The sequence below is a fragment of the Talpa europaea genome (assembly GCF_964194135.1).
Source record: "Talpa europaea genome assembly, chromosome: 9".
Taxonomy (NCBI): domain Eukaryota; kingdom Metazoa; phylum Chordata; class Mammalia; order Eulipotyphla; family Talpidae; genus Talpa; species Talpa europaea.
This window is the reverse complement of record NC_140076.1, coordinates 100,375,102-100,447,190: the sequence shown is the minus strand read 5'-3', so window position 1 is coordinate 100,447,190 and position 72,089 is coordinate 100,375,102. Positions and strand designations below refer to the sequence as shown.

Sequence of the window (72,089 nt, the reverse complement as noted above, 5' to 3'; positions counted from 1 at the left end):
CGCAGACCTCTCCTGCCGCCCGCTGCTCCCCTCAGCAGTGTACTTCGGTCCTTCTGCCTGTTCTGCTCCCTGCTCTGGCTCTGGTGAATTCTTTCACCCTCCCGCGCGCTTCTGACTGTACCCAGTGCATGTATAAACAAAACAAACAAATAAATAAATAAATAAAAACATGCCTCTATTAAAAAAAAAAGAAGATATAAGACAATTAGAAAATAATCTTATTAAGATAAGCTCAGATAATAATTCTGATAATAAAATGTCTTTGGAGCATTATCATTTATAGAGTTACTCCCTGTTTTATTAATGCCAGATCTACTTACCCTGACCAGATAGTGCTAATTAGAAATTTCAGTACAATGTTTGTGTGAGAGAGAATATATGAGTGTGTATGTATAGGCCTGTGTATATAGCATTAGACTTTTTTCCTTAATGTCTTCCCCTTTGTAGAAAGAATAATCCCCTCTTATATTTGATATTTATTTTTGCTAGGATTTCGCCAGTGGTGTCAAATCTGAACTAGACTGGATTTACACCAGACCAACTATAACACTGTTTTAATTAATATAGTTCTGAAACAATTGCCTGTTAGTATTTCAAAGTTTTCACTCTTCTGCACTTCAGTTGCTCAGGATACTTAGAATTGCCAGGCATCTACTGCCACCGTGTGGGTATTACATTTAGTGAAATCAAACTTAAGTGTTTGCCTGTTACAACTAGTCCTAAACCAATATGCAAAGAATTTTAAGTTTAATTTAGTGTCTTTCAGCCTCACATTGGCTGTGTTAAAGCCATATAAAATCATGCTGCTGATAGCACAGTAACTTTAGCAGAGCTTTAACAGTGTAACAGAAGAGAAAAGTGATAATGGAACCTCATCATGAGTCTGAGAGCAGAGAAACTAGAGGCAATTTAAGAGCTAATGTGAGGCTGAAAGACACTAGGTCCATCAGAATCATCTTGTACTAATTTAAACAATACTTATTTACCAGTTGTTAATCTTCGGTATATTAAGCTCTCAGCAACAACTGACACAACTGAAACAGTTGTAGAAATAATGTAGAAAATGTATAATCATTTTCTACATTTGGGACCACTCTCAGTTTCTTCCTACCTTACTGGTCACTTGATTCCACTCTCCTTTATAGATGCTGCCTGTTCTTTTTAACATCTAAACATTATTGTGCCCCAAGGCTCACTCTTCAGATTCCTCTTTTTCATCTGTGCTTATTCCCTAAGTGCTACTGATTCAAATTCTATCACTTTTTAAATGTGCTGTCATTTTTATTTGGGCTATTTACAAGTTGATTGTTAGTTTGAAGGAAATATTTGTGTGTTAGTGATTCCCTCGTCAAATTTCTATGTCCACATGTATCTCTACTTGGATTTTTTTTTTTTTTTAAAGATTTATTTATTTATTTATACAAGCACTGGGTACAGTCAGAAGCACGGGAGGGTGAGAGAATTCACCAGAGCCAGAGCAGGGAGCAGAACAGGCAGACTGACGAAGTACACTGCTGAGGGGAGCAGCGGGCGGCAGGAGAGGTCTGCGCACCCTGTGGGACCCTCCTCCGGTGGCCGGGGAGCAGCCGGGGAATCGAACCTGCGCTACAGTGGCTGCGGGCAGCTTCGCAACCCAGCGCTCAACCACTGCGCCACCGGGGAGGCCCCACTTGGATTTTTTTTTTAAGTTTTTTTTTTTATTTATGCATGCAAGAACGGGGGTACAGGCCAGAGGTGTTGGGGGGTGGTGGTGAGAGGATTCACCAGAGTCAGAGTGGGGAACAGAACAGGCAGATTGACTGAAATACACTGCTGAGGGGAGCAGCGGGTGAGTCAGGAGAGGTCTGCTGTGCCATGTGGGCAGCTCCCTGGCTGGGGATTGAACTCGTGCTGCAGTGGCTGTGGTCAACTTCATAGGTTGTGTCTTAACCCCTTGCGCCACTAGGGAGGCCCTCCACTTGGATATTTTAATGGCATCTAAAACTTAATATGTCCAATTTTGAGTGTGCTTTCCACCTTTTAAATTTATTTCTTCCCTATCTCCTACCTATATTCCTGCTCAAGATGCTAAAACTTCCAATTTCTTCCCATTTCTTCAAGTTTTCTATCAAAAGATTCATCAAATTTTCTTTGTTTATCAGGATTGATTCAAGAGAAATAGTTCTAGTGTGTTGCTTTTTTAGAGGTAAAGTTTTTAAGAAATCAGGTCAAGAATTTATCCACTGCTATGTTTTGAATGTCATATTATAAACACCTTTTTTAAAAAAAATTGTTTTAGACTGGAGAATAAACTTGACCCACTGGGGGCAGCAGAGAGCAGATGCTTTTGGTTCCTTAAAAGGCAGCTGAGAGTGATTGATTACTAGGCCAGTCTCCTAAGCACCCAGATAACTGCTGTGACTTGTATTCAACTGTGTTGCTGGCTGATGGGAGGCAAGAGATGGGAGGAGAGTACCAGAGTGGTGAAGAAAGAGGTGACAGGACTGAGCCAGGATTAGTGTATGAAAAAAAAACCCAGGCACTGTAGAAGCCAAATTAGATTTCTAAGACCTGGGAAAACTAAGTCGTTAGATCCTAGGTAAAACCAGAGAATGTATAACAGCTTTTTAAAACCAAAATTCTTAGGCTCCCAAGGAAGCATTCTATCACGTCTTAAACAGATCACCTATGCTGATGTGGCCGAGCACTGTGTCAGTTTTTTTGTCACTTTTGTAATTTCTGTTGAGAAAATACGATTCATGTTCTTTGCCTGCTGCCTAACCTAATTCCTGTAACATCACTCACTTCCTTTTTTTAACTTTTTTCCTCTTATCCTTCACTCAGCTATTTTTCAAAAAGCTTCCAAACTTGGGCACTGGATGGATAGTGGTGGGAAAGATGAAATTCTCAGTCTTCTGTTGCTTTTTATCATATGTGCATTGTTTTGGTAAAGAATATAATTTTGTTTCATCATTTATTCATGTGACAAACATTACGCAATACAAAGGCAAATGAAAGTGATATAAAAATGTCTTTTAAGCTTTAGGCACTAATGGGAGGAGACAGACATGTGCAATGAGTACAGGAAAGAAGCACAGGTGTGCACAGAGTGCAGTGGAGGGGAAGAGAAGGGAATGGCTGATCGACTGGGAATTTCATGTAAGACTTCGTAGAGGAAATGACCCTTGAGTAGTTCCTGACTTATGGGTTCAGTAGCACTCAATGTGGGAACTGAAAGCTGGTCCTGTCAGGAAGGGGAAGCAATGTGAACAAAGGTACCCTACATGATAGAGCTTGTACATTTGGTGAACTGCAAGCAGTTTAGTTTGATTGGTACTGAGATCACCAAAGAGAGAAAAAATGAGGTAGATGGATCAACTAAGGAATCACAGCAAGAAGACAGATGCAAAAGTTGACCTCAGAGAGTACAGGGGCACGGTTTCCTTTGAAACTAGATATAGGCATCCATAGCTTTTTGAGGTGGAGGTAGACAATTGTAGGAGTTGACCCCTGCTAATTATTGTTTTGCCTAATTTGCTAAGAAGATCTGGTGTGCCGAGAAGCTCCAAGAATTCGTAAGAACTTCTCCACGCCTTCCTCCACTAGGGCATGTTTTCCCATCTTTTATTAGTAAATTTGGTTACACCCTAAACTAAGAATCTTTTTAACCTGTTGGAGGGTGATATAGGAGAAGGAAAGGAAAAGGGGGAAAAAAAGGAGTTCAGCACTAGATTCAAAATGTACAGGAGATGGAATAAATGAGTAATAAATAGTTGAAGAGAAATAGCAAAGGTGTACCAGAAAGCTTGGCTAACTAGTCCTTTTATGTGAAAGGGAGCAGAGCAGAATGATCTAGCATCTCAAAGCTAGGAGCTAGGAGGAAAATGGGCAGCAGACCATGCACATCTTAATTGTATAAGAGAGCATTACCTGTAAATTTGCAAGAGAAGGAAACATGAATATAGTTGGGTTTGACGCTAAAGCAGCAACTGGGCACTTATATGAGATATGTAACACTGTAAATGCCCCACAATGTCCAGAAGGATTTCAGGTATTGTTAAAAAGAAAACACCTTGAATACTAGTCACTATTGAGATGTATTCAGTGTAGCCCAGAGGATGGTGGAAACATTTTTTTCTTATTTCAGATTTATTTATTTATTTATGCATATGAGAACTGTGGTGTAGGTTAGAGGTGCAGAAGGTGAGAGGATCCACCAAAGACAGAGTGTGAAGAGAACAGATGGATCCGCTGAAATACACTGCCAAGGCAAGACAGGTCTGCTGTGCCACATGTGGGTCAGCTCCCTGGCTGGGATGGACCCAAGCCATAGTGGTGATAGTGTGATAGAGCTGAGACTTAACTCCTACGCCAACAGGGAAACATTTCTTACCTATCAGATTGCTTTTCTATCCTAGTAGGGCCAGCCTCAAAATGGGCATCTTAGAGTGCTCACTCTCTCAGGTCTCCTTTCCTCAGAATTCTCTCTCTCTCTCCTTACTCCACCCATCCCCATGACACCCCCACCCCCCTCCGGTGTTGCCACCATCCTGGTGATGCTGGTAAGATCCAGCCTGAGAGCACAGTTCAAGACATTGGGTCCTAGTTCTCCTCTCCATGGGCTGAGATCTTTCAGGTTATTCCAATATTGCCAATACTTATAAGATCTTACCTTATTATGAGCAAAGATTGCCTTATTATGAGCAAAGATTGCCCTGAGGAAAAAGCAATGGAGGGAACAGAGGGATAAGAAAACCCTGTATAGTCATACTAGTTTCTGGAAAGGGTCCAGTGAAAGTGGATTGCAACAATTCATTTGGGGTTTTTGGCCTGCAGGGAAGAATGAGTAAGGATTGTTTCCCCTCTACACAAAGACGATGGTATTAGAATGAGACTGTATCTGAGAAATAGCATGAGATGTGCTATGGATTTCAAGTGGTTGAGTGTGACTAGAGTATAAAGTGTGAAAGGGGCTGAGGAGGTGATAAAGTTGGAGATGGGGGATGGGGCCAGTTTCCTGAGAGGTTTGCTTTTGAAATAAAGTTTTAATTTGTGCAGTAAACCATTTGAATTGGAATCTGTTGAAGATTTTAAGCTGAGGGGTGGTGTGATCTTATCTGAACTCTTAAGTAAATGGATATAACAGTTGGGGTAGAATTTGAATTTAAAGAAAATCTAGAGGCAACAAAATAATTAGGATACTGTTATAATAGTTTAGGCAAGATATGATGAAAACCTCACTAGGACAGAAATGATTTGAGAAATAATTAAGAGAAAAATAGTTGAGAAGATATTTTAGCTAGCAGGGTAGTGTAAAGGAAAGAGTCAAGGATACTTCAAAGTTCCACCTTTCATTCTGACCTTGAAATGTTTTGTGCATAAAAAAAACCCAGTGGCTTTTTATACAATCGGTAAGTATCCTACATCTCATTCAGATTGGGGAATATAGTTTCATTCCAGTATTAATACTACTTTACATTATATATAAAGGTTCTCACTTAATAGAATGGAACCCCGAGTCATCTTGTAAGTAAATGACATTTTTATTTTTATTTCATTTTTTAAAATATTTTATTTATTTATGCATACGAGAGCTGGGGTATAGGCCAGAGGTGTGGGGTGGTGAGAGGATTCACCAGAGACAGAGTGGGGAACAGAACAGGCAGACTGACTGAAATACACTGCTGAGGAGAACAGCGGGCGAGTCAGGAGAGGTCTGCTGCACCATGTGGGTTGTTCCGTGGCCGGCTGGGGATCGAACTTGTGCTGCAGAGGCTGCGGATTGCTTTGTAGTGTGGTGCTTAATGCCTTGCGCCACCAGGGAGGCCCCAGTAAATGACATTTTTAAAAGTAACGTAACCCAAGAGCTACTGAAGCGACGTTCCATGATAAATTATTTCATTATTAAAATTTGATAAACAAATATACTAGGTTATTACCAAACAGATCTAGGTTATTACTAAGTAGATGATATTTTGTTATTTTTCTTGGTTTTTAGTTTCTTCTCCTTATTTGTTTTAATTGATTCAATAACAGTCATGGTAGAAATTTAAATGTACTATAATCTTAATTATTAGGAATTAGTTGGAGCCACTGATTGTAATCTCTAAGACTTGGCTTTATGTCTTGTTTCTAGGTGATCAATGGAGATTTTATTAATTATTTGTTAAAGTTCAGCCTTTTAATATTTTACTTTGATTGGTGGTGCCATCTCTGTGGCATATAATTACAAAGCATTTATACTGCCTTGCACTAAATTAAAATCCTACAAAAGAAAATCACATAATTAAAGAGGATAAAGAATGTCTACTGAGCTTTCATTATAGTTAATAATCTGGCCTTAAAGTGACCTGGAATTCAAATTGAGTTTGAAGAAAAGTAAAGCATTAAAAAAAAAGGACTTCCTTGGTACCTGTCTTTCTACCACTTAAAGTAAGATCTTGTATTTAACTTAATTTTTTTTTAGCTACTGAAAAGAGGTATTGAAAGTAATGACATGGTCCTTCATCTAGGAACTTCTCATAGGAGTGGAAATATTCATCCACTGGTAATGATTACTTGACATAATGTATTGAGAAGAACCTGAGGCCATGCCTGGACTTAGAAAATTAAAAGCAATGATTATTGACTGCTTGAGTATCGGAATGAAAATTATGTGTGTATTTTCTCACTCTAATATGACATTAAAGGTAGTGTCATCACACACAAACCAATCGAGTAGAATTGAGAGCCCAGAAATAAACCTGCATATCAATGGCTATTAATCTATGACAAAGAAGCCAAGTGTGCATTGGAAAAAGGATTCTCTTTAACAAATGTTGAGAAAACTGGACAGCCATATGCAGAAAAATGAAACTAGACCACCATCTCACACTTAGAAATTAAATAACTCAAAGTGGATTAAAAAAATGGATATAAGACCTGAAACTATAAATACATTGAAGGAAAATGGTTAAGCATGCCACAACATTTGACTTCATTGGTGTCTTTTTGTGGACTGATCTCCATGGCAAGAGAAACAAAAGCAAATATAAGCAAATGGGATTGTATCAAACTAAAAAGCTTCTGCACAGTGAAACCAACTATCAGTAGAACAAAAATACATCTTACTGACTGGGAGCAAATATACATCTAACATGGACTGATATCTGAAACATAAAGAACTGATGCAACCTAACAAAAAGAAAACAATCCAATCAAATAATGGGAAGCAGAGCTAAATAGACACTTCTCCAAAGAAGACATAAAGATGGTCAACAGACAGATGAAATAATGCTCATCATCATTTATCAGAGAAATGCAAATCAAAACTATAAAGATACCACTTCACACTTGTGAGAATGGCCCAAGAGTTGGTGAGTGTATAGAGAAAAAGGAACCCTCTTACACTGTTGGTGGGAGTAGAGACTGGCCCAGCCCCTATGGGAAAATTTATGGAGGTTTCTCAAAAAAATTTACTCAAAGAATACAAAAACACAAATTCAAAGAGACATGTATACTCCTATGTTCATTGCAGCCCTATTTACGTTAGTTAAGTTATGGAAAAAACCTAAGTGCCCAAGAACAGAGGAGTGCATCAGGAAAATGTGGTACATATACACAATGTAATACTATTCAACTATAAAAAAAGGATGAACTGCCATTTGTGACAATGCTAAGCAAAATAAGTCAGACGGAGAACGACAAATACAGGATGGTCTCACTTATATATAGAACATAGGGCAACATAACAATGGGTCAATCAAAACCAAACCAATAATAGGGCCTCCCCGCAGGGACTGCATCCCGCTTCGCCATTTTAGAACAGGGACATTTCTTCAGTAAAAACTGCCTAAAACCAGCAGAAAGCTCCCCCAGAAGCCAGAGATGGCTCCTGGAGGAGCCAGAGGGGAGCGGAGAAGTTCACCCAAGATGCCAGCCAGTCCGAGCAACACAGTGTCCCAATGCATACGACAAATTAGAAAACAGACAGTAGGGAGTAGAAGAACCACACGCAACCTAACAACTCCTCAGGAAAGAAGCACACCACAAAAAGAAAACCACTCCCCAGATTGCAACGACAGCAACTTGGAAGAACTTCTGAGCCTTCCAGAAAGAGAATTTAAAATTGCCATGATTAAAAAAGTGATAGATCAGAAGAAGGAAATTGAGTCCCTAAAGAGGGAAAACAATGGTCAGAAGAATGAAATTGAGTCCCTAAAGAGGGAAGTAAAAGAATTGCAGGAGATCAAAGAATTAATGGAGGAACTAAAGAACTCTGGGAAAAGCAATGAAAGCAGAATAGATGAAATGGAAGAACGAATAAGTACTCTTGAAGACACAGAAATAAAAAGAACCAAAACAGAAAAGGAAAGAGAAGTACGAAGGAAAAAGAATGAAGAAAGACTTTGGGAACTATCTGACTCCATGAGGAAAGGAAATATAAGAGTTATAGGAATTCCACAAGGAGAGGAGAGAGATGTAGGAACAGAGAAAATATTCCAGGAGATAATTGAAGAGAACTTCCCAAATGCGAAGAAGGAGCTGAAAATTGATATACAAGAAGCAAGAAGAACACCAAACTTCCACGACGAAAGGAAAACACAGCAAGACACATAATAGTAAAGCTCCCAAGAATCCAGGACAAGGAAAAAATAATGAAGCTGACAAGAGGGAAGAAACAGATAACATTCAAAGGAAAACCAATCAGGCTGACATCAGACTTCTCTGAAGAAACACTACAGGCAAGGAGAGAGTGGAGGGACATAGTCAACAGACTCCAAGAAAACAGATGCCAACCAAGAATACTCTATCCCGCAAAGCTCTCTTTCCTCCATGAAGAAAGAATATGGACCTTCCCAGACAAAGAGAAACTCTGGAATTTCATTACGACTAAACCCCCACTCCAAAAAATACTACAAGGAATCCTAAAACCAGAACCTCAGAGGGACGAATAACAACGAAAGAAGACCAAAAAAAAAAAAAGTTATTAAAAGAATAAATAAATAAAATCAAAGGAAAGACAAACACAATGGCAAATACAGATGCTAACATATCAATATTAACTCTAAATGTAAATGGACTAAACTCTTCAATAAAAAGACACAGAGTTGCAGCCTGGATTAAGAAACAAAACCCAACCTTTTGCTGTCTCCAGGAAACACATTTAACTACAAAAGATAAAAATAGGCTCAAAGTCAAAGGATGGAAAACAATCCTACAAGCAAATGGGCCAAAAAAGAAAGCAGGAACAGCTGTACTTATATCAGATAAAACAGACTTCAAACTCAAAAAAATAAAAAGAGACCCCAATGGTCACTACATTATGATCAAGGGGACAATACTTCAAGAAGAAATAACACTCATTAACATATACTCACCAAACGAAAGAGCACCAAAATATATCAGACAACTGTTGTCCTCTCTGAAAACAGACATCAGAGAAAACACATACGTAGTGGGAGACTTCAACACACCACTATCAACAATGGATAGATCAACAAGACAAAAAATAAGTAAAGAAACTAAAGCTCTAAATAAGGACCTAGAGCATTTGGGCTTAACAGACATCTATAGAACACTAAACCCAAAAAAAACAGAGTACACATTTTTCTCAAGCGCACACGGATCATTCTCCAGGATCGATCAAATACTGGGGCACAAGACAAACATCAACAGATACACCAAGATTGAAATCATACCAACCATCTTTTCTGACCACGAAGGCATCAAACTAGAAATAAACCATAAAAAGAAGGCAAGGAACTATCCTACCTCATGGAGATTAAAAACCACACTACTGGAAGACCACTGGACTAATGAGGAGATCAAAGAAGAAATTAAAAAATTCTTTGAATTGAACGACAAGGAGGACACCAATATCCTAAATGTATGGGATGCAGCAAAAGCAGTAATAAGAGGAAAATATATAGCAATAGAAGCTCACATCAAAAAACAAGAAAGAACTCAAAGAAACAACCTAATCTCGAAGCTCAAAGATCTAGAAAAAGAACAACAAAAAAACCCCAAAACCAGTAGAAGAAAAGAAATAATAAACACCAAAGCAGAAATAAATGAAATTGAAACTAAAAAAACAAACCAAAAGATCAATGAAACCAAGAGCTGGTTCTTTGAAAAAATCAATAAAATAGACAAACCCCTAGCCAGGCTCACAAAGGAAAAAAGGGAGAAAGCACAAATACACAGGATCATAAATGAAAGAGGAGAAATCACAACGGACACAGTAGAAATCAAAAGAATAATCAGTAACTACTATGAACAGTTATATGGAAACAAGTTCAACAATCTAGAAGAGATGGACAAATTCCTACAACTCTACAATCACCCAAAGCTAGATAAAGAAGAAGTAGAACACCTAAACAGACCAATTACAAGCAGCAAAATTGAAATGGTAATCAAAAACCTCCCCAAAAACAAAAGCCCAGGACCTGATGGATTTACAAATGAATTCTACCAAACATTCAGCGACGAATTAGTGCCTATCCTTCACAAACTCTTCCAAAAAATTGAGAAGGAAGGGACAATACCAAACATGTTCTATGAAGCCAATATTACACTAATACCAAAACCGAATAAGGACAACACAAAAAAGGAAAACTACAGGCCAATCTCCCTAATGAACACTGATGCAAAAATCCTCAATAAAATTTTAGCTATCAGAATCCAACAATGTATCCATAAGATAATTCACCACGACCAAGTTGGATTCATTCCAGGGACACAAGGATGGTTTAACATCCGAAAATCAATCAACGTTATTCAACACATCAACAAAAAGCAATATAAAAACCATATGATAATATCAATAGATGCAGAGAAAGCTTTCAACAAAGTGCAACACCCATTCATGATAAAAGCCCTTGAAATTCTTGGGATACAAGGAACTTACCTCAACATCATAAAGGCCATCTATGACAAGCCAACAGCCAGTATCAATCTCAATGGTGAAAAGCTGAAAGCAATTCCATTAAGATCTGGAACAAGACAAGGATGTCCACTCTCACCACTGCTTTTCAATATAATACTGGAAGTCCTAGCCAGAGCAATAAGACAAGAGAAAGACATCCAAGGAATCCAAATAGGAAAAGAAGAAGTCAAACTATCACTATTTGCAGATGATATGATAATATACATAGAGAACCCCAAAATCTCCACAGAAAAACTAATTCAACTCATCAATCAATTCAGTAAAGTGGCAGGATACAAAATCAACATGCAAAAGTCAGTAGCCTTCCTATACACAAACAATAAATCTGAAGAAGAAGAAATCAAAAAGACCATCCCTTTTGTTATTGAAACAAAAAAAATCAAATATTTGGGAATAAATCTAACAAAAGAGGTAAAGGACCTATACAAAGAAAACTATAAAACACTGTTAAAAGAAATAGAAGAAGACACAAAGAAATGGAAAGACATCCCCTGCTCATGGATTGGAAGAATAAACATTATTAAAATGGCCATCCTACCAAAAGCAATATACAGATTCAATGCTATTCCAATCAAAATTTCAATGTCATTCTTCAAAGAAATAGAACAATTATTGATGAAATTCATATGGAATCACCAAAAACCCCAATAGCCAAAGCTCTACTGAAAAAAAAAGAAGGAAATGGAGGCATCACACGCCCAGACTTCAAACTATACTACAAAGCCATAATCATCAAAACTGCATGGTATTGGAACAAGAACAGACATACAGACCAATGGAATCGAATAGAAAATCCAGAAATAAACCCACAGATTTATGGTCAACTAATCTTTGACAAAGGAGCAAAGACTATGCATTGGAGCAAAGAAAGTTTGTTCAATAAATGGTGCTGGGAAAACTGGGTCGCTACATGCAAAAGAATGAAGCTTGACCACTACCTCACACCATACACAAAAATCAACTCAAAATGGATTAAAGAACTAGACATAAGACCTGAAACCATAAAATACATAGAAGGAAATATAGGCGAAACACTACGGGATTTGCACATCAAAGACATCTTTACAGACACATCACCCAAAGCAGTGATAGTGAAGGCAAAGATCAACAGCTGGGACTACATCAAATTAAAGAGCTTCTGCACATCAAAAGAGACAATAACAAAAACAAAGAGAAACCCCACCAACTGGGAGAACATTTTTGCACCCAACACTAATGATAAAGGACTGATCACAAAAATCTGCAAAGAGCTGATGAGACTCAACAACAACAAAGAAAATAATCCAGTCAAAAAATGGGCAGAAGAGCTAAAAAGAAACTTCTCTGAAGAGGAAATGCAAATGGCCAACAGACATATGAAAAAATGTTCAACATCACTTGTCATCAGGGAAATGCAAATCAAAACTACCATGAGATACCATCTCACACCAATGAGAATGGCACATATTAAAAAAGCTAGCAACAACAAATGTTGGCGAGGGTGTGGAGAAAAAGGAACTCTTCTGCACTGTTGGTGGGAGTGCAAACTGGTCCAACCACTATGGAGAGCTGTGTGGAGATTTCTGGACCTACTAAACATAGAGCTTCCATATGATCCAGCAATTCCACTCCTAGGTATTTACCCAAAGGACACAGAAACATCAATTCCAAAGAACACCTGCACCCCTATGTTTATAGCAGCACTGTTTACAATAGCTAAGCTTTGGAAACAGCCCAAATGCCCAAAAATGGATGACTGGATCAAGAAGATGTGGTACATATATACCATGGAATATTACTCAGCATTCAAAAAAGATAAACACATGCAATTTGCAGCAACATGGATGGCGCTGGAAAGGATCATGCTCAGCGAAATAAGCCAAAAAGAAAAAGAAAAATACCGGATGGTCTCACTCATAGCAGGAATCTAGAAAACTTAAATAAGGGACCAGGAAAATGAATATAAGAAAGTGAAAATCAACAAAAAACTATGAACCAGAGACACTTTTTGGGGGGTGGGGGGTGGGAGGGGAAGGATTGGGGTCAGAATGGGGCGTTTGCAATTGTATGGGGGAATATAAAAATAAAATTTATTATTTAAAAAAAATAATAGGGCCTCCCCTGGTGGCACAGCGGTTGAGCACTGGGTTGTGAGGCTGCCCGCAGCCTCGGTGGCGCCGGTTCAATACCCGGCCGCCAGCGAGGGTCCCACATGGCGCGACAGAACTCTCTTGCTGTGCCCGCTGCTCCCCTCAGCAGTGTACTTCGTCAGTCTGCCTGTTCTATTCCTCGCTCTGTCTCTGGTGAATTCTCTCACCTTCCCGCGCATCTGACTGTACCCAGTGCTTGTAGAAATAAATAAATAAATCTTTAAAAAAATAACAATAATAAACTCTTAACATCTGACTGCAGAATTGAGGCAATCAGAGTGTGTGGGGTGGGAGTAAGGGAGAGTAAGGGGCCCAGTGGAACATGGTAGAGGATTGCTGGGGCGCAGGTGGTGGGCAGGGAGTGAAAGTTACGTTTGTAAAGGTTTGAACCTCTAACTCTCAGGGAAGATACAAAGATATAAATCTACTTTACCTCAATAAACATAATTTAGGAAAAAGGAAAAGGTAGTATCACCAGTATGATTTCAAGATAATTCTGGCGTGATCCCGTATGATGAGACGTTATCTCATGAAAAGGTCACAACTTCGTCTATATCATCTTTTTATACAAATGAAGAAAATGAAATTGGTGGATAAATTACTTGAAATCAACTAGCTATTAAAGAGTAGAGCTTGGATTTCAACCTACATGACTCTGACTTCAGAGGCAATGACCTTTTAACTTTGCCATGAGGTTATTTTATAATGAGGAACTAATATTAATTCTGGTTAGGAGAAAAGTTTTATGGATAAATTTGGGTAGACCTTGAAGGATGTTAGTGTTTTATAGATAGAAAGGAGATGAGCAAACGTGGAAAAAAGGCATAGTGCCAGGCCTGCAGGCTGGCAAGACAGGGTGACTGGGGCAAGACATACCCCCAGGGAATCTGTACTTTTCCCTTGGGCTTTCTCTGGAGTTGTCTCATAGTCCTATCTCTCTGTAGTCGCTTGTACTCTTGTAGCCGTTCTGTTGTAGCCATCCTCCATCGCTGAGCATTGCTGCCCTGATAGTCCCAGCCTCCAGGCTCAGGTGTGCTCATCCAGGTGCCCACAATTAGACATGCGTGCAAGACCACAGGTGCTGGTCATAAATGCTAATGGTGGGATGCTAATGGTGGGAAAAGCCTGATAACTTCCATTTACCCTTCACATGGGTATGAGTCTTCGTGTTTAATAGGTTGATTTAGTCAGCAGTATCTGCTGAGTAGCTGTGAAAATGTTATAATTATGGCCAGATTTGGAGTGCTTTAAATGCCAGAAGGAGTATGGATTTAACTCTCTATATAATGGCAGGTTATTGACAAAGGCAGTGTTTTAGAAAGATTAATGAATACCTTGACAGAGAATTAATGGGGGGTCTAAGAGATGAAGTGAGAGATTTAGTTGAAGACTACTACTGTATTCCAAAGAATTTTAGATAATTATAATGCAAACCCTTTTCTGAGCAGTTTTTATTTGCAGGCATGGAATCGAATACTTTACATATATTAATTCAGTTAATCCTCATAAAAACATTCTAAAGAATGCTGATTTATTTCATAATGAGGAAACAGGTTCAGGGAGACTCATACTACCAAATTAGTGATGAAACTGATTTTCAAACCCTGGGTGGTCTCATTCCAAAGCACCTTGTTCTCCTACTAAGAATAATTGAGTGGGAAGAAAAGCTACATGTGAATATTGAAAAAGGAGGAACTAATAATTGACTTGTGGTGAGATAATATAAGCAGTTGGTTTCAACATCTTTGCCTGCCAATCACAGTAAGACTCTTTCCCTCTTAAACTAGGACATATCTACTCACTGGTATAATCAGAATAAACTCGTAAAACAGTATTTATTTACCCCTATCATACATAATGTGCTCTGATATTTTCTATTCTGTTTTATTTCATTAAAATTGTACCAATTGTGACACACTAAACATTTTATGATCTACTAATGAATGGGTTGTGACTCTTGAGTTTAAAACATATAAAAGATATGAAAGACTAAATGCCATCTCTAGATTTAGCTTGTATGTTGAAGAGAGTGGGTAAAATAAAAATAAAGGAGACATCAGAAAGGGGAGTTGATTAGTTTCTTGTGGCTGCCATAACAAAATGTCACAAACTTGGTGGATAAAACAATAGAAAATTTTTTTTAAATAATAAATTTTATTTTTATATTTCCCATACAATTGCAACCCCGCATTCTTACCCCAATCCCTCCCCTCCCGCCCCCCACCCCCCAAAAAGTGTCTCTGGTTCATAGTTTTTTGTTGATTTTGATTTTCACTTTCTTATAGTTATTCATTTTCCTGGTCCCTTATTTAAGTTTTCTAGATTCCTGCTATGAGTGAGACCATCCGGTATTTTTCTTTTTCTTTTTGGCTTATTTCGCTGAGCATGATCCATTCCAGCGCCATCCATGTTGCTGCAAATTGCATGTGTTTATCTTTTTTGAATGCTGAGTAATATTCCATGGTATATATGTACCACATCTTCTTGATCCAGTCATCTATTTTTGGGCATTTGGGCTGTTTCCAAAGCTTAGCTATTGTAAACAGTGCTGCTATAAACATAGGGGTGCAGGTGTTCTTTGGAATTGATGTTTCTGTGTCCTTTGGGTAAATACCTAGGAGTGGAATTACTGGATCATATGGAAGCTGTATGTTTAGTAGGTCCAGAAATCTCCACACAGCTCTCCATAGTGGTTGGACCAGTTTGCACTCCCACCAACAGTGCAGAAGAGTTCCTTTTTCTCCACACCCTCGCCAACATTTGTTGTTGCTAGTTTTTTTAATATGTGCCATTCTCACTGGTGTAAGATGGTATCTCATGGTAGTTTTGATTTGCATTTCCCTGATTGCAAGTGATGTAAAACAATAGAAATTTCTTTTATCACAGTTCTGGAGGCCAGGTGTACAGAATCAGTATTACTGGACTGAGGTCACTGAGGCAGAATCATGCTCCCTCTAGAGTCTCTATGGAAGAATCTGTTTCTTGTCTGTTCCAGCTTTTGTTGGCTGTGGACAATCTTTGGTGCAGGACTGCATCACTCCAGTCACTGCCTCCATGGTCTCATTATCTTTTTTGTGTGTAATCTGCCTTTGCCTCTCTCTTTAAGGATATTTCTGATTGCTATTAGGGCACACCTAGATAATCTTGGCTAATTTCTCTATTTCAAGATCTTTAGCTGGCATCTTTGAAACACATTTTTGTTTTTTTGTTGCCATTGTGAAACAATCAGGTTATATTATAATCAAGAAACCATTAATTTGAAAATGAGGATCATGCTTTAGGTCCATAATCAAGGGGCAGTTGAACTGTATTCCACTAGAGTCAGGGAATAGGGAAAATTTAAGGGTCAGGCAGGAATGTGATCTGAGCTTATGTCTGAGCTTATGTGATCTGTTTCTTAAGTCCATTTGTATATCTATGAGTCTTCAAACAGGGCTGTAGAGGAGGTCTGTTATGACAATTAGCGAATGGCGTCCTATTTCTTTCTTAGTCACCAGTTGTTGAGCCTCAACATGACAGTTAGGAGACTAGATAGAATGTGATTGATTCAAAATAGGTAAGGTAAACGTCATAAATTCTAGGGATTTGGATGTGAATCTTTGGGTGGGGATTAGGGGGGCATTATACTGCCTATTGCAGTGTTGACAGAAAATATAGTGAATTTAGTTTTTGAATTGTGAGACATTCAGTTACCTTGGGAGCAGCTAGGTAAATAGGACATGCATTTACTAATATGTAAAAGGTGCGGATTGTAATTATATATTAGGTGTTTATTAACATCAAGGAGATGAAACTGTGAGAGTGGATGTGCTTATGCAGGCACAAATCACTTCATAAAACATAAATGTGAGTATTGTACAAAGAGCACTCTCAGGTCAGATGTCTGGGGAGCAAGGAGCACTATGTTTCTGTGGGCACATAGGCTTATCTGGTAGTTAAACAAGCTATCTGTCTGTCTGTCTATCCTCTATCTGTCATTTACATTTATTATTCTTCTAAGAGTAGTGGGGCAGTCAAGCGCAGGGCAGACAGGCAGGGGGGCTGGGAAGCTCAGGAGGCAACCCAGCTCCCTATCCCCTGTGAATCTCTACATTTTCTGTCTCTCTCGCCGACGATCTGTTGTGGTCTTGCCTCTTCTGTAGTCACTGTCCTCTTGTAGCGGTCCTCCCTTAGACCCCTGGCCTCTAGGCTCAGGTGTGCACACTTACGTATGCCTGCACCCATGCTCCAGGTGTCCACAATTAGGCACATGTGCCCCATGCCCATGCTCCAGAGCGCCTTCTGTGTTAACATGATCAAGGCTGCAGGTGATAGTCACAGAGGCTTGAGACATAAAAAACTTATGTAATTCACTTCCCCTATACTAAGATAGTACAATGTACTAGATACTACAATGTAATAATGTACTATTACAATGTACATACAGAGCCACCTTTTACATATATAAATTAGTATGTAGCAGCCAAACACAGTATCTGCCATATAGTAAGTGCTTGACAAATTGGATGATTGTGTTAATTCTTTTTTTAAAGTGACCTCTCTGAAAGTAGACTTTTTCTGATTGATTCTGTGTCCCTTCTTGGCCATCAAAAATCTGCATTCAGAATTTGGCATGTGATCTTGGAGAATCTATAGTTCTGGTAACCTCTCATTCTTACCAGGGAGAAAACAAGAACAGAGTGGATAAGTGATTTGTCCAGGGTGATCTAATGCTCTTTTCGCTAAATGCCTCTGCCTTTTCATAGTCACTTTAAATTTTTCTTGAGTTTGTCAGCTTGAAGAAACAGTAGTAGGAAGGAGTAGTCCTCTAGGTCTTCTCCTTGTATTTATATTCCTTAAAAAACAAAACATATCAATCTATTGGGACCCAGAGTTATTTATCTCAGTCTTAAACAGTGGATTGAGGCTTTATTCCGGTTTTCTATCAAAACTTTGAAAATGTGCGATGTTATTTTTGGGTTATTACTATGAATGGGGAGAAAATTTTTGGTAGTTGATTTGGAGGATCCTCAGAATATTAAAGATAGATATGTCATATGATCCAGTAATTCCATTTATTGGTATTTATCCAAAGAGTGCAAAAATGTGAATTTTTCAAAGGGTTATATGTTCATTCTAGCACTATTTACAATAGCCAAGTAATAGAAACTTACCTCAATGCCCAACAACAGATGAGTAGATAAAGAACATGTGGTATAAATCCACAATGGATACTACACTGCCATTTGTAACAACGTGGATTGCATTACAAGAGATTATGCTAAGAGAAATAACAGAAGAATAAAGACAAATCACACATGTGTGGAATATAGAGAAACAAAGCAATGGGGGAAAACTAAGCCAGAATAAACCCTAGAAATGAATGCAGGATTGAGGCCAGTGGAGGCACATGGTAGAGGATAGAGAGTAAAGGGGAGAGGGAACCCAATGGTTTATGATGAGCTATTATGGGTGCTTTGTGATGGGTGTGGTACATAGCATCATTCTGAAGAGGTGTGAACTACTTCCCTTAAATCATATACAATGTTGTAAACTGATGTAACCTAAATTAAAAAAAAAAAAGATGTTCAAAAGAGGCTTCCCAAGACATGTCACGTTGGCATGTGGCTTATAGAGCATGTGAGTCATCCTCTCCCTGTGATGTGAGTCCCCCATCTCTCAGAAGCCCCAAGCTCCTATTCCACTCCTTAGCTTAGGATATAAATACTCTTGTTTTGCCCCAATTTCTTTAGAACCTACATCCTTGTAGATTCTCCATACATGTGTAATTAGATTTGTTCTTTTATTTTGCTAATCTGTGCTTTTAATATTTTTTTTAGACTTTTAAAAAAAATATTTGTTTATTTATTTTATATAAGCACTGGGTACAGTCAGAAGCACGGGAGAGTGAGAGAATTCACCAGAGCCAGAGCAGGGAGCAGAGCAGCAGACGGACCGAAGTACACTGCTGAGGGGAGCAGCGGGCGGCAGTAGAGGTCTGCGCGCCATGTGGGACCCTCCTCCAGTGGCCGGGTTGCAGCCGGGATCGAACCGGCGCTGCAGAGGCTGTGGGCAGCTTCGCAACCCAGCGCTCAACCACTGTGCACCACCGCAGAGGCCCTGTCCTTTTAATTTGATTGCTTGATCAGTCCAAGAAAAACTCAGGGAGGTGGGGGAAAGTTCCCCTCCACCTCTACAGTACTGTGCTGTATTATCAGCACCGTAAATTTATATTGTCAGGTTATAAGAAAATCTGAGTATAAGTGGACCTGTGTAGTTAAAACTCATATTGTTCAAGGATCAACTATATTTCTTTTGATCATTTGTCCATGGAATCTGGACATTAATTTATTCAATAATAAGTTGTAAGTGCAGATTTTTTTGAGCCAGAGAATTACCTGATGTAACTTATACTTTAGAAAGGTTAACACGATAGCATATGTGATGGCTAATTAGGTTGATGAGAAATTGGAGGCACTTAGTAGCTAATGACTACAGTCCAACTGAGAATTAATGAGGACATAAGTCAGAATCATGACAATGAAGATGGGGAAAAAAGGATGAATTTGCTGTTTGGATGAGATGGATGTGGTTAAAGGCGTGGTGAGAATAAGTCCATTTTACATGATAGGTTTGTATTTGTTGAGTTAAGGCAAAGTCTAATCATTTGGAGATGTACTTGAATGTAATCTTTTTAAGAAATACTGAATATAATAAGAAAGAGAACTTTGTAAATTTGGTCTGTTAGCTCTCATTTAGACTTAGCAGAGACATTAAGTTTAGAGAGTTAGTAGCTTTGATTTGGAATCCTGGCTTGTTACATTTCTCTCCCTCATTTTGGGCAATCTGCTCAGCCACACACATCCTCACCAGTCTCAGCCATAGAATGTCTATAATATTGTTTACGTTGAGTCCTTGTGAGGCTTGGGTAGGAAAATACATTTGTGTTGGTCAAAATGGGTGCTCAACAAATGGTGATTGTTGTTCTTGCTATATTCTATTTGCCCTATTTATTTTCATTCTCTCATGAGTACAGTGGCATTTTCTAGTGACTACCTGCATTGTATCATATTGCATCAGACTGACAAAAGCATTTTTGAGATTCCAGCTGCTTTATATTAAACCAGGCACTTTATAGTAAACCAGATTTGCAAAAATTAAAACAGTGCTACTTTCTCACCAAATTCTTATATGTGAAAAACCAACATAAAAGCTATAGCAAAAAAAAAAAGAGAACATGTAATGAGTTTATTATTGTCATTTAAAAATGAATTTGTGAATACATACTTAAATATTTGTTTTAATTTTTAATATGATAAATCTTAATATTTATTACCCATGTAATAAATTTTTATTACCCATGTAATAAAGGGGTTCTGAAACCAAAAAGTTTGAGAACTGCTGATGTAGAGACTTTAGAATGGGATCCAGGAGGGCAGTGTCAACTTCTCAGAGTCCAAACTCCCTTGAACCCTTTAATAAATTTGTTTCCTTTGTGACAGTTGACACAGAAGGAGCTGATGAAGAGCAAGCCTCATAGAGGTGAACTTCTGGGAGGAAGTGATAGGGGAATTACAACTTAAAGGAAAATGATAGGCCTGGAAAGGGTGGATTTTGAGACAAATAAGGTTCACCATACGTTTCTTTACACTGTGCCATATTCCTCAGGGTGCTTCCTAAGATGAAAAATTATGCAAATATATTCTAAGAATTATTTGTTTCATAGACTTCTTATCATACTGTTGTTATGTAAAGTGTCCACTGTTAATTTTTCCTAGAAAGGGTCTAATTATAACTTGAGAAAACTGTGACACCACCTCAGGCTTTATATAGCGCTGGAGATCACCTGATTTAGTGTAACTCTATTCACATTCCAAGCAGCTTGAGGATAGAAAAATCAGTCCTGGGTAGTCCTTATGAAAAACCTCACACTAAAAGCATGTAGAAAGGAACTTTTGCTCACGGTGACTAGTTCTCCAGGAGAAAAAGAGTAAAGTGATGGTGTTCTTCCCCTCCTGTCTCCTTTTTCAAATGGTTTTAGATGCATCTTGAAGGACAAAGTAGTATATTGGTAGCCATTAACAGAGTGCTGCTAGCTCTGTCTGACTCTGTATATGAAGAGATGGGCTTACGTGCAGAGGTTATCTTATATATTAACACAAACTGGGTCTCAGATATACATTTGTATTTAATGTGTGATGTGCCCCTAGGCTTTCTCAGCCAGACCCTTTTGGACAAAACTTTGTCTTCATTTGAGGGGTTTTGTTGCAAGGTTTTTGTGTTTATTTTCTTGGTTATTTGCTTCATTTCATCCCTAAGCTCTATTGGTAGACACATGTGTTTCACAACTGTGTTCTAAGCTGTGTCTTGTAGTGGAGTAATTGGTTGCGGTAATAATTCATGCTTTTCCACTTCAGGGGAGAGGGTTGGAGTCTACGAGACAAGCTAAAGCTGAGTTTTTAGAAGTCCTGGATCAGAAATTTTAGCTTTGTATGTTGTTGTCCTATTTCCTGAAAATGGAGATACTCTTGAGGTCCATTTACTGCTTTGCTTCCTTGGATCCCTCCCATTTTTTCACTTTCAGAAAAAACAAGTATTTGTAGAGGTCTCGTTTTACAGGTGCCCTTTTGTAAGAATTCCCCCCCACACACACAAAATTAAGGAAACATAAGAAATGGTTTTAGATAATTTGTTGTTGATTGTCAACCATGGTCATGGGGCAAGGCATGGGTGACAACATCTATTTTCCAGTCTGCACCTTGTTAGTCAGAGTCCCAAGTGGACTGTTTAATATTTTCAGATACAGAGTATTTTCCTAGCCCTATTTTTTTTCTTTTGCAAAATCATCTTGTGAAAAACAAAGACGTAAAAGACTTAAAAAGAAACAAAAGTAAGCAAAACAGCTACATTTCAGGATCTGTTTTGCAAAATAATATCTTTTTCAAATTATGTCATTGACACTTTCAAAGGTTTCAGCTCTATGCAATTTGATTATTTTACACCTTGCAGTTAATTGAACGATTTTGCTATTTATCGTTATTCCCTAGAAGGGGTTGCCAGATAAAATACAGGACATTCAAGGTATATCTGGATGTCAGAAAAAGTGAATCATTTTTTAGTATACGTATAACCCAACATTACGTAGGTCAATACTTACACTAAAGAATGTTTGCTGTTTACCTGAAATACGAATTTCACTGGCTAGTGTATATTTAAATTTTTTAATTTGACAACACTACCTAATCACTAGCAACTCCTTTTGTCTTAGCATTGTATACAGGCCTTGTGTTTTCAAATGCTTTTGTAGTTAAACACAAAACCATAATTTCCTCGGTTAGACAATTACCAGTTGGCAAAAAGTGTTCCTCTGTGTAAAACAAAACTCTTTTTCTCAGAAATGGACTCCGATACCGAGTACTGGTCTGGCAAAGCAAGTTCTGCAGCTTAGTTTGGGAAATGTTCCCTTCTGGTTACTGGATAAACTGGCTCCACCCCGCTGCTGAAATGTGATACAAGTTGTAACCAAGCCGGAAGTTGCTAGGCTGCCTTCGCTGCTCAAGGGTAAGTGTCCCCTGTTTTCTTTCTATCAGACTCTTGGAAAAGCCTGCAAAAACCGAATCCTGCCAGGCGACAGCAGGGAGAGCAGGCGCTGTGCAGGCCCCGGGCTGTTGGCGCCGCAGGATGGGACGCTTTTAGACAAACTAGTCTCTGTAACTTAATTTTAACTAATGAAAGTTCACTAACGAGTTAGGTTTATAATACGTCCCGTAATTTTAACTAAGGAGCTTTAGTTCTCCAAAAAGGTTGAATATTAAGTGGAAAAGGTTTTGAGCTACTGAAAAGCATGGACTTGCTTCATGAATGGGTTTTCTTCTGTTTTAATTTTAAAGTATGGAAACACCCATTTAAACGTAATGGCATACAGGTGGGCAAAACCTACTTACCTGAAGGTTGTTTAGAAGCTTAACTTGGTTTTAAAAGTGTCTTTTAATCTAGAAATCTCAGCTTCCACCGCCTGACTTCTGGTGTGCCTTTAGAATTTCAAAAAGACCCATCTTGTCGGTGCTTCCCTAGGGGCAAAGGATATTTTTTGATTTGTGATTGTGTTATTAGGAATATTTCTGTACAAAACTTTATGAAAAGTTTTGATTATTAAATCAGTTTTAAAGATGGAATATTTTTTTTTTTCCTATGAATTGAAAAAAAAAAGTGGAAAGATGTGAGTAGGTACTTGGATAATGCAGAGATACGAAGTTAAAATCTGGTTCTCTTGGTTTATTGGAAACAACGAGCTAGAATTTTTAAGGATGGCTTTATTTAAGGAGATGAATGCTACTAAATTATTTAGTAAGCCAATAAAATATGTGGATTCATTTAGTAGACTGTACTTTGTGTTTCACACCTGTCCAATTAGGGTAATGTCAGATTCCTTGGAAATTACAATGTACAAATGCTGTTTTCAAGGTTGTCTGCTAGTCAGTGTAAAAGGCGATCAATGGGCAGGACTCTCTTGCCCCTCCAGGAGTTTTATGTAAGGCAAGTCACCAGTTGTGGAAAACGTGACAAAATTTATTACCTGGAAACTGAAGCTGTTGGAAGTTCCAGAAGGAAAACAGTTATATAAGGCTGGAAAATGAGGCATGACTCCAAAGAAGACAGTCAATTTTAATGGAAGACTTGGTGATGGTGGGCAATGTGCTAAATGTTTTATAGATGTTATTTAATCTTCACAAAAGCACTTAGTAGTAGCATTGTCACTAACAAAATAAGAAAACTAATGGTAATTAGCTCAAGGTCACTAAATATGGTGCCCGCTAGAGTCAAAGTCAAATTTATATGATTTCAAGGTCCATCCCATTCATTGTCTTATAGCACATAATAGTTGATGGTATAGAACTCAATTATCAATAAAAGGTTATTATTTAAGTCAAGGACAAAATGTAACCCAGCATTGCAGCTGCATAAAAGAGAACTAATCTAACTTTGAGAAGGCCTCTAGGCAACTCATCAGCTGAAAAAAAAATCAAATAACTTATTTATTTCATAAAATCCATTAATCTATGGGCATCAGTGAACTCATTGTTCCTGGAACAATGAGTTGAAAGCCTTGCTATAATAACCTTATCTTTCTGCTTTGTTTTATGTGTATGCCGAATTTTTTTTTATTATGGCATTTTAAATCAACCTTGAGGAGGGGTAGAGGTTTTCTTTACTAAAACAAAATCAAGCAAAAACAGTAAATGTAACAGAATGCTTGAAAATAGGAAAAGAAAAAAAAAACTTAAACACCTTACAATTAGTGTATTTCTTTATAGTCTTTACATATGCATATTTTGTAGTGTTTTTAAAATTATGGCACTACATGTGTTAAAAAATAGGCACCATACAAAGCTGTTAAAAAAAAAAAAAATCTACTTGTTTTCCCATACTGAAAACTCTCCTAAGGGGTAACCAACCACTCTTGATAATGGTTAAAGTGTGGCATAGAGGTTTCTTCCACCTTTTCCATTTTCTTTGTAAGTAATAGGTATTTTGATACACTACATATCTTTCTTGCAGTTTGCCTTTTGTCATTCCTCAGTATGACTTTAACTTATTTCTGCTTTAAATATATACAAATTCATTTTTAGGATTTTTGTGAAGATAGTGTAGGTAATACTTGCAAAACACTTAAAGAATGCCTCGATCTTAGAAGGTTCAGTAATTATAACCACCTATATTGCTTTAAATTTTTGCTATTATAAATAAACCTTGCTTAATTGTGCGGGTTTTTCTTAGGATAAATTCCTACATCAGATGATTAACGGTCAATTTCCTCCAAAATGTTTTGTAAGTTTGCACAATCCACTGTATATGAGCATGCTCATTTCTCTACAGCTTTGCTTATTATTAGTCTTTGCATTTTACATGAAATGATAGGCAATGTGCATTTTTTACGTGATTTAAGCTTAGTGTACACAGATATTTGTATTTTATTTTTTCCCCCATTTAACAAATACTCATTTTTACATGGGCAGGAATTTGATATATGAAATAATGCAGGTCCCAGTTGGATGACAGAGCATAGGAATAGAGTTTATTCCAAGAGTAGCAAACGATATACATTCTTATAGGATGGGGGAAAAATCCTTGATATGAGGTAGAGCTGATCAGTAGAAAACATTAAATGTCTAATATCTTTGTTCTTAATTTGATCATTTCTGGGGAACTGATGAAGGTTTTTAGGGAGAAGAGTGATATAATGAGAATTGTGCTTAAGGAAAATGATCTTGTGGGGTTATGTAGAATGGAGATACAGTAAGGGAGACCAGTTGAATGTTTCATTAATCTGGGTGACAGGTAGTGAAGGCTTTCCTCGTGTGTTTAGAGGTGATGGGAAAACAGTAACTAATTGAGAGAGATGCAAAGGGATAGTGGAAATACAGAAAGATAGAGGTAGAATATGCAGAACTTATTTGGAAGTTGGGGCCTGCAATGTTTGAACTGTGCAAGAACTATTCTGGAAAAAAAGATGATGAATTTTATTTCTGACAACTTGACCTTACTGTCATCCAAACAAATCCATACATAAAAATTTGAGTCAAGAAAGCATTGTGGAAGCTTACTGTCCTGTTGGTGATAATCAAAAGCCATGGAAATGCTGAGCCTTAGAGAAACATGAGAAGATATGAGGAGAGCCAAGGGAAGAAGTCTTGGGGATGGATATTTTCATGTAAGGGCCATGAAGAAGACTTAATGAAAATACTCTTTACAATGACTATTTCCAATACTTGATTGGCTCTAGTTAGACAATGCTTCACTATCCCCAAAAGTCCATTCTTACTTTTTACTTTCTGCCTCTGGCTCTTTTATTGCTCTCATTCAAATTATCTCAGTGTGAGTCACCTTTCTTCCGTAATGCCTGATTCACTTGTTTCAGCTTCAGGGTCTGATCAGAAGCAGTAGAGAGTTTAGTGGTTAAAACCTCAGAAATTAGAGCAAAGATCATACTTTTTATCATGCATTTGTTGTGACTTTGGTGAGTGTCTCAATCAGTGCCCTCGTCTACATTTTGGGCACAATACCACTCTTTCCTCTCAATCCCCCTTGGCTTTTGTGAAGAATGCCCACTAAAGCCTTGAAATGATACCTGGTATGTTGTAAGCACTTAGTAATTGCTAACTTTTATATTGCACTCACATACTTCTACATTTCTAAAATGAAATGCATTTTTTTCCTTATTGTTTTCCAGTGTGATCTTAGGCAGTGCTTTATTCTTTCTTATAGCCTCTGTGAGGTTCAAATTCTGTGCCAACAAAAAAATCTTTCTATGTCTTTTCAAGGAGTAGAGGGCATATATGTGTTCATACATGTGAGTTCAGACAACACCTACTGTGATTCTTAGAATAGAATAGGCATTCAATAAATAGTAACACCAATGAAATGATAAATTGATGATATTTGCTTTTGTTTCATCTGTTAGTTTTGTATCTTTAGCAAAGGGCCTTTCAAGTAGCAACTAATTTTGTTTTGAGGACAGGATTATTTAGGTGGTCGTGTGGAATTATCTAGATGAAATCTCTAACATAAAATATGGCATTTGCTTCCACTTATTTTTCCTAGAGTATGAATATAGAAAATGGGAAAATTACTTGCTGATATTGATAAGGGGAATCGGCTTTAGAATGTAGAGTTGCGTTCCCAATTACTTTTTCTTCATTTGTTTTACTCTACCTTTCCTTTACTTTTTCTGCTTTTACTTTTTCAAAAAAGATTTATTTATTTATTTATACAAGCACAGTCAGAAGCGTGGGAGGGTGAGAGAATTCACCAGAGCCGGAGCGGGGAGCAGAACAGGCAGACTAATGAGGTACACTGCTGAGGGGAGCAGCAGACGCAGCAGGAGAGGTCTGAGTGCCATGTGGGACCCTCGCCCAGCGGTTGGGGATCGAACTGGCACTGCAGAGGCTGTGGGCAGCTTTGCAGCCCAGCGCTCAACTGCTGTGCCACTGGGGAGGCCCTTTTTATGCTTACTTAGACTCTAAGCTCTTTTCAGAAGTTTTAAACCATCATAAGTAGTCAAACCCAATGAATCTCAAATTGATGTTCAATATGCCATTTTTATGCTCTTTGTAGCAGAACCTTCTCAGAAACTTTTATGATTTCAATTGTTAATTTAAGAAAGTCATTTTTCTGTTGCCTGCTGTGAAAATGGATTCTGAAACCTTTTTGTCTGAGGAAGATAAAATTCTTGACCTATTTTTTAATTTTCCTATAATTTCCAATTCAGCTATCAAAGTCAATTTAATTATTGATGTGTCTATGAAGCTAAAGTTGAATTATTGGAAAGGAGAGCACATTTTCTGAAATATTTCAGAAGACTCAAAACAAATTAAATTCTGAAAAAAAGACATGGAAATCTCAGTTGTCTAATCACAATAGTTTTCTGAAAAAGTTAGCGTATTTTGGGATATAAAATGTGAGAGGTTGACATTTATGTAGCGAGTTTGACAATAGAGCTAAGCATCTATTATAGAGACTGTATTATCTGTCCTATTTGAATTAAGTCAGAGATCTTGGGTTGGACAGAAAGGAATTAAGAAACCACAAAACAATTGTTTGAGAAGTCTTCCAGGGCTTGTGGACTGATGATTATGGACTTTTGCCAGAGAATAGAATCAGTAACCAATTTTGTATAGCCAAGAATAATTTAAGCTTGTTAACACAAATTAACTCTTTTCTTTAACCAGTTATCTCATCTTCGTCTTTATTTTTTATTTATTTATTTATTTTTTTTTTATAGAGGCACGCTTTATTTATTTATTTGTTTGTTTTGTTTATACATGCACTGGGTACAGTCAGAAGCGCGGGAAGGTGAGAGAATTCACCAGAGCCAGAGCAGGGAGCAGAGCAGGCAGAAGGACCGAAGTACACTGCTGAGGGGAGCAGTGGGCGGCAGGAGAGGTCTGCGCGCCATGTGGGACCCTCCTCTGGTGGCTGGGGAGCAGCCGGGGATCGAACCGGCGCCGCAGGCCGCGGGCAGCTTCGCAACCCAGCGCTCAACCGCTGTGCCACCGGGGAGGCCCTCATCTTCGTCTTTAATTCCCATAAATACCTCTGACTTTTGTTCCTATTTGGGGCACATTTTAGATTTCTACCTGAATCTTTGTACTCCAAATTGTAATTCTTTGATTCCAAGTAAATTCACATTGTCTTTTGATGACCTCCTGCATTTTCAGGTTAACTGGAGCGTTAATAGTGATAACAAATAATGGCAATTATCATTTATGGACAACTTAGTGCTTTTAGGTGTTGGATCATTCTTATTTTTTATACCTAATCTTTTGGGACCCTTAGTTCTATGGTTGAAATCTCTACATTGCTTCTTAGACTCATACAATTGACTCAACATTGTGAATTAGAAAGGCTAATTTCAATTTTTGTCACTGGATTGCTGCACTAGCATTGTTCATTGTGAAATTTAGATCCTTGCTACATTTGTTTATGCTTCAAGATCTCTCTCCAACTAAGGAGCAATGGTGTAGAGTTAAAAAGAACATGGATTATGCAGCTAGATTTAGGTTGCCACCCTGAAAGTATCTGTGCTTTAGTGTACAGGCTTTGGTCTCAGTTCTAACATCTCTGAAATGAAGATAACATCTGGTGGTTGTAAGGATTACCCTAGATGTGGTATAATATCAGGTTCTCACCAAATGTTTCTTTTCCCCCTTTCTGGTATTTTCTTCCCCCCTTTATAACAAACCTATAATCCTTTCTTTTTGTAATAGAAATATCACTGCTTTCCATGTATCTTTTTTGCTTAGCCTTAACTTTTCTGACTTTGTCAAATTCTATGGTTCTGTTTTTCTAAAACTCTTTACCTACAACCTCAGTTGGCCACAGTGCAAAATTCAGCAGCTTTGCCCAGATTCTGGATGGAATGCTGTCTTTACAAATGTGCATTGTCCCCAAATTAATTTCTAATTCAGCTTAGAATCTCAATTTTATTTTCCAATAAAAGCTATATCATAAATAGTAGTTCTTTTTCTAAATAAAATCTTAGAAACAATAGCATGTTTGATTCATGAATTAATTGAAATATTTTATACTTGTAATAAAGCAAAAGAAAAAAATGCAAGGAGTGTTTAATTGCCTTAGGGATTTAAGTGTTTTTATATTATGATTAATAACTTTTTTTTCTCATATAGAAGGTCACTATGAGGATGCTAATTTATTAGGCATACTTATGGTTTTGCTTAACTCACAAATAGAATAAAAGAGAATAGGATATTTTCCACTGGATATATCACTCTATCTTCAAAATCCTCCCTGTTGCTTGGCTTGTTTGTTTCTTCTTAAGTTATTAGAAATCTCATTTTTAAACTGAAATCCTTGATATTTTGAATTTGGAACTTGACTCAAGACTGAAACTTAATGGTCTATGTATGCTGTTTTTTATACTGCAGGTCAGGATCCATTGTTAGATTGTGAAATAACAATTCAGTAGGATGTACCAGCATAAAATATGAGTTTATCACATGTGTTAAAGGTAAATAATGTCTCTTGAAATGTTTGTTGTATCATAATGTAAAAATATTTCTTACTTTGAGTGTGTTAAAAGATTAAATATACCCACTATATTCAGCCAAAAAAAAAAAAAGAAAAAAACAATCCTTTATCAAATTAGATATTTCATAGTGAACTCTTTCAGTTAAGTTTTTTCTTTATTGAAGAGCATGCTTCATAATCAAGAAAATCTTGTTATCTTATACTTCCATGTCAATTAACACTCTCAATCTGTGCTTCACCCTTTATCTTGGGTGATATAGGTGGGTGGTACTGGGCTGAGTTCCCACAATTTTTATATGCATGTTAACTTTTGAACTCCTTTGATGCCTTAAATTAAAAGACATGACTAATAATAAGAGCTGGAACTTTGATTAGTTATTTGCTAGCTTAATCATCTGACAGTTTCAAAGGATGTACTTTCCTTCTTTTATTTTCTTTAAATTTTTTTTTTTGCCTTTTTTTCTTGGAGTCGTATAATAAAGACATTTGGTAATCAATTTATTTTCAAATCTGAACTAATATATTCCCTTTTCATACATTTACTTTTTTTAATTCCCATTTTTATCTGAATTTTAATTTGTTGTAATAACTATATTGCCCTAATTAACATCACTTGCATCTGTGTGCCACAATCACAGTAATTATTATGTAGTCATTCAGGTTCAAAAATTTGCTATTTAAATAATAAAGAATACATTTGTTTTGAAGTTTTATTTTTGTGTGTGATGTATAAGCAATAATTATACCTTTTTACTAAGTATCTGTTTTTCAGGCAGGAGAGAGAACTATAAATTTCAGTAGGTTTGGGAATATTTCAGTTAAAGAGTCAGGATAACCTTTCTTTTAATCTTTTAAAGTAATAAGCCTAATTTTTGTCCTGGAATCACAAAATATAAGTTGTGGTATCTTTTGTTTTATTCTATATATTATCCTTATAGTAGAATGTGAATATAAAAATGTGTAGAATACGAAAGGGAGTTTTTCCAGTGCTTGAAGGATGACCTTGTGATATAGTAAATTATTATCTATGTTCCACAGTTTTAGCTTCCATGTTTCTGTGATGGGTTGGGGGTCAAATGGGCAATGGTGGAGGATTAATAGTTATTACCGTTGTAATAACTGTAGTTGTGGGCACAGCATCAAAAACATCTATTTGTAGAGGTATGAACCTGAACCCTTAAAAATTAACTTTACCTCAATAAACATAATTAAAAAACTAAAAAAAGGGTACACTTGAAAAACTAAATGAATAGTCTGGGGTAAAAATGTTTACATGAATAACTGTCTGTTCCCTGCAACATGTCGGCTTTGGTTGGTTAACGAATTGATGTGTTAGTCTGAAAAATATTGTACCTTAAATCATTAACTAAAAATACCATCATTAGCCATTGCAATGAAAATAGAACTTCACCGTGAATGGTCAGCATCTGACGAAGGACAAAGAAATTGCTGTTGTTGCTCTGACTTTGTTATATTTTCCCAGTGAATGACAGGTGGTGGTGTCTTAGTCACTTCCCTTTCCTGTCTACACTTCTTGCTGGAATAACTCATAACATGCATTTCAACTTGCTTTCCTAACATTATAATGTTAGGGTTGGCCCTCCTGTATTTTGCAAATAAAGAAACTGAGACCAAAATTAAATGATTTGCTTAATGTTTAACTGCTTATTGGATTGCAGAGACTAGAAATCAAGTCTCATTTCCACTTATGCCTGAGTGGAGGTGAATGCCAAATAAGTCTTTGTTAAACTGAATTAACTGTTTCCACTACATCGCCCTTTAGGTGAGTGGCACATTACTGCATTTAACTTTTATATTGTTAGCCTATGTACATGGTTAAAGCTATAACTTTGATCCTCACCAGTAAATCTTGCCTGATCCTAAAAGCATGTGTGGCCCTACCAAAAGTACCTGGAAGTCATGTTTAAACAGAAAATCATCCATTTGCTCCCCTCCTAAGTAATTATTTTCTTAAGTATTGTTTCCTACAGTAATTAATCATTTTCAAAGTTATGCTTTTCTTCTAAGTACAGAGAAGTCTGACCTTTCTCTTACGCAGTAGGCTTTTTCAGAAGTGCTAGATTAGTTCATTTATTCCTCAGCAGTGTACTTCGGTCCTTCTGCCTGCTCTGCTCTCCGCTCTGGCTCTGGTGAATTCTCTCACCCTCCCGCGCTTCTGACTGTACCCAGTGCATGTATAAACAAAAACAAACAAACCAGCAAACAAATAAATAAAGCATGCCTCTATTAAAAAAAAAAATAAATGGGGAAAATTTTTACCTAGCTTTGATGTTTGCTAAAAGATAGAGGCAATGCAGTATCACTGAACCCTTTGCTATCTACTTGGTAACTACTGGTGTAAAGTGCAGAGCTAGTTAATGCACGTAGCCCCCAGCACAGTTTCTCTTGTCCAGCAGAAATTCCTGTAGTTTACCTCTGTGCTAACGTGAAGCTTTGATTGAAATTTACATGACTATAAAAGGATAATTCAAGTGATTCTAAGAGTGCTTTTATTTCATTTATAATCAGATCTATGATACAGAAAACTCAATTTCTTTCTTTAAGATTTATTTATTTATTTATACAAGCACTGGATACAGTCAGAATCGCGGGAGGGTGAGAGAATTCACCAGGGCCAGGGGGAGAGCAGAGCAGGCAGACTGACAAGTACACTGTTGAGGGGAGCAGCGGGTGGCAGGAGAGGTCTGCACGCCATGTGGGACCCTCACCTGTCAGGTGGGGATCAAACCAGTGCTGCAGAGGCTGCGGGCAGCTTCGCAACCCAGCGCTCAACCGCTGCACCACTGGGGAGGCCCAGAAAACTCAATTTCTAAGGAGAGTGAACTGCTTCTTGAGCTCTTCCCATCCATAGCTGGTCCATGGGGTTGACTTTATTTTCTGTCTGTAACAATCCTGTCCATCGATATATTCTATGATTTGCAGGTGCTGAATATATGAATTGTCAACCTACAGATACTGGAGGCAATTAATAATACAAAGCGTGTTTATTTGGAATTAAAAATTTGTATTTCAGGTAGAAACCTAAAACATGCCCCAAGGAGGCATAAATTTGGGAGTTTCATGGGAAGAGGAAGATGAGACATGTAGTTAAAGAAAGGAGTGAATTAGTGTTAACAAGCTTAGATTATACTTGGCTATACATAATAGGTTACTGATTCTATCCTTCAGCAAAAAAAGTCCACAATCATTAATCTTTGTGATCTGAATGACTTCACAAACAATTGTTTGCTTCATGTTTTTTTTTAAACAATTGCTTTTTGTCCCATTTCAAAGAAGGCAGGTAATGCAATTCTCTGTAGTGGCTGCCCTGCTCCATGTTTTAAATGGCTCCACAAATGTCAGCTTTTTACAGCACAAAGTGAAGTGGTTGCTATGGGCTAGAAAAACTTGGTACTGACTTAAGTAGTGGGTAAGAGGCAGATAAACTGAATGAGAGGAAGAAAACTGAGTGGACTAAAAATTGTGTTTCTTAATTCAGCAGTATCAGGGCTACATAAACAATAGAAATATCTCTTGCAACTGGTTGCCTGTTATCCTAGTTTTCAGCTTTACAAATCAAGTCATTCACCCTTTCACCAGGATTAGTTTATTGGGAAGTTAGGAAAGGTCATAGCAGAGATTTATTTTGTAATGATATTTAAGTCTAGAAGAAACATTTCTTACTTGTTCTCTAAGCTTTCTAGGAGGAAATGGAGTACAACCTTATGCTTTTATTTGACTAGTTTATTGTTTCTCAATCATGCAAATGGAAGCTAACATTTATTATCTTCATTTCATTAAAAATAACTTTTAAAGGTGGGTCTAACTTTTCTCATTTTTCAAATAAGGAGGTGGAAGACTAAGACATTTGCTTAAAGTCGCACAAAGTGATAGTTGGCAGAGTTGAGAGTCAAATACAGGTCAAACTTCACATATCACATTCTTCTTATTATGTACTTTTTGTGAATATGGTTAGTTGATTGTTGAAAGCAAATCATTTTCTAGAATCATAATCCTATGTTATGAAATCATTTATATTTTTAAGAAAATAATATGCTTTAATCTTTTTTTGAGATGGCAGTTCCAGGATTTATCCTTGGTTTTTTGGTACTTCTATTGCACGTTAGTTCTGTGGCTAATTACCCCAATGGAAAAGTAACAAAATCATGCAATGGAATGATTCCCTCACATGGTCATACTCCACGCTCTGATCCAGTTCACAACATTTCAGTGAGTCAGATGACATTCAGACCTGGAGACCAGATCCAAGGTATGCTGCTGGGATTAACTATAGTTTGGTTTTGCTCTTTTTTACTGTACATTGAATTTTTATTAATGTCAGAATTATGCAATATCAGTTAAGTCTCTTCATCCCCTTTTGGTAAAATCCCATGGTTCTAGCCATCCCATTTTTGTGTTTAACTACTGCAGGTGACTGTATTCCTTAAGTAGTATATATTTTAATTCCCATTGAGAACAGGCTTTCATATTTTTTTTCTAGCACTATTTAATGTGTCATGATTAATGGTACTATTATTCAATAGAAGTGGAAAATAAAGTGGTTTTTTTTTTTTGACTTAAGATAAAACAAACTCTTGTATAGTGTAAAGCTTATGTTTCTCTGAATTTTTGGGCACAATGCATCCTGACTCTTAAAGGTATACCTAAAATAGCATTTTTACAAACTCTTTTCTGCAACTCTAGAAATGCAAAACATTAATAGATTCTCTAATGGAAGAAGTATATAGAAAAATAAGTTTGGAAGTGCTCTCTGTGTTATATATAACATAATTCTTAGGGTTTTATACTGCAGAGCTGATGTGAAAGGGCTTGCGGTTTTTGCAGTAAAGAAAGTAGTATTTACTTTCATCTAGTGTTTTCCAAACTAATTTAATCCCATGGGCCACCTTCTGGCTGTTGCCTACCTTTTTCCTACGTGTAATAGTTATTGACATCTCACAGAATAAATATTCTGTGGGACAGTTTAGAACTTTTTTTGTCTATAGGATAAATTCTGTTTTCTCTCCTGGAGTAGTTTTGAATACATGCACCTGATCTTAATTGTGACATGTCTCCTCTAAATAGTTTCCTTTTTGGGATGTTGCTGACCCACTTAACATATCTGTTGTTCCTTTTTTCAGTTACTTTGTCAGGGCCTGTATTTAAAGGCTTTCTCTTGGAAGCGCGCAATGCTGAGAATTTGAGTGGCCTTCCTATTGGCACCTTCACATTGATTGACAGTCAAGTGTCACAGCTTCTGACCTGTGAAGATGTGCAGGTTTGTGTTTGAAATTGATTTCTGTCATTTTCCATGTTTTTTTTTTTTCACTGCAGGGTGGTGCTTAGATGATAAAGAACATTTGTTGTAGACAACTACATAGATTATTAATGGCTAAAATTTCCCCCTCAATTCACAACTGGGAATGTATGTTACAAATCAGCTTCCTAGGGAAGGTAGGACAGTAGCTTGAAGAGTTTATTGTTTTTGATATTTTATGTAATGTTGACTCGTTGATTTGTGAAGGGTGTAAATATTGAAAATAGAGTTCTCAATGAAGATCTAATTTTATCATTCATTTAGTCTTTACTTTATCAGGAGTTGTCCCGGGTGCAAGGGATATGGTGATAAACAATACTTACTCTTATTTCTTCAAGAGTTCATAGCCTTAAGTAGAACTTTTTGTTCTACTTATTGTTGAACTTCTTGCCATGTAACATATGCACATAAGTAGAATATATAACTATAAGACAGATATAAGTAGAACAGTGTGATAACTTAGAAGCACACACAGAGCGGGAGGGAATCATAGTGTGGAATGCCACTCACAGGCTTCAGGGAATTGGAGACAACTTCTTGGAGAAGGTGTAGAAAAAAATGTGTAGAAATTTTCCAGGTGAATGAAAAAAGGAAATAATGTTGTTTTTAAGAGAAAGTAATTGCCAAAATCTAATGCTACATATTTGGAAGTGTTTTTTTCTTTTGATAAATGTTCTGCATTCTATTTCTTTCTGTTAATGGAAGGGATATAAGTTTATAGTATAAACAAAACAATGAGCAGGCTCTATTAGCATTAACACACACAATATTCATTACTCTCTTCAGTTCTAAAATTTCTGCTGACTCTTAATTTATTCACAGAGTCAGCAGTTAATCTGGTATCAACCATTTGACATGTATTTATTGAGAACCAGTTCTATATGAATAGTTTTTACCAGAATGCCAAGGTCATGCAATGATAAATTACTTTGCAAAATGATAGTGGTTTCAGCCATGCTAGCTAATGAGTGACTGAATGGTAGTTCCTTTCCATTTTACTTCAGGGATCAGCTGTGAGTCATACAAGTTCATCTAAGAAATCAGAAATTAAAGTCTTCTGGAATGCTCCAAGCAGTGCCCCGAATCACATACAGTTTCTGTAAGTTAAAGTTTGCAGCTCTGTAACTAGAATAATTGAAACATTAATGATTTGTATAATTTTTTATATTTAATGGACATTCCCCTATATAGGATAGATTTGGTATATTTGATACCACCTTAGTGATGTAAGTTGTTGTTTCATCTTTCTATTTTCTCCCTCACCAGTATACACACAACAACTGGTACAGGATTTGGCACCTAATAGGCAATTAATAGATATTTGTTGAGTGAATGAAAATTTTCACTGCCTTCATACTAGTAGTCAGAGACATCAGTTAATACTTGAGTCTATATGATATGTGGATTAATAGTTTTTTTAGATTTACTCCTGTCTTAAGTATAAGAACAGGAAAAAAATTTCTGAAATTTCAATGACTATTTTGTAGTGCTAGACCTTATAGATTAGACTCTAAGAAAATAAGGGCCTGCATGCCCTCAGGATTATAAATTCATAGAATTATAATAGTGCTTCTTTCTTAATCCAGTGTGCCAGGAAAAATGGAATATAATAAAGCCATATAGTGGTTCCTTGTGTTATAGACTTTTGTTTTAAGAGGGGAGTTGTTCTCCTGTCATGTCTCCATTTTCTGCTTCACTTTATTCACAGATTACCAGTACACAGTTAAGTCAGCCTTGTGACTGTATGTTGTATGGAATATGAAAAAGGGCATGTGACTCCAGTAAGAGGGAGGTGGCTTATATAGCCTCTATATAGCTTCTTGCTCTAGCTGTCTGCTATACATGCCCTTTGGGCTACCTTGAAGAGTATAGTATGAAACGAGTTAGTAGTATCTTCTTTATATGTCAGGGAGTAGAAATCTATTCAGTTGAATCCCTGCATCTGGCATTTGTGGTTGCTGTGAATATGCCCAATGGGCAGGCAAATAAGAGAAAAGAAGCCAACATAAGTGAGGCTGAGAAAGAGGGAGAGAGTGAGAACAATAAAAATCTATTTAGTGGTAGGATGGAAGTCATTAGAAATTTGCCTGAGACAAGATTAGTGTTACTGTAAGGTGCTATTAAGTTCTTGTATCATTCCTTTTTTTTTTTCTTTGAAGTTTTGATTTGATTATGGTGGATCACAATCAGGGTTTTATCTAATCTCAATGGTATTGCCTTTCAGTGTTACAGTGGTTGAAAAGTATAAAAGCTACTGGGTGAAGATTCCTGGTCCTGTAATTTCACAGCCAAATGCACCACCTTTTACCACTCCTGAAGCTACAAGAGCACCTTTGTCAACGTTACCTCCAGTCTCTCATTTAACCCAATCAGTGGGTAACACTTTTATATTATCACCATATATGTGGTTCTGTTCTTGGTAAAGAATGGAAAGAATACTTGGAGAAGTAGCTGTAATGGATCCTGGTGGCAAGCATTTGGGTTCTTTGTAGGCAATCTGAAGGAAGTCTTCATTGCAACATTGACATAGCTTAGAATAAATGACTTGTAAGACTTAGGGTATTCAAGATGCGGTTATGAATTCACACAGTCGGCACTAGCAGTGGGTATGCTTTCATTTGAAAATGAATCTAATCAAGCTGTAAAAGCTTTCTTCTTTTTCTTTTTTTGAAAACACTGCCAAATATCAAACATGGGGAAGGAGTTTAAAATTTAAGCCAAATTTAGAGAAGATTTGGAGGAATATCTTGAAATAGTGATGATTCTTAAGTATTATTTCTTTAATGTCAGTGAGTATTGAGGAATGAATTTTCTGTGCTAAACCACAGAAATTCTTCTGCAAGTTTATCACCAAGAAGTCCATTGAGGCTGTCTAGTTTAAAAAAATTATGATTGAAAAAATATGTATTGGAAAGGGTAATGTTTATTAAATATTGGAGAGCTTTTACTGATGGCAATTCTGATAATTAAACTTATTAATTCAGAAGTAAATGTAATGAAGAATGTCTTAACACAGTTTTGTTTTCATAATTGAAAGAATAAACTTGGGCCTGAATCCTGACTTACTTACTTTCTATGTGACTTTGATTCAAGTTACTTAATTCTCTATCTCGGTTTCCTTACCTATAAAATGAGAAATAATGATGTCTAGTTTAAAGTCACTGTGATCATTGAGTGTTATAATGAATATAAAGTTTCTACTGCTTTGCAGTTAAAAGATATTCAATAAATATTAGTTTCTTTTTTCTTCCTCTTTTCCTTTCTTATCTTTTTATGTCTCTTTGTTCTCATGGGGAAAACTAAGTAAAGTACTTGTAGCCTATATAATCTCTTACATTTTGCAAAGTATGAAGTCATATTTGATTACATTATTATTGTTACTCTTTTATTTAACCAAACAGACCTTTTGTTTTTCTCTAGTTCAGGTTTAGTCTTAATGCTTATTTATTTAAAGTTGCACTAGGGAAGTAAAGAGATTCCCAGTAGGAAACTGTTGAGTAGATTGTTGTCTTCCTATATGTTCACAAAAAAGGCTTTCGTTGGAGCTTTTTATTATATGTCTGTGCTACAGACTTTACAATCTCCCATTATAGTTAGTTTTATTCAGTGCCATAGGATTATAGCATTTACAGAGCTAGAAGAGACCTTAGGGTCTAGTTCCTTAAGCCCCTTTTATATAGTTGAAGGTAAGAGAGAATAAGTTATTTAGTAAACATGGTGGATTAAAGGGGAGAGGAGAGACCCAAATCCTTGTTTGTTAGTTTCTATTGGCTTTTTCCTCCTTTATACTATGGTTGGGTATAAGTTCCTGTAAATTTTTTGTGTATAATATAGTCCCTAGTTCTTGCTAATATTTGGCCTTTGACCCTAGTACCTGACACAGAGCTCCTAATACCCTTGTAATTTTCTGCATCACAGAAGTGTCTATGATAAAGATAAATCCATTGGAATTTACTGGTTGATAGAAGTGTCTTTATTTTCTCATGAGGTAACTCTTGGTGGGGTTCTACACAGGGGCTGATCACTAGAAAAACTAAGATTGGGGTTTATAACCCTGCCCACCATTCTCCAGAGAAGGAAAAGAGCTGAAATCGAGTTAATAATTGGTTATAACTACATGATGAAACCTCCATAAAAATCCCAAAAGTATGGGTCTCAGAGAGCTCCTATGTTACTGAATAATTTGTGGCGGTGCTGCCTCTGAGAGACCTTGCCTCTTCCCACAGACCTTGACCTATGCAGGATGAGAACTTCTGTCATCCTGAGTTCTATTCTTTTATACTAAATTGGTAATCTAATAGGTCCATTGTTTTCCTGAGTTCTGTGAGCACCTGATAAAACCATCAAATCTGAGGAGAGGATTGTGATAACCTGGAATTTATGACAGGTGACAACCTGGGGTTTGTGATTGGCATCTGAAGTGGGGTTAGTCTTATGGAACTGAGTACTCGTGGAATCTGATTCTAAGTTCAGGTTGATAGTGTCACAATAGAAATGAAACATAAGACACCCAGTTGGTGTCTGCATGAAACTGCAGATTTGTTCAGTGTGGGAAAAAAATTGGTAGAGTAGAAGAAGAAATGAGTGTTTTTTTTTCCCTGTATAGTTTCCTTTACATCTGGTTACATAGTGTTAATGTTTAGTTCTATTCTGAAATGTACTGTCACAGCCCTTTCTAACAGATGTCTGCTTGTTTGCTCTGTCAAATTGTAGAACTGAGATTGAAACATTTTCTCTCATTGCCATACCAAGAAGCTCTCAATTAAATCATTGTTGGTTGTTCTTGTTTCTGCCCCACTAACTTCTTAATAATATTCTATGGAGTGATGGTATATGTACAAGTGAACATTTTTTTATTATATTGCCTTAATATTAAATTTAAACCTAAATTCTACAAGCAGCATCTAGCTTCTAAACATAGAACCTTGCTAAATGTTATTTGCTTGCTTTTGAAAGTTCTGTCTGAAAACTAGAGGATATCCTTAAAGAAAGAATGTCAATGTGGACTTCAATATTCCTTGAAACTTTGCTCCAGAACATAATTAACATGAGATATTTTGCATATTAAAGGAACTTTAATATTCATGTATAATTACAGTCCAACTAGTGTGACTTCCAAATTTTAATTAAAATTAAGTTTAAAAGTTCACAGCCTAAGTGCTGTGCTGACCATTTATAATTTGCTTTGTGTCTTTTGTTCCTTGATTTGAGTAGTTGTCATGAAAAGCTGTTTTCATTGAAACTTGTGCTTCAAAGTAGTGGCTCTTCTGTCATTGGGAATGAAATGCTTGTTTGATAATTAAGACTTTTTTTCTCCTGTCATTTTTCTAGTTCAGTGCTTTAGATTGTGGTACCAAGAAGTTCTGCATGAGGAGTCCTTTGAACTGTGATCCAGAGAAGGAGCGTGCCTGTGTCTTCTTGTCCTTCACATTGGATGACCAATCAGTGATGGTTGAAATGAGCGGTCCTAGTGAAGGCTATTTATCCTTTGCATTTTCTTACGACCGATGGATGGTTTGTACCTCTCACTTACATACGTGGTAGTGAAAAGAAAATCACTGGAGTGAGTTTGAATCAACGGTGGTTTAACTCTTTATTCCAGAGTCCATTGATCATACTGTAGGGAGCCGTGCAGACTGAGGGACAGGAGAAACATAAAACAGAGTCTAAGTTAAATAGCTTTAAGTGTTGCATGTTTTTGACAGTTGGGCAGTTCCATAGTATCCTAAGGAAAGATGGAAAATCATTTTATTTTCAGGGGATTTGCCGCTTTATTTTTCTATCTCTATTGTCTACTTATCCTCTATGATAAAGCAAGAGCTGTATAAAATCTCATGTTGCTTGTGATACTTTCCAACTCCTAGTTGGTTGATCAAGTGAACAGCAGTGATTGCTCGTGGTGTCCCCATTTTGATAGTCATCAGTCCATTTTCCAAAGAGAACTGAGCCTGGCATATCCAGGTAAAGATGTGTTTGTTACCAGTAGACTCCTTTGTCAGGTGTACAGAAGGTGGTATTTGTTTTAAGCTAATTCTTTCTCCCTTGAGTAGTGCTATATGGACTAGATGATTTTGTAAGTGGAAGCCTTGTGCTGTGGTGTGGAAGAGGAAAGTGCTGCATAAGCATCCTGATTTCCCAGGGAGAAGGAAGGAGAATATTATGGCTTGGACCTGTGGAAGTCCTGTTCAAGCAAGGTTGGCAGCAGGGGGTGGAAGACCACCACAAATGGCGCCTGTTGTCTCTACATTAGCAAAGACAAGAAGTCTTTTCTTGAGAATTTTCTTCTTGTCAGGTTCTGCATTTAATAGCACTTCTTTAGGGAATCAAATGGAAAAAAAAAGGAAATCCTAGAATTCCAAGGTTTCTTGATAGAACTAATGTTTTCTCTAAAAGTGCACTCTAATCACCCCGGTCCTTGTACTTGCTGGTTGCCAGTATTTCAGGAAGCCAGGTGTAACTGTTTTGGGGGGGAATGATATTGAAATACATGTCTGTGAGTATATATTTTACTATATAGTTCTAGAATTCACTTGTTATATATTTTTTTAAATTAAAGGATATACCTTAAACCTAGGAGATACAATTATTTCATGTACATGTACATGTTGTGCTATAAAAAATTTTAAGCGACAAATACCCAATGGTGTCACTTATATACGGAATATAGAGAAACCAAACAAAGGGCCAGGTAAACTCAAACTTAAAAACTAACCCTTGGAAGCTGACCCCAGAGCTGAGACTTCCAGAGGGGGAGAAAGAAGAGCAAGAACAAAATGGGAGAGAGCACAATGGACTCTGGTGGAGGACTCTGGGTGCTTTGGTCATGATATGGTCATGATCGGTCATTACACCTGGCGGGGAGAGCCTATACTGAGAAAATACTAATAACTACTTATACCGGTGGTACTTAAATGAAATAAAAAAAAATACTGAACCAACCTTACCTTAAAGAAATAATGCAACAAAAAAGAAGACTGTATAAGAATTATAATTTTTTCCCTTTAAAGCTGCCTTTATGGGAAAATTTAAATGATATTGCAGGTGTTCAAGACATTTCCCCCATTTCCTTTTTATAATCGCCATTAGAGACATCTTGCATATTCTCTTGGGTATTCCTAGTGCTGGCAAAAATGAACCAAGCTTGGTGCACAAGTTGGATCATGAGGCTCGGTTAAAAATAAAATCTGAGTATAAAGTAATAGGGAAAGATGGTGGTAGTACTTGTGTGAGTGCGATGGAATGGGCTATAAGGAATTATAAAGGTGAGTCCAACAGTGATAAGCAATGGTAGTCATGGTGGAATAAATGTGTAGTTTCATTAAGATTGAAGTCTAAGATACCATATTCATTTAGATATATGTTCTAGTCATTAAAAAAAAAACTAGTCTTTTTTTTAGTCAAATTTAATGTAATTGTACATTAACACATTTCCTTTCTGGTCTAATAAAATCTGTCATCAAGAGAGGACACTATTGTTGCATTGAATGTGGTGAGGAGTAGCCTGCAGGTAGGCCAGTTATTTTTATTCTAAGGTGTAGGCATAGATGACACAAAAGCATTTATCTCTAATTCAAGATAAATTTACCCTACTTAGAAATCTTATGTTTCTAGTATAGTTATCATCAAAAATGTTTATAAAAAAGACTTAATTATGCAGGTGCAGTTGATTTACAGAGCAATTCCATTTAATGATTAAAATCATCTGTACACCTGTTTGCTTAAATTGGGGAAAATAAATTATCCTTAAAATATTTTTGAAGTAGTTATTTCTATTTTTAGTTGTTATTAAAAAAACTTTAGGATATTTTTTGACTTGCTATTCTCCTTAGTATGTAATGTAAATTTAAATACTGAAGTTACCTTATGTTATGAATACTGATAAGGTAACCTAAATTATACATTATTTTCAATTTGGTATGTAAATTAATGATAGCAATTGTTTTGGTATTAGACTCTATCACTAAAATTGATTAAAAGTATAATTTTCCATATTTTTACTAACAACTTGCTAATATCTGAATTTTAACTGGATTTCAGAGTACAGACATCTTCCCCAACTCAGATATTTTGTTAAATGATGGGAAGAATATTGTGTATACAAACTATACTGTCTTTCATTCCCTCTGTGTGTGTGTGTGTGTGTGTGTGCATTTGTATGTGTAGATTGATTTAGGAGGTGTACATAAACACTTTTCCTCCTGAACTTATTTGAAAATAAATTGTAGATACCATGACATATTGTCACTAAAATTTTCAGCATGTGTCTCCTTAGAACAAGGACTTTTATAATTACCAAAATAGCTTTACACATTGAGAAAAGTGGACAATGACATAATAATCATGTGCAGTGTATGCAACATAGAGTCTAGGTTCTAATTTCCTCAGTTATCCCAATTAAATACTTTATAATTAAAAAAAATCTTTATGATCTAAGTTTTGGTAAGTTATCACTCAATACATTTAATTGTTAGGTTTCTTTGTCTCCTTTACTTTAGAATAGTTGCTGTACATTTTTACTTGAATATTTTTTCAGGCCAGTTGTTTGGTAGAACTTCCCAAATTTTCCATATGTTCAAATTAAGACACTTGGCATAAGTGCTACATAGAAATGTATTTCAGTGCATCACATCAAGATGTACATAATGTTAGATTTTTTTCATTATTAAGTGCAATCACTGGCATCTATCAACCTCTCTAATGTGAAGGTATATTTTCTTCCTTAAAATTAAGTAATCTGTAAGGTGATACTTTATATGAATATTCTGTTCTCCAATAACATGCTATCAAGATAGTGATTTATTTATGTTCCTTTCCTGAATCAGCAGTACTTGGGTGGCTGCAAATTGGTGATTTTCTAATTTTTAATAAGCTGGCATTCTTTTGAAAGGAAGAGCTCTCTTCTCTGTACTTTCCCCTTTGCTTTTGGAGTAAAAGTCTATGGACTAATGAACTACTTTTGTCTATTACCATCATTCTTTTTAAAAATTTTTTTATTTATACAATAGCTAGGGAACAGGCCAGAGGCATGGGAGGGTGAGAGGATTCATCAGAGACAGAGGGGGTACAGAACAGGCAGATAGACAGACCGAAAGCACTGCTGAGGGAAGCTGCGGGTGAGACAGGAGAGGTCTGCTGCGCCATGTGGGAATCTCCCTGGCCAGGCGGGAATCGAACCCGTGCTGCCGACGCTGTGGACAGCTTCACAGTGCTGCTTTCAACTTGCTGCACCACCAGGGAGGCCCTACCATCATTCTTTTTGATGCTCACATTAACCCAATTGTGATCTTGGCAGTCCCTTCAGCTGACTCTGCGCCCTTTTATGTGTCTCCTTTAGTTTTTGAGCATGTCTTGTTTTCTGATGTAACAAGATGCTCTCTGCATCTTGGGTGCAATATGTTTGACTGTTACAAATCTTCTAGATACTTTTGATTCTTTCTTGGACATACTTCCTTTATTTTATTTATTGCCTTGCCACTGTCTGTGATTTGGCATATACATTTATTGTCTTCTCTCTGGACTGCTGTGGTAACCTTTCATTAGTCGTCCTGCCTTCATGATTTCTACTTTCCATTTCATCATTCAACAACCACTAGAGTGCTCTTCCCAACACACAATTGAGATAATTTTATCTCCAAATCCTTTAATGAGCCATTAGCATTTATAGAAAAATGTTCTATAATATAGAATATATATAATCATATAATAGTTCTATATAATATTATAATATATAATATATGTAATATAATAGTTGAAACCTTATCATCAATTTGTCTCAAAATCAGTCATTTTGTTATATTGAAATTTGTTTTAAATAGCAAAAGGATTCTTACGCCTCACTGATGATAGTTATTCTAGAAGAAATAGATTGTTTAAATCAGGGATCAGCAAATATTTTCTGTAAAATTCAGGTAGTGACTGCTTTAGAATTTGCAGGCCATGTGGTCTCTGTAGTAACAACTATGTTGTAGTGCTAAAGCAGCCATATACCATCCATAACTTAGGTGTGGCTGTGTTCCAATGAAACTTCATTTATGGATACTGAAATTTGGATTTCATGTATTTTTACTTGTCATAAAATATTTGTCTTTTAATTTTTAGCAACCATTTAGATATGTAAACAACATTTTCAACCTGTAGCCTGTGCAAAAATAGGCATCAGGCTGAATTTGGCCTATATGTTCTAGTTTGTTGAGTCTTGGTTTAAATCATGACAACTCTAAATTCCTTAACTTGAGTTGGACTAATTCTGAGTTGACTGTAAGGTGGGTGACAGTGAATAATTGCTTTGTTGTGATTATGTACTTGAGAATTCTCAAAAGTGGAACTTTAAAAAATGAACTAAAAACCTCTTAGAAATCATATTCAATTTATGGTGAAATTTATTATGACTGCTAAGTCTTTATCTTGTTTAAGGAGTTTAGTACTAAAGCACATAAATGACATTATTAGATAGTTTATGGAGAATGAGTTAGAATAGGTGAAAGGACTGAAACTATACACAATAACTTAAAATCCAAATTTTTCGTTTGTATCATTCTTTTGTACCAAAGTGTGCTTTGAAACTGCAATCTGCCTTCTGTTAATAAGGTCTGACTTTTAGAAGTCCAATGCGCTATCCATTGCGCAACAGAGCCCGGCAATAAGGTCTGACTTTTAGAGCTAAAGAATATTGGAGACTAAATAGGATAGATTAAAATTTAAATTGACAAAATATGTCTCCTTGAGCTCAGATATTTTGGTCTCAGTATGTAATAGTAAATCTGTTGAGTGTATACAATTTTAACTATTTGATTACTGTCTCCTATCTTAAAAATTATCCTCTAAAATTCAACATGGGCTTCCTTGCCCCTCCCTGGCCTGGGAGTCCCACTTTATTTCTGTTCCTCAATAAACTTTTTCTTTAAAAAAAAAAATTCAACATAATGTGGTACATTTACAGTCACTAAAATTTGTAGGGCATAGATATGTACAAATAAATATCCAGAACAATGTTCATGATGAGTTGATAATAGAAAAAAGGTAACAAAAATGTGTATTTTCCCATTTGGGGAGAAAAAAATTTGTATAAATACAAATAGGTTTAGCTGAATATATATGAAAGTTTAATAGTGGTGTTCAATTAGTGATGGGTTAATAAAGATTTTACTATTAAATCTATATTTTACATGGAAATTATTTTTATGACAAAATTATCATTTTATTAATTTAAAAAAATTTTTACATTATTGCTCATTTTTAAACAATATTTGCTTCCCCCACCCCCTCAGGTGTAGTCCCCATAGAATTTCCTTCACCAATGCACCCGTGCCTTATCACCTCAGTCCCCCGTGTTCCTCCCTTCTCCTCCCCTGCAGTATGTCTGACAAATTATTTTAATTAATAGATTGGACAGTCAGTTCTCTAGAATTCATAGTATCATTTAATATTAAGTTAGTAAATGTTTTGAAAGCATCAAATCTTATTTGATTTCATTAGGGATTTAAATAATGTTGAAATTTCTTTGAACTTTTCTCATTTGCAATTATTTCTCAGGGTGATGATGATGCTTACATGTGTATTCATGAAGATCAGATTGTGCATATAAAACCTTCCCATCTGATGGGGCGAAGTCACCCTGTGATGGACCCTGAGGTAGGAGTGAAAATTCTGGGGACTTTCCCTGGGTCAGCCCACCTTTTGGCTGTACTGCAAGATAGCCTGCTAGCCTCAGGAAGCATCCAGCCCAAGCAGGGGCCTGGCAGTAGGTTCTCTTATAACATTTGGGAGAAACTTTTCTGTGATTTATTTTTATTTTGTTACTATATATACTTAATACAGTGATATATAGTTAAGGTATATGTAGAACATGATGCTTTGATATACATACACGTAGTGAAATGATTGACTATAGTCAAGTGAATTAGCATAACCATTATCTCATTAGTTACCGTGTGTGTATATACATCCATATGTAGACTTATTCATCCTACATAACTGCAACTTAGTACTGGTTGACCAACATTTCATTTCCTTTTTTATGCGCTAAATTGCAAGATAGATTTTTCTTTTTCTTTTTTTTTTTTTTAAAGATTTATTTATTTATTTATACAAGCACTGGGTACAGTCAGAAGCGTGGGAAGGTGAGAGAATTCACCAGAGCCAGAGCGGGGAGCAGAGCAGGCAGAAGGACCGAAGTACACTGCTGAGGGGAGCAGCGGGTGGCAGGAGAAGTCTGCGCACCATGTGGGGCCCTCCTCTGGTGGCCTGGGAGCAGCCGGGAATCGAACCGGCGCTGCAGAGGCGGCGGGCAGCTTAGAAACCCAGCGCTCAACCGCTGCGCCACCGGGGGAAGCCCAAGATAGATTTTTCTTATGGGAATGATGAATGCTTGCTTGTGCCACTTAAATGTTTTTTGTTACGTCTTAAAAAAATGTTTTATTGTTTGTTAAATGGTCAAAGCATCATCAGGCCCTTTGCAAAAGCTTACAGACTAAGAAGCACACATGGTAGAGAATGTCTTGGGCAGTTGACATAAGTGCCCTCCCCCCCACTGCTGGCATCTATGACCAAGGTGACATCACCTGTTTTTGGTAGAGAAGTGTCTTTTTCACTTGGAGGTTGACAAGCAAATGAGTTCTGCTGAGCTGAACTATCAGTTTCTAAAAATTTTGAAACTACACAGTGTTTTTGATTTTTTCCTTCAAATTTTATTAATTTTCCAATCATTTATATAACTTTTTAATTTGGGGGTACACCTTCCCACCTCCATATGTGTACCTGTTACACTTAGCCTCCATCAAAGCTCCAGTACCAGTGTCTACAGCACTATTATTCACAGTAGCCAAGTTATGGAACCATCCTAAATGCCTGTTGACAGAGCTGTCAGCATAATGGCATTGTGTTTTCTGCACAGCTCTCCCAGGGCTGACTTCTGCAGTGGGGTTGGAACTTTTCCCTCTTTGCATGCTGAATTTGGGTCACTGGAGTTACTTGCTAATTGTTTCTTTGATTGTGTGTTAGTGACCAGATGGAGTTAGTAAATCTGCCACAGTTGTAATCAAATAGAGGAATTGTGGGAGCAACTTAAAGTAAAAATAATTTGTTTGCCAAGGAGAATAAAGACAAATAAACTGGGAGAAAATGTTTCATGTGCACCTTCAAAGAGGAAGTAGAAAAATAATGACATGCAGCCAAAACAAGCACAAAGTATCTTAGACAAAGGAAATCGGACAGGTCAGGCTTTTGATCATATCTTATTTTTAGCAAGTGTTTGGAAGGTACTGAGAAGGCCCATTGTGTCTGTTTGTAGGATATTCTTAAGGATATGTCTTGGAGGCTGGCGGATGGTGTTATGCAATGTTCTTTCAGAAGAAACATTACCCTTCCTGGGGTTAAGAATAGATTTGATCTGAACATGAGCTACTACATATTTCTAGCAGATGGTGCAGCTAATGATGGTAAGTATATTTATAAAAATTATCTTAAGTTCCCCCCCATTTCCCCTCCTTTTTTTTTGGATAGACTATTGTAATTCCCCACTTTTAAGAAATACATTGTGGGTAAATAGTTATTTGAATCCTTTTCCATTTTTCCTGAGAGTTTAACTTTTGGTTGACTTAGACTTACTTCTCTGGAAATTAGATAAGGGTAGTGTGTCAGCTATATAGACTGTCCCCACCCAGTCTAGAGGGACAGAAAATGTCTTTCAACACTGTCTATGCAAGGACTGGGATTACTGTCTCTTTCACTGATCTGATTTAGGTCACAGCCATTCCTGAAGTATCCATTCAGCCATTATTTCTTCAAATAGAATTTCTGCTCTTTTCTCTCTCAGCTCCTCTTGGAACTCCTATAATGCAAATGTGGTTCCTGTTGATGCTATCCCATAAGTTTCTTCTTTTCTTAATAGCTTAATAGCTTTATTGCAGGTCTTTTTGATGTTTGATGTTTTCTGATACCCTATCTTCTATCTCTCTGATTCATTCCTTGGCTTTCTTGAGTCTACCATTGAGCCCCTCTTTTGTATTTTTCAGTAAAACTATTGCATATTGTATCTCTGTGATTCCTGTTTAGTGCCCTATATTTTCTCTGTCCTTATTGTATTTCTTGCTTTGTTCATTCATTGTTTTTGTAATTTTAGTAACCATCATTAAGCATTAAGACTGTTGTTCTGAAGTCTTCTTGGTTAATTCTATTATATTAGGGATTTTCACCATGTCTTTGACTTGAGCCATCTATTTGGATGAATTCCTCTGCCTCATGCAGTGTGATGCTCTGGGATTATTTCTGTGGATTAAACTAGACTGTCTTCCTTCCTAGTTCTGTTGTGATGATTGTGTCTTAGAATTGAAGGTGATATGGTATTGGCTTAGGATGTTGTCCTTTTTGTTGTTGTTTTAATTGAGACCACATCACTAATCAGGATACCTGGAGCTCAAGAACTAGCTCCAGGTGATGATCCAAGAACCCGGACTACAGGGTGAGGGCCAGATATATGGGGAGTGTGGAGTTGCTGCAGTAGATTGCCAAGGACATAAGGCTCTCTTGGTGCTGCAGCCACAAGAGCCAAGGGAGGGTCTGCAGTGACCATCTGATCTGCAGTCACCATCTGGTCAAGGTACCTCAAGTCAGACTCTACTCAGGAGTCCCAAACTGCCACTGATAATTTAGCTGCATCCTGGTTCTGATCCCAGGAACAGTGCTGGCATTGCTTTTCCCCTGAAGCTTAGGCATAAGCTGATCACCAGGGGACAGTATTCTTGAGCCTCAGGCAGGCTCTGGGGGGAATTGTAGACTTCATTGTAGTTAGGATGTCCAGATGCCTGCCAAGCCCAACAGGGGAGGGACTGGTGCTTCTGAGAACCACCAGGTTAGCTGCAAACAGTCCTAGGTACCATCAGCTCAATTCCTGCCTGTTGCATCGGGGCAACACCACACTGATAAAGAAACGGGACTCGTGGAGCAGGCTGTATAATGCAGGATGCTGCTGAAGAGCAAGATCCTGGCCTTTTTATTGATACACAGCATCAGTTGTAAGGGGGAGGAGCAAAAGGAAAGGGGAAGGGATTGAGAAGGAAGGAGATTAAAGTAAGGGGAAGAATGTAGAAGATCAGGGATTGTGAGTCAATTCTCCAGGCACTTCTTATCTGCTTGATGACTCAGTATTGTCATTGAGATCAAGCCCTAATTCCCTGGCCATGGTTTTAATCTTATCAACAAAGCTTTCCACTGATCATCTTCTGGGGTCCTTTGTTATGCATCTGTCCTTGGCACACCCCATGATGTATAAGTCAGGAGTACATGTTATGCATCTGTCCTTGGCCCCCTGGGCATTCCCAGTCATACCTCGTGATGCATAGCCTTCCCACATGATCCAGCTTTGTGCTCTTGTTTGATTTGAAAGGGACCTGCAGGTTGGGCTCCTATACTTAACTGACCGGGCCATTCTGACCTTGTTTAGAATTTAACAAAATGGTGGCTGAACAGGTTGATTAGGAGTAGCAGACCCATACCTGCCCAGCAATCTGTGATCTCTTTGGGAGGTTTGTGCTCATATTCTTGCAGTAGTTAGGAGCTGCTAGAAATTCCAGGAGTCCAGGCAGAGGGGGGACGGTCATGTGCAAAGTTAGTCACCAGCAGTCCCAAGTGTGTCAGCAACATGTTCATCCAGCAAGCAGTATTCTTTCCCAGAGGCAGTGCTCACTAGGCTGCAATAGACTAGTGTTCCATGGAAACCTCTGGAATCTAGTTTGAGGAGGGGAAGGTTTCTTTTGCAACTCTAAGCTAGCTGCCAGTAGCCCCAGGTGCATCATGGTTTGGAGGTTGTCTTGGAGTGGGAGGGAAGCCCCAGAGTCGCAGCGGGGGAGGTCTGGTATTTCTCCCAGTGTCCTGGATCATTCATTCCTGGTGAACCCTTTCTTAGGCTTTTTGACCCTTTTCTGTGTCTTAACTTCTTGTGGAAACATGGATCCTCAATCCTCAGTTCTCTAAAGGAGTAGTTGCTCCCTCTCTGATGCTGGTCTGCCGTGTGTGTAGAAGATATGACTCTAGGCTGCTGTTCATCTCCCATTTTAAATCTCACTGCTCTGAAGCTTCCCTTTGGAGAAATGGACTCGCTGATGAAATTAATCAGTTATACTCATATTTTAGAGTAGGCATGAGATAATTCCACACATATCACACAATTGAGAACGAGGAAGGGTGAATTCTCCCAAGGAAAATAAGTAACTACTGGCAACACGAGATGAGTAGATACTGGAGAGAATGATCTGTGGCACCGAGAGCAGTAAAAGTGCTGAAATGGGAACTGACTGTGTTGGCTGGTGGGCAAGCTCTTGACATGCCTTGGGCGTCAGTTTCCTGTTGGGTAAAGAGGAAAGATAGAACTAGGTGATTTCAACAGCTCCATTTCATTCTACATATTTAACTTATGGCTGTATTCTTGCATACACCCTCAGGGTATCAAGTCTAGGTTTATTTTCTTAGTCTGATTTTCTTATAGGCTTAAATAGAACTCATTTTGGCTTTATTCCTGTTGCTAGAATCTTTCCATCTCTGGTGGGATTTGAAATGATCTGGTACTCCTTTAAACTAAGTCATTTTCTTTAATTCACAAACTTGTATCAAACCCCAGGGAAGATTTGCTTTTAGTTTCCCCCTGTGAACAAAGTAGGTTTTAAAAACAGATTTATATTTTGATATCCTTATAGCTGCATGTCATAAAAATAAAAGAAGTGTTTTCTGGTTGGAAAACTGCATATTGTCCAGGAAGAACTGTATCTTTGGGCTTCTGATTGTAGTGACATTGGCAGATCCCTTGTAACTATTCTTGATCATTGACTTTGGAGATGTTGCAAGAGATAGTGACTCTTGTGCGACAACCTGTCCTATACAAATCTCACCTCCTTGGACCTAAGCTTTCTCCAGGGTTAAAGAGAGGAGTAAAAAGAATAGTTCTTGGACAGCCGAATAAAAAGTGCTATGTGTCCTTCCATTAAAGAAGGACATTATTCAGCCTTACGGAGCCCTGCAGGTGTCCTGTGTTACCTGTCCCACCTCTTTTTAGGTGAATATGATGCCAAGTGCAGCCCAAGGTAGTTCTTTGAGTCTGAATGTTTAGTTTATATTTAGGAAGACTACTCTGCTGCGTATTGTAACACATATCAATAGGTGCAGATTTTATTTAACATCTTGCCTAGTGATATTTTGAAGAACTGCAGAAAATGCCAACTTGGTATGTTAACTACTCTCTGGAGATAATACTGCCCCCAAACTCTGAAAATATAGCTTGCTTTGCAAATGGTGAGAGACTGGGCATATAGAATGGAGGGTGAGGGTGTGGGAAGATAAAAGACTGGGGAGAAGCAGAAGTGTTGTGCGGGCAAAATTGTGAAAAGCCTTGAATATTCTGTCACATAGCTTAGATTTTATGTGATATTTAAATTGGAGACCCAAAGGTACTGAAGCAGAATAAATTATCTAGTGAGTCTTGGAAAAAATTTAGGAACATTTACAGATTTATTTGTAGGTGATCTATGTAGTTATCTTAGTCAGATCCTGCATTCTTTGTTTTGTTCAACATTAACATATTGACACTACTTTTTTCTCAATTTTATTGAGGTATAATTGACAAAGTTGGAAGATATTTGAAGTGTGCTATGTGATGATTTGATAAATGTATATACTGTGAAAGGTTTCTACCATCTTAATGAACTCATCCATCACCTCACATATTTGTCCATCTATTTATTTATTTTTGGTGAGAACAAAAAAGTTCTACTCTGTTAGCAAATTTCAGTTTAGTTCTCCCAAATTTCAGTGTACTTCTCTTTTAACAAATGTGTGTTAGCAACTAAATTTCAGTTATACAATACCGTGTTATATTAACTATAATCTTCATGTTTTACATTAGATTCTTTTTTTTTTTGAAGATTTATTTATTTATTTATACAAGCACTGGGTACAGTCAGAAGCACAGGAGGTGAGAGAATTCACCACAGCCAGAGCAGGGAACAGAACAGGCAGATTGATGAAACACACTGCTGAGGGGAGCAGCAGGCACGGCAGGAGAGGTCTGTCGCTCCATGTGGGACCCTTGCCAGTGGCTGGGGATCAAACCGGCGCTGCAGAGACTGCGGGCAGCTTTGCAGCCCAGCACTCAACTGCTGCGCCACCAGGGGAGGCCCTACATTAGATTCTTATATTCTTATTTGCAGTAGCAACAGTAAATACAGCTTGAAAATCATGTCTTGATTTTAATGCATAAAGATAATTCCATACACAATGAGCATCAGACACTGGCTCAGCACAACAGTTAATAATCTTCAATTTTATCTCATTTTAAAACTACACTTGATATGTACTAGTATTATTCCTATTTTATCTGGAGGAAACTAAAGGGTTAGACAGATTAAGTCATTTGCCCAGATAAGTTAGTGGTAGAGTTGGAATTTGAACCCAACTCTCTGACCTCAGAATTATAGTAGTCAGTGCTTTTTGAACATAAAAAGATGTAGAAAGAGTTTTTAATGAAGAAAAAGTCAAATATTGGTGTTTTAGGTAGATATCACTTACCAGCACAGGTAAGTGTGTTTTTATTGCAACTGTCACTTATTGCATATATGCCAACTCTTATTGCATATATGCCAACTCTTATGGTATATATGCCAACACACACACACACACACACACACACACATATATATATATAATTTATTTCTCACAGAGACTTTGGAAATAGAAATTATATCACCTATTTTAGAGATAAAGAAACTGGAACCTTTTTTAGGTTAACTTGTTCAAAATCATACAAGTAGTAGTAGTAGAGTTAGAAATTAAAACCATGCTTGGATCAGTTATAACAGTTGTGTCCTTTCTGTCATACCAAATTACTTCTTTGGTGCTAGCATCTTATAGGTGCTCATAAATGATTATTAAACAAATGGAGATTTAACAGTTTGCATTTATATTTAAAAATGTTAAATTTAGAAAATTTTGCTTTAAAATAGCAATTTCATTTGAATGGATGAATTTTGTTCATTAATAAATTGGGTGTGTGTGGTTGTATGGCAATGGTAAAAATTTCTTCTCAGGTCAGCATTGTGGAACTCAGATGTATTTTTTGATAGAAACCATGTTTTCAGTGATAGTTTTAACAGTTCCCCAGATAAGCCTAGTTCATGGACAGTTCAGACACAAAATAGAGCACTGATTTATGTCGGTCTTCTGTTGGTACGTACTGCTGTGCTGATGGCATGGTGGGGAGAATCTCTTATCTTCTGTGGTCCTCTTAGAGTGTGGGGCTCAAATAACCCCTTTAAGACCACCTGGGGTGATTTGTTAAAAATGCAGGTTCCTGAACTCATCCCATGCCCACTGAATTGCTGTTGTTGGTGCTGGGAACCTGAATTGTTAACAACCATCCGAGGTTATTGTTCTGTGTACTGTGGTTTGATAACTTACTAGGGTATAGGTCACCAAATTAAGGTGGACACATTATAAGGTAGTTCAGGTAATATAAGGAACAATGCTAGAAGGTACTATTTGATTTCAATTTCATCTCATCAGAAAAATTCTATTTTAATGTTTTCTAGTGTTCATAATATACTAAAACAATATTACGTGAATGTTTATAACAGAAATACATATATATACATGCAATACATATAAATATACATGTTTACCTAATTATGAGTATATAAATGTATTTTTATGATTTTTGAAAATGCATTTTTATATACTCATTTTTTTTTTAACATGGTGGAGTGCAAAGCAACAAAATAAAACCTCAGCAAAACAAAGCAAAACCTCAACAACAAAAACACCCAGACCTAGATATTACTGGTCCAGGGAATTCAATTTCCAGTTCCTTTGTATGTGGGAGCAAAGTACAATTATCACATAAATCATGATCTCTTCTGTTATCTCATCATATATGTATGTGGACCATTTGTAAGTTACACTCTTTTTAAAAGTTGAAACTATTTTTCAAAGCAATCACATAATCTCTGTAATGCTGAAGACCAGCTTTCTGCAGAATGTCGGGAAACTTGAGGGCTGAGGGAAGGGGAGTGAAGCAGACACCGACACTCTTTTTTTGGTGCAAGTATCTCCTGCTGAGGGTCTCAGTTGGTCTTTATTTATACATTAAGGCAAGTGGTGGGATTACAGCATCGTATGCATAGAAGCAAAACAGAAACAATCAGTATATTCCTTTCCCGTAGACATTTTGGCACCTACATGTTTTGAGAAAAGAAGCGACCTTATAAATTAATAGATAATTAAAACTTAGACTCATTATTTCAGCCTAAACAACTACCGAAGACAGCTAATAGTCCTTGGTACATCCCTATCCGCCAAGGCTACAATATCAGGAGACTCCTCTATCTATATGGCCTGCAGCTAGAGACACTGGCTTCCTGGTAATCAGTTATTAGAACTTTTTTCTACCTAGAAACTTCTAGCGTAATCAACTTTATGAATCATTACAAGGCTTCTTTACGGAACTTCCATATAAGGAAAATTGCGGCCAGCTCTGGGTTGCTTATCAGGCATGCCTTTGCACAATAATTTTTTCCCATTGTCAAGTGGGCCAAATTATTCAGTGTTTAATTTTTAAGTAGGTAATTCTCCATGCCATGTATTTACAATATTCTTATATGTATAATTTATTGCCCAATGTATTTACTGAGAAGTACTTTCTTAATATGACCAAGAGCAAAAAACAAAGGGATGTTTAATCCACGGTGTGAAGCTCTTTAAAAGTGTTCGGCCCCACGGTGTGAGGCCCTTTTTCCTTAGCCCCATGGTGTGAGGCCCTTTTTCTTAGCTGCTTGCCAGCGTCTTACTTGGCTGGGGCAGCAAGGCCCTCTGCGGCACTGTAACCCATATTAATGTAAAATATTTTGAATTTCAGTAAAATCCATGTAAACCCTTTTTCTAATTGCTATTTTCCTCACAGAACACTGACATTGCCCTATCATGAGATAAGCAGTCATGTGAAATGCTGAGTGATTAAGCTAAAAGTTGGAACTTATTTGGGTGCACAAGTAATTCACAATTAGGAAATCTCTGGATTTAAATAATTAGCAGTGTGGAGACCCTATTATCATGTGACCTGTTTCTTTAACAACACTGATGCTGTGGAGCTTGTACTAGATATGAATTCAACCTCCCTTGGAGCAAAATCATAATGAAGCTATACAATGGAATACCAAAATTATAATGGACTTCTTTAATAAAGGTTAAATTCATGCCAATTCCATGACTCTGCAGTGAATCAGCATTTAAAAACAATTTTGTTGACTGGATTGTTTACTTTGTTTTTGTTGAGTTGTGTCAGTTCTTTGTATATCTTTGTGATCAGTCCCTTATAAGTTGGATGGAGTGCAAAGATTTTTTCCCAATCAGTGTGTTGTCTCTTTGTTTTGGTTAATGTCTCTTTTGCTGTACAGAACCTTTTCAGTTTGATGTAATCCTAGGTGTTTATCTTTTCCTTGACTTTCTTTGCTTTGGGTAATGAGTCTTTAAATATTTTTTGAGATGTATGTCTTGTAGTGTTTTACCTATATTTTCTTCTATATATTTTATGGTTTCAGGTCTTATGTCCAGTCCTTTTATCCATTTTGAGTTGATTTTTGTGCACTGTGAGAGATAGTGATCTAGTTTCATTTTTTTTTTGCACGTGGTGGTCCAGTTTTCCCAGCGCCATTTATTGAACAAACTGTCTGTGTTACATTGCATATTCTTTGCTCTGTTAAAGATTAGTTGTTCATAAAAATGTGGCTTTATTTCTGGGCTCTCTATTCAGTTCCATTGGTCTGTGTGTCTGTTTTTGTTCCAGTTCCAAACTGTTTTAATTATTATGGCTTTGTAGTATAGCTTGAAGTTTGGAAGTATGATACCTCCTTTCATCTTTGTTTTCATCAGTAGGGCTTTGGCTATAACTTAAAAGACATTTCTCCGAAGACAAAATGCAAATGGCCAACAGGCATATGAAAAAATGTTCAACATCCCTTATAATCAGGGAAATGCAAATTAAAACCACATTGAGATACCATTTTACACCAGTAAGAATGGCACATAGCAAAAAAAAAGCAACAACAACGTTGGCGAGGATGTGGTGAAAAAGGAACTCTCCTACATTGCTGGTAGGAGTGCAAACTAGTCCAACCACTATGGAAAGCTGTCTGGAGGTTCCTCAGCCTGCTAAAAATGGAGCTACCATATGACCCGGCAATTTCACTACTAGGGATCTACCCAAAGGACACAAAAACATTGATTTGAAAGACCACCTGTACCCTATGTTTATTGCAGCACTATTTACAATAGGTAAAACCTGGAAACAACCTAAATGCCCAAAAATAGATGACTGGATCAAGAAGATGTGGCATATACATAATAGAATATTATTCAGCAATCAAAAAAATAAACTCATAGCATTTGCAGCAATGTGGATGGAGCTAGAAGGAATTATGCTCCGTGAAATAAGCCAGAAGGAAAAAGAAAAATATCAGATGGTTTCACTTATAGCAGGAATACAGGGGAACCAAATAAGACATCAGTGTGAAAAATATTAACAGTACAAAACACAACAAAGCAAAAGCAGACAATTATAAATCAGAGACATCCTGCAGGGGAGGAGGAGGGAGAGGGATCAGAGGGAGGGAGGGAGGAGCACAGGGGACTGAGGTGATGGTGCACGGGTGCCTTGGTGAAGGAAACTCTATGGGGACTGTACCTCAGGGGGTGGGGGGAAGCAAATATTGTTTAAAAATGAACAATGATGTAAAAAATTAAAAAAAATTAATTAAAAAAACCACTTTTCTTCCAACTTATATCTCAGGTTGTTGGGAATGTGGTCTGGTTTTCATCGCTATCACTCTACTACCACAGTATGTTTAGATTATTCATTGTTTTTCTGGAGATTTTCAGTAGTTTTATCTGTGTTTTTGACATTTCTGTAGCTTCTGATAGTGATTACCTATTTCTTCTTGACTCTCTCTTTTCTAGGTATTCATTACATAAAATTCTTGTTTTCTGCTTTATTTCTGGTTTTCTCTGTTATAGTAAGCCGTGATATAATAGTACTTGCCAATAAATGATCTGGTGTCCTAACACCATTTTTTTTTTTTGAATAGTCCGTTTTATCTCTGTTGCTTCAAAAGCCCATTTATCAGAGTATTTCTAGTTTTTTATTCCTTTGGTTTATATGTAGTTGAACTTACTATAACTTTATAAAGGTGGTGAATTTTGATAGAACATGATTCGCCCTCCCCCCTCCTTTTTTTCCCAGGAATTCTTGCCTCTTATTGTATATCTGTTTTTCTAAATAAACTTCACGATTAATTTGACAGATTTCATTAAAAATCCTATCGGATTGGCTTGTGATTGGAACTGTAATGAAATTTTAGATTAATTTGGGGAATAACAACTTTGTAACAGTAAGTCTTTAAGGAATATATTGGTGTAATCCATTTATTCAAATCCTGTACTTCTGTGTCTTTTAGGGAAATTATATAGTTTTCTTCATAGAGGGCTTTATGTATTTTTTGTTATTTTGTCCCTAGGTATTTTGTAGATTTCTAAAACTATTATGAATGGATTTTTTTTTACATTTTCTAAATTTGGTGATGTATGAAAAAGCTATTGACTTTTGACCATATCTTGAATTGTGCCTCTCTATTTTCCACTAGATTGGCTTGGAGTTTTTAGATAAACTTCATATCTTGTGCAAATAACAACTGGGTTAATAGTTGTTATTGCAACTGGGTTAATAGCTGTCTCATTGCATACTCTGTCCTGCTAGCACATGTGGAATGCCAGTGGTGATAAGGCAAGAATTTGTGTCTTGTTCCTGGTTTTGATGGGAATGCACCTGATCTTCATTGTTAAGAGTCATGTTTGGTTTTTTCTGGTGAATGTTTTCATCATGTTTAGAAAGTGTGCCATTTCTAATTTTTAAAAAAAGATTTATTTATTTATGCATATAAGAACTGGGGTACAGGCCAGAGGTGTGGGGGATGAGATGATTCACCAGAGGCAGAACGGGGAACAGAACAGGCAGATCAACGGAAGTGCACTGCTGAGGGGAGCAGTTGGTGTGGTGAGTCAGGAGAGGTCTGATGCACCATGTGGGTTGCTCCCTGGCCGGGGGATCAAACTTGTGCTGCAGTGGCTGCAGACAGCTTCCTAGGTTGTGTCCTAACCCTTTGAGCCAGCAGGGAGGCCCCCATTTCTAATTTTACTAAGAGTTGATGTCATGAAGTTGTGCTGAATTTCATCTAACTTCTTTTTTAAAAAAAGATTTATTTGGGCCTCCCTGGTGGCGTGGCGGGTTGAGCACAGCTCTGTGGGGCTGTCTGTAGCCTCTGCAGCGCGGGTTTGAGTCCCAGCTGGCCAGGGAGATTCCTGCATGGCATGGCAGACTTCTCCTTTTGTGCCTGCTGCTCCCCTTATCAGCGTATTTCTTCAGTCTGCCTGTTGTGCTCCCTGCTCTGTCTCTGGCGAATGCTCTCACCCTCCCGTACCTCTGGCCTGTACCCCAGCTCTTGTATAAAAATAAATAAATTAAAAAAAGATTTATTTTTATTTATTTATGCATATAAGAACTGGGGCATAGACCAGAGGTTGGAGTTAGTGGATTCACCAGAGATAGGGTGGGGAGCAGCGGGCAAGACAGAAGAGGTCTGCTCTACCATATGTGGGTTAGCTCCCTGGCCGGGATGGAACTCAGGCCAAAGCAGTGATGGCACTGCAACTTAACCCCTATACTACCAGGCAGGCCCCTAACTTCTTCCAGAAAGCTATTAAGATGATGTCTTCTTATTACTATTACAGATTTCTGAGTGGTTAATGATTCTCACATTCTAGGAGAAACCTTGCTCTCATTGTTTCTAGCTGCAGCCAGGATTGAATATTTCTGGGTTAATTAACTTTTTGCTTAATTATGGTTTATTATTCTTTCAATGCACAGTTGGTTTGATTTACTAAAATATTATTTAAGATTCTTCACTTATACAGTGACTTTGGTTCATTAAAAATTCTTCTGTTGTTAGCACTCTTGAGTTACCACTTTTTTGACTGGTTCTTATGATAAAATCATAAAAGTTTTTCCAGATGCTTATCTATTTCATTTAGATTTAGAAAAAAATTTTGGCTGATTTAAAGTTGTATATAACATTGTTATATAATTTTAAAGACTGTCATGTAAATCTGCCACTATGTTACCTTTTACATTTCTAATATTGTTTTGATATTTCTTTTTATGCTATGGTCAGGCTTCCCCAAAACACAGTTGATGTGTTGGCTTCTTTTTCTTTTTTTTTAAAGATTTCTTTCTTTCTTCCTTCCTTCCTTCCTTCCTTCCTTCCTTCCTTCCTTCCTTCCTTCCTTCCTTCCTTCCTTCCTTCCTTCCTTCCTTCCTTCCCTTTCTTCCCTTTCTTCCCTTTCTTTTCTTCCCTTCTTTCTTCATGCATGCATGCATGCAAGCACTGGGTACAGTCAGAAGCGCGGGAGGGTGAGAGAAATCACCAGAGCCAGAGCAGGGAACAGAACAGGCAGACCGAGGAAACACACTGCTGAGGGGAGCAGCAGGTGCGGCAGGAGAGGTCTGTGCAACATGTGGGACCCTCACCGGTGGCTGGGGATCAAACCGGCGGTGCAGAGGCCACAGGCAGCTTCACAGCCCAGCACTCAACCGCTGTGCCACCAGAGGAGGCCCGATGTGTTGGCTTCATATAGGCTTACTTTTCCTATATTTTTGAGTTACTAGTTTGTTAATTTCCACCTTTATTTTCAATCAATCTTCTATATTGGTTTCCTAGCTTATGTTTTGTTGGTTTAAACACATTTTGAATTAAATAATTACTTCAGTACTATTAAGTTTTTCTTTAAGGAAATGCTTTTAAGATGATAAAAACCTAAAAAAATAAAATTTAAAATCTCTTGAATAGTACCTTGATTGCATTACATGTTTTTTCATAGGAAGTTTCTTCATTGTTACTCATTTTTAAGAAGACTTGTGATTTTAGTTTTGGTTCCATATTTAACACAAGGATTGTTTTAAAGAGTAGCTTTATAAATATCCGGGTGGACAATTTTTTTCCTAGCTTGTTAGTTTTTAGCTTAGTAACATTTTGTAAAGACAATATAACCTTTATCCTGTATTATTATTCCTTTTTGAAAATTATTGAGATGTAGCCTATGGTCTAATACTTAATATTTTGGGGATAAATATTCATATGTATCTCTTTTATCAAATTTTAAAATTATTTTTATTTTTTGACACATACATCAATAGTGTTTTATAAACAATGTATCTTCCAAAGGGTAATTATTCATTCTCCTAATGATGGATACTAAGCTTATTTAGCTTTTTTTGGCCTATGAACATTTCGTATATTTATTTTTGGCTAAAAGGAGAATATTTCTGTAGGAGAGACTCCTAAAACAAAAACACACTCATACATACTCATATACACAAACTAATTGGGTTAATTCTATTCATTCACATGTTTAATTTTATACATAATAATAATAATAATCACAAGATAACATATCCTCAATTTGTTTACTTCACTGTTGTTTGGGGTTTGGTTTATTAGTGAAACCCAGTGCAAATTGATTATATGTCAAATAACATAACCTCAAAATAGTTTTCTTTGTCCTCCATCTATCCTCTTATCCGAGGTTCATTTTCTTTTAGTTTAATTTAGGTTCCATTTTTAAAAATATGTTCTCTTTCAACAATTGTATTTGACATTTTCAATGACCTGTGATGATATTAACATTATTTAGCTGTTTACTTGCATGCTACCTGTTCTTTTATCATAACTCTCAGTTCTTAGTCCTTAGTTTGATTAGTCACTGGATAGACTAAGTTCATTAATCTTTTTCAAGAGGTCATATGTTCTTGCATATATATTTATGTTACTTTTACATATAAATAACATCTCTATTGATATTTATTTTTTATTAACTTAAGAAGTTTTATTCCACTTCTTTTCCATTTTCACCCGAGGAAGTAATTCTTATTGATCTTGGTTTTTTTGCTAACTTTAGGTAAGATTTATAAGCATTCTCAGCAACCTTTGATTACATATGAAAAACATGATGTGACAGACTATCCAAAGAACATAGGAGGATCCCGTTCTATATTCCTTCTAAAGGCTCATGGTAAGTTACAGGTATATTATTATTTCTTCTTTGTGGGATAGACCTCCTTATGACTCAGTGCTGGTTGGATTATGAAAAGTTGGTGGAGGTAATTTAGCAAATGTTCATGAGTATTTTATATTTAAACATTAATATTTGCAGGTAACGTTATTCATCTTAATGTTTGTTAATTTTTATTAAAAATGAAGAGTAGGAATAATTCAATGGTTTTAACCTGGTCGCACATTAAAATTACCAGTGGAGCTTTTAAGATACCTGTAATTTTTAAAGAGTGCTCTAGTTGTTTCTAACTGCAGCTAGGGTTGAATATCTCTGGGTTAATTAGTTTAAGTTTTGTGAGATCTTAATTATGCCATTATTAAAGTAAATGCTTAATGAAAGAGTTATTTATGATTTTAACTGTTTAATTAAAACAGTAGTTTGATTTCAAAGATGTAGTTTGTTGGTGAAGAACTTATCAATGTGTATTTGAGGGTATATAACATACTTTGTGATATATGTTGGTGTCATGCATTTAAATGATGAGGGGAACCAGGTGGAAGAGCCGTAGTCTCAAGAAAAGCTCTTTTAGTGTGTTCTGGTTGTACAGATGAAAGTTGATTCCACCTGAAAAGTAGCTCTCTTGGTGTTGAAAAGATGGGATTTAAAAGTAGAGGTCTAGTGTAGTTTATACTATACTCTGCTGTTGTAGAAATTAGTAATTTAGCTGAACTGTTCTTATTTGGCATATTTCCTTTATATTCTCTAGGGTTATCCATTTTAGTAGTTTCAATAAATGTCTTCACAGTTTGAAAATAACTTTATCTCTAATTTGCTTCTACTAGTAATTCTAATCTGACAGTAATTGAATTAAAAAATAATATACCTATTTTTTTTTGTTTGTATTTTGTTTTGTTGTAACCTTGGGCAAGTTGCTTAATTTCTTTTTGCTTTAGTTTCCTTATCCAGCAAAATGGGAATAATAATTGCAACTATTTCATAAGATTATTATAAAGATAAGTTAGATTAATATATGTAAAGCACTTAGAGACAGTGTCTGGTATGTAATGGAGGGTCTGTGGAAGTGTTAGATATAGTAATGGTGGTGGTAAAAGCTCTGATATATGAGGTCCTTTTAGGTTCTGCTTATGTCAATTGAGTTTATTTTGCTTACTCTTCCTATTTTGTGAGATTTTGACTTGGTCATTAAGAAACAGCTTAGGGCCTCCCCGGTGGTGCAGGGGGTTAAGATGCAACCTATGAGGCTATCCGCAGCCACTGCAGCATGAGTTCGATCCCCAGCTAGGGAGCTACCCACATGGTGCAGCAGGCCTCTCCTGACTGGCCCGCTGCTCTCCTCAGCAGTGCATTTCAGTCAATCTGCCTGTTCTGTTCCCCACTCTGTCTCTGGTGAATCCTCTCACCCCCCATACCTCTGGCCTGTACCCCAGTTCTTATATGCATAAATAATAGGTACATATTTTAAAAAAAAAGAAAAAAGAAACAGCTTAATTAGTTTGTGTTGTCAACTGTTGTATTTTCTCGCCTGTAGGTGCCTTAATGTTTGTGGCGTGGGTGACGACCGTTAGCATAGGTGTGCTGACTGCTCGCTTCTTCAAACCTGTTTGGTCAAAGATTTTCTTTGGTAAAGCAGTTTGGTTTCAGGTAGGTAGGAGAAAAAGTTGAATGCAATTTCCATATTGTTTGGACATTGCAGCATGAAAACATATGAAGTATATAGACTTTGCATGTATGTGTGTGTGTGTGTTTGTGCATGTGTGTATATGCATGTGGAATGCAGTTTTTGAAACCTAGCACTTTATTTATTTAGTTTGCCTTTTAGTTTCATAACCAGTTGAGAATAGACACAAGGTGTTTGACAGAGATCAAAGTAGAGACAGCTTTATGAAGGGTCAGGTTGGATTGGAAAATGTTATCAGAGCCATTTGAGTCTCATCTCTTTTTAATATAACTTTGGGACCCAAATGACCCTGCCTTATTGGTGTAGTTGCAGGTGAGAGGCTAGAAGAGCATTACCCACTTCACTGAACACAGATAGATCAAGGAAGGCAGGAGAGCAGAAGAAAGAAATAGTGGGCACTTAACTGTATTCAAAACAAGGGGCTGTCCTCTGTTGAGACTCTTTCTAGCTCAACAATCAAGACCTCTCTTTCCTGTGAGGGAGGGAAGAGAAATAAGGAGTGTTCCTTTTCATTCTCCCCTTCCTGTGAGATGGGGGTGGGCAGAAAGTCTCTTATTAGGAATACAAGTAAGAATCAGTAAGTACCCCTCAAAAGCAAACAAAATAAACCTTATTCTTCATCAATCATAAGGTATAGGCATTTGCTCATATAGTTAAAGATCAATAGGTATATGTTGAAAGAGAGTGTACATGTCTGCTCATAGAAAAAACCTGCGATTGTAACAATTTTAGCTTGGTAAGAGGTTATTTTTAAAACTTCATATTCATATAACTTGTAGCTTTTAAGCTACTCTTTCTAACCTCATTTCTCACTATCAGCTTGCAGGGTCAATCTGTTTCATTTATTCTCACTGCTTCTGCATGGTTTGCTCCTGTTTATCTCTGCCTTTGATTGCCCACTTTCTCTTCTCTCACTCATCTGCTTAAGTGAACATTCCCTATTATAAAACTCTATATTTTCTTTTTACAGAATTTAGCATTTACTCAAATGTTTCTTTGCTTTCAAAACTATGGGGTGTGTGTGTGGCAAAATATATGTAAGGTGATACATACATATATGACAATATGTCCTGGCCTGGGATAGGGTTTTTTTTGGCACCAGGTACCCTGATGTAATTAATTAGCAGTTTCCATTTTCACCCTTAATATTTTATTTGGAAATACATTTCATATGTATTTCTGTTATCACTCAGTTATATCCCAAGCTCCTCAGTTGACAGAATTGTCTGTTTCCTTTGCTGTCTTATTGTATATCTGGTATAGTGCCATGCTTGGTGGTGGAACTTAATAAATATATTTGGGGAAAAAATGAAGCGCCTGGTAAATAAGGTTCTCTGTGAAATATCCATTCCGATACTCTGTGTCTTGGCAAATGTTTGAGAATGATGAGGATATCCGCTTCATGTTTTCTTGCAAGTTCAGTGCTATATTAAGATATTTTAGGCTGGCCACAAACTGTGATTAGATGTCAGTTGGTTGCTTGTCTTCAGTGAATCTCACCCCATGGTAACAGCAGCTCCCTTCTCTTATGTAGTTAACTCTCTCCTCACTCTTGCAGGTGCATCGAGGGCTCATGCTCACTACATCTGCCCTCACCTGCATTGCTTTTGTTCTGCCTTTTATTTATAGAGGTGGCTGGAGTTGGGTAAGTATATCTTAAGCTGGATGGTTTTATATAAATGCAACTTGACGTCAAAGGTAATTGTTGTTTCATTCTCAAGTGATGGGTAAAAGATATTTCTGCATGTATCTCTCTTTTTTGAGTCATCTGATGACTTTCACATGATCGGGGGTCATGGATGAAGTGAGGGTGTCAGTGCAGATTACTTGTAATGAAAGTTATTATTTTTAGGGTACATCATAAGTTATGATGCACTATTTAACTTTACTGAGGTTTTTTTTTTTTCCCAAGAGTGGTGAAACTTCAAAGTGTGATATTTAAGGAACATGAACACTGTGTTTTTCTCTAATACTATGATGACCACTAAGCTAATATTACTTGCATTCCTATTATGTAACTAGATGTGTTTCGTGCTTTGCATGTGTTACTACATTTAAACCTCAAATAAAGTACTTATTGGTAATGACCCCATATCATAAATGAAGAAACTGAGGCTTATCCTCATATAATGTGTTTACCTCCATCTTAGCCTTCTCCTCTGATTTAAGACTCACACATCTGTGTACTCACAGCTCAGCTTGCATGTTTAAAACATCTTAAACCTAACATGTCCAAAGTGAAATTTCTGATCTTGTCCCAACCCTACTCTACCTTCTGTCATCTCCATGTAGTGGTTGGTAGTTACTATCTTAGCCAGAGCCTTGGAATGATTCTCAGCTCTGCTCTCTAGCACACCCACTGTCAAATCCATCCAGTATTACCAGTGGTGGTGGAAAGTGTTGTATTTTATTTTTATTTTTTTAAAAGATTTTTCTGTGCATACTAGAGCTGGGGTTCAGGCCAGAGGTGTGGGGGGTGAGAGGATTCACCAGAGACAGAATGGGGAACAGGCAGATGGGCCGGAGTACACTGCTGAGGGGAGCAGCGGGCAAGTCAGGATAGGTCTGCTGCACCATGTGGGCTGCTCCCTGGTGGGGCGATGAACTCATGCTGCAGAGGCTGCTGACAACTTCATAGGTTGCACCTTAACCCTTGCGCTACCAGAGAGCCCCCGAAAGTGTTGTATTTTAAATGTAGACCTTTATTTTGAACTGAGGAGGGAAGACTTTACTATATTGACTATACAGGCTATTCAATTTAATCAGCAAACATTTACTGAGTGACTGAGACTCTGTTAGCACTGGGGTTATAGGAATCATAAAGAACCCACAACTTCGGGAAAACATAGAAGCCCAAACAAATAATTATATTATTTTTGGATGATTGCTCTTAACATGTGCATACGAACCTCCAGGATGGCTGCAAATGCCCCTGCAGGATTGGCAGTCATTCGACATCCTGATGGGGAGAGGCAGCATTCCTATATTGCTTAATATCTCTGAGCCTGAGTTGCTCTATTTGTAAAAGTGGGATACTGATAGCCTTAACCGTCAAGCATTGTTGTGAGCATTAATGATAATGTGTGTAAAGTGTGTGCCCTGCGTAAAGTAGCCACTCAGTGAATGGTGTCCATTATCATCTTCAAATGTTTGAAACTACAGAAAAATGCTAAGAATGCATTATGTGTGTTATTTTAAACTTAAGGATTCGATCGATGGAAGAGATTGAGAGCATTAAAATGATGTGATTTCTTCAGTGTGCAGGTTATCACCCATACCTTGGTTGTATAGTGATGATGTTAGCAGTTCTGCAGCCTCTTCTGGCAGCCTTCAGGCCACCTTTACATCACCCAAGGTACTTATGGCTTTTATATATAAGTGCTCTTACTATGGGGATCATTAGTTGACAAACTAATCTCAGTTCAAGTGGAAATATTTTGTATTTTATAAAATTCAGTGCTATATTTATTTTGAAAAGCTTAAAATATATCTTGAATATGTAATTCTTAAAAGGAATAAAGGAATTGCCTGCATTTATGCTCTTGGGAATTCATTGTAGTTCTATCACGTTTAAGAATATTAACTAGTTCTTTATTTTGGTAGAAGGCAAATGTTTAACTGGACTCATTGGAGTACTGGAACAGCTGCTAGAATAATAGCAGGTAAGTAATTGTGATGCCACTTATTCATATATAATTGCTGGTTGTTTAAATTGCCTGTTGTAATTTGGCTTAAGTGATTTTTAGATGCATTAGTAATTGTAGTAATTGGTTGTTGAGGAGAAATCAGCCTTAAACATTGAAATCCAGAAAGTAATTTCTGGAAGTAACTATTTAATTATTTCAGTTTTAAACTTAAGATTTTAAAAATGACTTTAAAACTCTTCTTTTAAGACTTTTAGCATTTGCCTTTGCCAGCAGAGTACACAATGCTGACAGCAAATACTTAAGCAGATCAAGTTGAGGGTTATTTATTCCTTAAACTAAGGTTGGCTGTAGGGGTTCCAGCTCTGTCTCCATGTCCTTTTTGTAGATGGTGCCTTCCAGGGAAGGGTGGTTTTCAAAAGTCAAATATGATATCCAGTATATTTTAATGCCTTATACTATCATGCGATACCTAACAACAGTGATGTGTTCTGGGAACTGCATTTTAGGTGACTTTATTGTGTGCAAATGCTGTGAAGTATAATTACACAAGCCTAGCAGGTGTGCCTACTCTACACCTGACTGTGTGGTGACTAGACAATGGGAATGTTTTGCCTACCATTGACTGCAACATTGTTATGTGCACATGACTATGGGATAACTGCGTAAACTGACACTTTTGATAGTCTAGAAATTCATGGAAGGGGGAACATAATGAGAAATGGTTACTATACTTTTTCCCCTTCCTACATTGTAGACTTAAAACTTTTTGGGAAGTTTGGGTATTGTTTTTTAAAATAATTGGTAGATCATAATTATAATTTTCCATTTTACCTTTTTTTAGTCTTACAATAAAATACACTAAATTAACTAGCCTTAAAATACTCATCTCAAAAAACTCTGTAGTATGTTTTACTTGATACAATACGCATATATGTACTCACAGAGAAAATGGTCTTTCTTGTTGGTGAATATATTAGAATATATATATATTTCTCATAAATTCAGTGGCAGCAATATTCCTGGGAATGGATTTGTCAGGATTGAATCGTTCTGACCCACGGAAAATCTACGCAATGATTGGATTTGTAGCCTGGCATGTTGGAACTGAAATCATTCTGGAGATACATTCTTACCGACTTTCTCGAAAAGGTAACCTGCTTGAAAAGTCCCATTATATAGAAATACTTTGATACAAAATACTAGAATATATTTAGTTTCTTGATATTAATGGTTAACTCTTACATGGTAGATCACTGGAGTTTTCTGCTGTGATTTCTCAGCCAGTGGTAGAAATTGTGGAATTTTTCTGCCTTTGATTTTCTTACTCATATTAGAAATTGTGAGTAATGTAAGGGATTGATTTTAAATTTCAGGGAGGAAGGCTTCTTTGTCAGTACATTTTGCTTTGCACTGGTCTGACTTGGAATTGTACACACTGAAAGCTCTCAGGTGTTAGTATTTGGATCTGAAAGAACCCTGAGGTGGAGGAAGAAGAGGTACCTAAAGTCAATACAGGGCAGAGCCGGGGACCAATTTTACCTATTCCATAAACTTACTGTGTACTGTCACTTAGGTTGCATGTATGTGGTGTGTAGCTGGAAAGGAATGACATTGCCCTAGCTTCTAGTGACAAGGTCCAATTTATTCTTAGTGCCAGGCAGGGTCAAGCCACCAGTAGCCATTAGGAGAGGAGAAATCGGTACAGAATGGGTAACATTTTAATTCGGATGGATTCTAGGCTAAGCGGTCTAATTATTTTTATACCCAAATGATAAGTAAAGGTGGCTCTCTAAAAACATTTTGTGCCTAGTGTATATGTGATGAATTTAGGAGCCTGAGAGACTTTTAGGAGCTGTGTAAATATTATGGCCTGCCATTTTTGGGTCTTTTTTCCTTTTCTTTTTTAATTGAGGTAACATTGGTTTACAACCTTGTATATGAGTCAGAGGTATAGGATCACCACACACACGCACCACAAAGGCACCCATGGCTTTCCACCATTGTCCATTGGGCCCCCTCTCCACTTTACACCCCGCCCTCCACTCTCCCCCTCTGGTCGCCTCAATTCTCTCTTTTTTAAAAGATTTATTTTTATTTATTTATGCATACAAGAACTGGGGTGTAGGCAAGAGATTCAGGGGATGAAAGGACTCACCAGAGGCAGAGTGAGGAGCAGAATAGGCAGATCTTCTGAAATACACTGCTGAGGGGAGCAGTGGAAAAGACAGGAGAGGTCTGCTGCTTCGTGTGGGCCAGCTCCCTGGCTGGGGATAACTCATGCTGCAGTGGCTGGCCATAGCTTGATAGCACTGAGACTTTAACCCGTGCACCACCAGGGAGGCCCAGGCAGCCTCAGTTATGCGGTGACATTTCTAATGCTTGTTTGTTTAGTTTTGTCTCTCCCTTTGTTTTATTCTCCTACATTCCACGTAAGAGTGAAATGATCCAGTGTCTGTTTTTCTCTTTTTGGTTTTTTCTTTTTTATTATTTATTTATTTATACAGGCACTGGGTACAGTCAGAAGCGCGGGAGGGTGAGAGAATTCACCAGAGCCAGAGCGGGGAGCAGAACAGGCAGAGTGACGAAACACACTGCTGAGGGGAGCAGCGGGCAGCAGGAGAGGTCTGCGCGCCATGTGGGACCCTCCTCTGGTGGCCGGGAGCAGCCGGGGATTGAACCGGCGCTGCAGATGCTGTGGGCAGCTTCGCAACCCAGCGCTCAACTGCTGCGCCACCGGGGAGGCCCTCTTTTTTGGTTTCTTTCACTTAATATTATCCTCACCAATTCTATCCATGTAGTAGCAAATGACTGAATAGTATTCCCTTGTGTTATATCATTTTTGGTTCTTGATAAGGTTACTTAAGTGGGCTTTAAATAATCACTAAATTAAGGGTTTCTGTTTAAGAATCATAAATACTTAAAGCTTGAATTATTAGAACTTTGATACTGGTGTTTATTTACTAGAAGAAGAAGAAGGTATATTTTAAGTCCTGTGCACTTTTAGCTTATCCCAATTTGTGAGAACCTTAAATATGCAGGAAGTTTGTAACATTGGTAGTTTGAAATAGGAGAATGTGTACCCTGAAAATCAGCAAGCACTACAAGTGAGGGCTTTTTAAAAAAGAGTTAGTTTTCCTGAACTGGTCCAACCACTATGGAAATCTGTGTGGAGGACCTAAAAATTACTCAAAATGGAGCTATCATATGACCGGCAATTCCACTAGTAGGAATCTACCCAAAGGACACAAAATCATTAATTTGAAAGGAAACCTGCACCCCTGTGTTTATTGCAACACTATTTTACAATAGCTAAGATATGGAAACAATCTAAATACCCCAAAACATGACTGGAACAAGAGGATGTTGTATATATAGACACAATGGAATACTATTCAGCAGTCAAAAAAGATAAACTCATGCCATTTGCAGCAACATGGATGGAGCTGGAAGGCATTATGCTCAGTGAAATAAGTCAGAAGGAAAAGAAAAATATGGGATGGTTTTGCTTATAGGAGGAATATAGAGAAACTAGACAAAGGATAAAAAAGAGACAAAAATAGCAGGCAAACATTAAATCTGAGACATATGGCAGGGAAGGGGCAAGGAGAGGGGGTCTAAACGGGAAGGAGAGCATAAGAGACTGTGGTGACAGTTCATGGGTGATGTGGTAGTGGGAATTTTATGGGGGATTCTACCTGAGGGGAGAAATCCAGTATTATACAAAAATGAACAATGATGTTAAAAAAAAAATTAAATTGCCTGCATATCCACTGGTCTTATATACTTACCTTGTTCTTAACAGTTGAAATATTGGATGACACCAGAATTCAGATTCTTCAGTCATTTTCTGTAGCTGAAGCAGAAGTAAGTCTTCCTTTTCTTATTTATTGATACAAACCTTAATGATAGTAGTTTCTTTTTTTCATAACTCATTTTTTCTTTCAGGGTCATGCTTTTAAAAAGGCAGTTTTAGCAATTTATGTCTGTGGGAATGTGACTTTTCTCATCATATTCTTATCTGCAATCAGCCAACTATGAGCAAGCAGAGGCCTTGACTTTTTGCAGACTAGGTGATAAGCCAAAAAAAAAAAAAAAAAAAAACAACTTGAAGCTTGTGCAACTGACTGCTGGAGCAGATTCGTGAATTCTAATTTGGAAAACCTGATCATGTCTGTAGAGGAATTCTGAAGTCTGATCTTTAGAAATCAACATTCAACAGGGTCCTGTGGACCATAAACTGATGTCAAACCTTTATGTATAATCCTGCCTTATAATAAAAGTAATTAAAGAGAAATGACACTTAATTTTTTTTTTTTTGCTGAGATTTGAAGAATATTAGCATTTAATAAAATAAACAAGTACTATTTGGAAAAACAACAAAAATGTCATTAGGATAAAAAGGAGAATGTATTAAGGTAAATGTTCTTTGAACTATAAAGGTGCTGTATTTTAAAGAAAACATTTATTTTTACTAGTTTATTTGAATGGTTTTTCTAATGACTTAATAGAAAAACTGTTGTTCAATTATGTTGTTCAGTTTGCAAGTCTTTTGCTATATGTATTTTGTTACTTTTCCGGTAAAGGTGGCAGCAGGGCTGAATCTATTATAGGTTTCATTAACATTTGAAAATATGAAATTGTCATTCTTTCATAGCAACGAAATGCAAGGGTGCGTCTTTGGCTTAAGGACTATCTTTATATTCAGCTGCCGTGCTGAAATGGCATTTTA

At 37.1% G+C, this 72,089-nt stretch overlaps 1 protein-coding gene across 1 annotated transcript; it reads left to right on the top strand.

Moving 5' to 3' along the window:
• Nucleotides 1-33,636: 33,636 nt before the first annotated feature.
• FRRS1 (ferric chelate reductase 1) lies at nt 33,637-71,596 on the top strand (the record flags this gene model as incomplete). Its single annotated transcript, XM_084243670.1, has 15 exons — nt 33,637-33,832; nt 34,704-34,840; nt 35,884-35,978; nt 37,104-37,251; nt 40,211-40,393; nt 46,412-46,510; nt 48,168-48,315; nt 61,919-62,032; nt 63,564-63,676; nt 65,272-65,358; nt 66,971-67,068; nt 67,317-67,375; nt 68,366-68,509; nt 71,163-71,224; nt 71,306-71,596. The coding sequence occupies 15 exons, from the start codon at nt 33,637-33,639 to the stop codon at nt 71,396-71,398; spliced, it is 1,776 nt and encodes a 591-aa protein (XP_084099796.1). The 3' UTR covers nt 71,399-71,596.
• Nucleotides 71,597-72,089: the final 493 nt, after the last annotated feature.